This window comes from Oncorhynchus nerka, linkage group LG5 (assembly GCF_034236695.1).
Source record: "Oncorhynchus nerka isolate Pitt River linkage group LG5, Oner_Uvic_2.0, whole genome shotgun sequence".
NCBI classification, from domain to species: Eukaryota; Metazoa; Chordata; class Actinopteri; order Salmoniformes; family Salmonidae; genus Oncorhynchus; species Oncorhynchus nerka.
In genome coordinates, this window is record NC_088400.1 from 57,936,757 (window position 1) to 58,008,845 (window position 72,089).

At 42.1% G+C, this 72,089-nt stretch overlaps 3 protein-coding genes and 1 long non-coding RNA gene across 4 annotated transcripts; 3 read left to right on the top strand and 1 right to left on the bottom strand.

Annotated features, from left to right (window-relative positions):
* Nucleotides 1–5,097: 5,097 nt before the first annotated feature.
* LOC115129717 (uncharacterized) lies at nt 5,098–8,589 on the top strand. The gene is made up of 2 exons (XR_003863688.1): nt 5,098–5,336; nt 7,144–8,589. It is a non-coding gene; the product is annotated as an uncharacterized LOC115129717 (long non-coding RNA).
* An 11,429-nt stretch (nt 8,590–20,018) lies between these two features.
* Nucleotides 20,019–25,613, bottom strand: LOC115129718 (gastrula zinc finger protein XlCGF46.1-like). Its single transcript, XM_029660378.2, has 2 exons — nt 25,352–25,613; nt 20,019–21,803 (listed from the first exon to the last, which is right to left on the bottom strand). The coding sequence occupies exons 1-2, from the start codon at nt 25,488–25,490 to the stop codon at nt 20,557–20,559; spliced, it is 1,386 nt and encodes a 461-aa protein (XP_029516238.1). The 5' UTR covers nt 25,491–25,613; the 3' UTR covers nt 20,019–20,556.
* A 4,096-nt stretch (nt 25,614–29,709) lies between these two features.
* LOC115129721 (zinc finger protein 32-like) lies at nt 29,710–39,834 on the top strand. Its single transcript, XM_029660382.2, has 2 exons — nt 29,710–30,177; nt 38,590–39,834. The coding sequence occupies exons 1-2, from the start codon at nt 29,868–29,870 to the stop codon at nt 39,426–39,428; spliced, it is 1,149 nt and encodes a 382-aa protein (XP_029516242.1). The 5' UTR covers nt 29,710–29,867; the 3' UTR covers nt 39,429–39,834.
* Nucleotides 39,835–41,260: 1,426 nt separating this feature from the next.
* LOC115129720 (oocyte zinc finger protein XlCOF8.4-like) lies at nt 41,261–54,408 on the top strand. Its single transcript, XM_029660381.2, has 2 exons — nt 41,261–41,528; nt 52,290–54,408. The coding sequence occupies exons 1-2, from the start codon at nt 41,336–41,338 to the stop codon at nt 53,285–53,287; spliced, it is 1,191 nt and encodes a 396-aa protein (XP_029516241.1). The 5' UTR covers nt 41,261–41,335; the 3' UTR covers nt 53,288–54,408.
* The last annotated feature ends 17,681 nt before the right edge of the window (nt 54,409–72,089 follow it).

The following is a 72,089-nucleotide window of genomic DNA, read 5'->3' on the forward strand; positions in this document are numbered from 1 at the left end:
TATGTGAAGACATAACGGTAATTTCCAGAAGCCATTCAGAGATAGGTGTTTCATGCCTTATTAACTTCGAGCCAGGTGTGCCCTTGCCAGCCATATAGACTCTCTAGTTCTCCTTCCTGTCTTCCTACTTCTACATCAACAGCCCAGGGAGGGAGAGATGCTGCTACCATTACTCTAGTTTCCCAACCAGCAGCCTGCAGTCTGAGTGGCCCATCCCCATAATAGCCTATATGTAGCTTGGTCAACCCTGATGAAAAAAAAAATAGCATAAACCAGCCTTCATTTTTGTTTTCAATGGTGACCAGTCTTTGCTGTATTTTTGCTGGTGACCAACATAAATTGGTTACCCACAAAACCAGCATCAAGTCACCTTATACTGACTTCCAAAGTGATATCTAATTTCCATTGGAATCCAGCCTGAGTGGCAATGTCCAACAATTGGAATGTTATCTTCACCCACAATCTGCATTCAGAATGACTGCCAGTGTAAAATAGATGAATGAGACTAGCTAAGCCATCTAAACTGGAAGAACCAATAAGTGCAACTAAACGATTGGATTAGTTTAGTCAAATGTATTTCATCTTTGTGTAGCATAAGATAAATTAATTGATTCATGAATCAATCAATGTACACGCATTTACATTACATTTAAGTCATTTAGCAGACGCTCTTATCCAGAGCGACTTACAAATTGGTGCGTTCACCTTAAGACATCCAGTGGAACAGCCACTTTACAATAGTGCATCTAAATCTTTTAAGGGGGGGGGGGGGTGAGAAGGATTACTTTATCCTATCCTAGGTATTCCTTAAAGAGGTGGGGTTTCAGGTGTCTCCGGAAGGTGGTGATTGACTCCGCTGTCCTGGCGTCGTGAGGGAGTTTGTTCCACCATTCCACCATCCACAGATGTCGAAACAAACAATTCTAAATAATCAAACTGCGATAGACCATGCTGGGAAATATGATAATGATGGGTGTGGTTTTGCAGACCAGCTTGACCAGTCCTCAGGGGACCGGAGTGGTGTCACACCTTTTCCCCATCCCTAGCAAACACAGCTGATTAAACTCATTTCATTCTAAACTGAAGACCATGATTAGTTCATTATTGGAACAAGGTGAATTAGTTGTGGCAAAAGTGTGACACCAATCAGGCCCCTGAGGACTGGAGTTTCACGTCCCTGAGCTAGAGCATGCTGGACCAGCATACACAAAACAAACAAAAAAATTGGTTCTTTGTCAGGGAAAGTAAAGGAAACAACTACAAGTTACTGTTTTTTTTATAGCTTATTGCTGTAAAATGACAGTATGCTGCTGAATGCTGATTACTAGTCTATACCTCACTTGGGATTTGAACCCAAAACCGCTTGCGTACGAATGAATAGAATTTCCTGCTACACCATCAAATCTGTGGCATGACAGAGATTGATCACAGATTTAATGACAAAAATAAATGTCTGCTCTTTGCTAAAAGTTGGCCTGAATCAATTAAATCATTTTCTGATTATCTGACAACACCAACATAAAAAATAGCAGTGACATTTGATGCAAAGTGTGCATAGATGCTTTGGGGATTTGAACTTGCAAGCTTTTGGGTGGAAGGACATAAATGTGTTAGCAGTGTCACCAGGTACTTTCAAAATTAGGGTACAGTTAGGGTACAGTGTTTTTCCCTGTGGTTCAAAAAGGTCAAAGGTACACATACGGTAGGAACACATAGGAACTCATGGAACTGGTCAGTTCCTTTTAGGGTACATGTGTGGATAATCTAGTATAATGGTACATTTTTTTCTACCCAATACTTTTAATAAAAGGTACAATCATCTGCTTTGAAATTTAGGTGGGGGCAATGAACCTGTGGGGCTCATTATCATATTTGGGGGTGTAATCTAATATATGTGTATTTGTGCCAACTGTCAGTGGAAGTGTTGTACCAGTTTAAGTGGTTGATTGTTGTTGTCAGAAGTTAAGCACCTCTTTTAACACTGTCAGTTCTGCAATTGTTGTAAAAGCATATGATATTTAAGAGCGTCCTTTGCATTTCACCGTAACCTAATGGGAGTGTGTTGCCTGGAAATTGCTCTAATGTTGTATTACTACATGGCAACCAGCTGACAGTAAGTTATTGAAAATTAAACAGGAATTTCCCAGTGACCAACAACCATTAAGTTACTGGAAAATGCACAGTAGACGGTAACTTACCGTCAAATTACAGATCATTTTTAACAGGGTGTGCCTAAAGCATATCTGAAATATCCTAACCTAACCTGGTATTGGTTCTATCTGGAACCAGAGGGTTCTTCAAAAGGGTTCCATTACAGGGACAAATGACAGAATGCCTATTGGTTCTAAACTTAATTTTTCTTATCATACCCACAGATCCAGTGGCATAACATTCAGGTTGCTAGCAACCGAGAGGTTGTGAATTAAATTCCCAAGTGATGAGAATTTTTATGTGATTGTTCAAAAGACCAATTAGTTGAAAAAATATCAGAATTGGGCTGCCTGCATAATCAGTGGCTCCCTCTCTCTCCAGAAGAAACAGAGCTAGACCAGTGGCTCCAGCTCTCTCCAGAAGAAACAGAGCTAGACCAGTGGCATCCCTCTCTCTCCAGAAGAAACAGAGCTAGACCAGTGGCATCCCTCTCTCTCCAGAAGAAACAGAGCTAGACCAGTGGCATCCCTCTCTCTCCAGAAGAAACAGAGCTAGACCAGTGGCATCCCTCTCTCTCCAGAAGAAACAGAGCTAGACCAGTGGCATCCCAGGGGATGTACCCGCCATTCCACTCCACTCAAGAGAACCCTCCACCAACGGAGAGCTGTCAGACAGGAAGTAATATTTCACTTTGGTTGCGTACTAAAAGTCACCCTATTCCCTACACAGTGCACTACCTTTGATTAGGGGCTATAGGGCTCTGGTCAAAAGTAGTGCACTATGTAAGGAGTGGGTTTCCATTTGGAACTTACCTGTCTACCTCTGTCAATGGCAGCTCTTCAAAGGCAGTGTTAAAACACTTTTCCAAACCTCCTGCTTTCATTAATGCTGTCCTCTGTCTCCACTGACACAGTCCGACAGCTGGGTGAACAAAGTTAGTTTAATAGAGAAGTGCTTTGTGTCAGGACACACACTCTGGAATGGCTTGGGTGCTTTGGGAAAGACTTACTCCATTATAAGTACATTAGAAGAATCATGAAGTACGTTTTCCATACACAAAGGGATGTGTGTGTGACTGTTGTGTGAAGAAGTGTACTATTTTTGACTACTTTACTTCACTCCATCCCTAAAGACAATTATGCCGTTTTTACTCCATACATTTTCCCTTGACACCAAAAAATTATTGTTACATTTTGAAAGCTTAGCAGGACAGGAAATGGTCCAATTCACGCACTTATCAAGAAAAGAACATCACTTGTCATTCATACTGCCTCTGATCTGGCAGACTCACTAAACAACACATGTTCATTTGTAAATTATGTCTGAGTGTTGGTGTGCCTCTGGCTATCCGTAAATAAATAAAAAAAAATTAAAAAAAGTGCCATCTGGTTTTCTTAATATAAGGAATTTGAAATCATTTATACTTTTACTTTTGTACTTAATTATTTTTAAGCAATTACATTTACTTTTGATACTTAAGTATATTTAAAACCAAATACTTTTAGACTTTTACTCAAGTAGCATTTTACTAGGTGACTTTTACTTTTTTTTACTTGATTTTCTATGAAGGTATCTTTACTTTAACTCAAGTATGACAATGGGCAATTTCTTTACCACTGCTTTTGGCTTGTCACCAAAAACACTCAAACTTCTACAGATGCACAATCGAGAGCATCCTGTCAGGCTGTATCACCGCCTGGTACGGCAACTGCTCTGCCCACAACCGCAAGCCTCTCCAGAGGGTAGTGAGGTCCGCACAACGCATCACCGGGGGCAAACTACCTGCCCTCCAGGACACCTACACCACCCGATGTCACAGGAAGGCCATAAAGATCATCAAGGACGACAACAACCCGAGCCACTGCCTGTTCACCTCGATATCATCCAGAAGGCGAGGTCAGTACAGGTGCATCAAAGCTGGGACCGAGAGACTGAAAAACAGCTTCTATCTCAAGGCCATCAGACTGTTAAACAGCCGTCACTAACATTGAGTGGCTGCGGCCAACATACAGACTCAATCTCTAACCACTTTAATAATTCATAATTGGATGTAATAAATGTATCACTAGTCACTTAAACAATGCAACTTTATATAATGTACTCTATACCATCTACTACATCTTTCCAATGCAGTTCAGCCAGCGCTCATCCATATATTTATATGTACATATTCTTAATCATTCCTTTACACTTGTGTGTGTATAAGGTTGTTGTTGTGAAATTGTTAGATTACTTGTTAGATATTACTGCACGGTCGGAACTAGAAGCACAAGCATTTCGCAACACTTGCATTAACATCTGCTAACCATGTGTATGTGACCAATAAAATGTGATTTGTGTACTAGTTTCATATCCACATTGTATGTGCTGTCTTCTACCATTGCGGCTCCAAGTGGCAAGGAGAGGTAGTGCCACGAGTTACAGAGCGCAAGAGAGAGAGAGCGATAATAAACTTTTGTTTGTCTACTTCACTTGCTTTGGCAATGTTAACAGATGTTTCCCATGCCAATAAAGACATTGAATAGAGAGAGAGAGAAAGAGAGATTGAAGGTTGGGAAGGAATACGTTTTGAGAGGGATCATTATGGCACAGGGCAATTTAAAACTGGAATCAGTAATGGTAAAACTGTTACGTCAGTTCGCGATATTACAACATAAACATTACTTTAAACAGCGAACACCCCCCCCCCCCCCCTCGGGAATAATTGCACATAATTACATGCGCATTAGAACAGTACAGTAGCCTATGTATTGCGATTTTTTTGTATTACCATGATGCTATTCGGCTCCGTCTTATAAACGAAACAAAAACAATAATACATGTGCAGAGGCGAACAGTGTTTATATTCCCTTCACACCCTAGTTCAGCACTCCAGCCAATAGGACAGGCTTTGGATAGATGGGATGCGGCTAATGTCAGAAGTGACAAGTTAAAAGAACTTGCTGATCTAGTAAAAATGAGAAGAAAAAAAAATCTCCCTCACGAACTCAAACATGCAACTTTTGACATCTCTTTTCCATTTGCTGCATCATTTCTAGACATGACTCAGAGGACAGTCATTGAGGAGTGTTGCTAGTGTGGCATATTCCATTGAAGATATTGTATTTCTGTGTCTCTCCTGCACTGCCGCAATTATGCAATCTGGACATTACCCAGTCCTATGCTCTGAGTCCAGACACACTTTGGTGAGTCACTGGATTGCTTGTCCAACATGATTGTTTTCAGGTGATTTTGAAGTCGGTACAATTCTTCAACCAATGCGATTTTAGCTAGCTAGATAAACTAGCAAACGCTGCCAATAATAAAAGTTAGCTAGCTAGCTTGCTTAACATTGACAATATGGTCAAACTAGCTACATTAACCACATTGATAAATCATTTTGTGATTGTAAATAAATGAGTTGTTGTCATCTTTAGGTTGAAAAGATGAAAGGTACAGAGATTTTTTTGTCTTACATTTTGTGTTACATTTTGAGACCGGCTTGAATAAGCTAAATAGACAAGTAGCCAAAGGGCAGCATCATTTGTCTGACTCTCTGTAATAATGGTATGGGAATAATGATGCATTTTATTTGGAAAGTGGTTTCTTGCATCAAACAACACAACATTTTTAAGTCACCTTGTCTGAAGGACAAGTGGAGAAACAGGTTAATGTCAAGACCTGCATGTTTTTTTCAAGTCTAACGGAATATAGGCCTACATTGAACACCACACGTTGTCTGCTACTGTAGGCTGAATGATCGACCAGCTATTTCCGTGTTAAAATGTTATGGGATGTATTTTGTCTGTTATTTTTGATGGTAGACCACTCTGGTAGGCCTACATTACAATCAAATAGCCACAGTAGCCTACTTGACCGCTGTTAAAACTATAATTTAAAGTGGATACAGCCTCAGTGTTCACAGTAAACTCAGAATTTTCACAAAGTTCAAGTTTACACTAGGCAGACCGGAACCCCCCCCCCCCCCCAAAAAAATGGAGGGAACAATCGCTACACTTCATGTATGCAACTCAGAAATCAAGCGTCGCTTTTCAATTATCAATGGGACAAGACAAATATACTCTAAAATGGCAGCGTAGCCTATACATTGTTGAATTACTTAATGGAGCAAAAATATATTTTATTTAACAATGGAGCATTTTCTCAATTCAAACGTTTTACCTGCACTAGCGATGGGAGTTTAGAAGACACTGGTTGCTTCCAAGTCGAGAATGAAGAAAGTATCGCCATGTAAATGTTGGTCAAAAATCTGCTGCTTGTGGCTAAATAGCACCATGTTTTCAATGGCTAATGATGAGAGACGTTTTATTCCATCAGCTAATGCACTTTCCTAGTGCCGCCTCCGACATACAGTTGTCGGCCCGCAGCTGGCAGCAGTTTGTGGTCCGTCTGCGCCACAGCCCTTCAACTGCAGGCCACTGTTAATCAAGCTATCTTCCTCCTGATATTTGACTGGAATTGCCCTGGTCTGATCGGCGTTTGGGGTCTAACATTCTAACTCTACAATCCATACTGGTTTCATATAGCGAAATCAATGAACACGTCTCAAATGTAGTGAATATCAATCGTGATTATCATCACAAATCTAGTCAATATTAATCATTTTATTTGTAAATAGAATAAACCATTGAAATTATATACAATCTCTTTAGACAAAGTCGCTCGCTGTACTACCCTTGCATTTTTTAAATGGACCATTGGTGGTGTTTAGACCAGTATTGAGCTATACCGTTTCCATTATAATCAGTCAAGTCAGATTGCAACTGCTGGTAAAATGATTGCTCATTATATACACTTCAAAAACTGTTTGGGTCAATCGATAACAGCACAGGTAAGATGCCAATTCCTGAACATATCCTATCCTAGACCCTATGAGCTTAGGCATTGATGGACTATCTGACATATCTCATCAGCGTGTGTGTAAATATGGGCATTGCAAAAACCAGCTAATCAGCATTTCAGTTCTAATTTACTCTTTCTCCTTCCCTTCAGATTTCCAGCAGTTCATTGTCTCTGAAGAGGAGCTTTCCCCTGAGCAGCAGCATTATAAGCAGGAGTGGAGCCCCAGTCTGGGGAAAGATGACTGGAACCCCATACAGATTAAAGAGGAACAGGGGGAATTCAGTATCATCCAGGAGGAGGAAGACTTTGTATTCACTCCTGCCTGGGTGAAAAGTGACTGATCAGTACTCAACTCAGTCCTCACAAACCCAAAGTGAAGAATACAAAGACAGAATGGCCTCAACTGAACAGATCAAAACAGAACCTAAGGAAGAGGACTCCTCATAGCCAACCAATGACTCTCGGCCCCTGCGCAAATCAAAGAGGACGCTTTTGCAGACAGAAAAAGGACAAGGCTTCATTATCTGCTCTAACTGTAGAAAATCCATGGCTCTGAAATCACCAGTGCAAAGGAGTCACATATAAGAGAAACCATATCACTGTCAGTATTGTAGCAGGCGTTTTCCAAAGACAATAAATAATATTTTGCACATGAGGAGAAATAATTTAGCTGGAGTGATTGTGGCGAATGTTTCACTTAGATTGGAATACTGAATTCTCATAGGATCATGATACACTCATGAGAGAATCGACATCGCTGTGGTGAATGTGGCAAATGTTTTTTCTCTCCCCAAGCTGGATATCTTAACTATCACATGTTTCTTTCGAGTTTGTTATCTGAATAGTCATAGGAGGATTCACACAGGGGAGAAATCATATCGCTGACAGGTCTGTGGCAAATGTTTTGCTCAGGTTAGTTCTCTGAAGTATCACAATATGATTCACACAGGGGGGGGGGGGGTATCTTATGTAGCACTGGAGGTAATCACGTGATAAATAGAAATATAGTTTCTTTCACTCCTTCCAATCTGAATCGTCTGAGGAGACTGAAGGGAGGAACCACATTAAATACCATGACTGGCAAATCGTTCACAGCTGCCTTTTATTTGACACTGCGTATGAGACATTCACACATTACACGTTGTCTGTAGAAAATGCTTTAGTGCCAGAAGTGCATTGAATAGTCACCGGAGAACACACAGAGGAGGAATCGTACAAGTCAAATGAATGCTTCAAAACAAAGCCCGAAAGCCCAACGGCTCAACCGAGGAAACACTTGATTGACCTTTACCTTGGTAGCCCTGGGGCTCGCTCTCCATTAAAGGTCATAATCAGGGCATATTCTACATAACCTGTCATTTTCCATTCTGTGAAACAATTTTTCCACTGAGATCAGAACATTGTGTAGCCCAACCAGAAAGATGAAACTATGCCCTGTGTGGGAGAAAGGCATCAGACAGAAGATTAAGAGGCACATTTTGTAACTTCCACCTGTGAGTGGAGACCCGGATCTTGGGTGAATAATATGCTGTATGCCTTTGGCTATTTGTAATACTTCAAATACAGTTACTATTGTTCATAGTTTTTTAAACTTGATTATGTTGTATAGTCATCTTCTATAACTGCCAGTATCACTTCCAGATTGTGTTATTTTTCTGTTTGTATCAGTAGGTGGTAAGACCACAAACACACCACAGCGTCCCCATCAGAGGAGATTGGTTGGAGGAGCTATATAGGACTGTCTCATTGTAATGGCTGGAATGGAATTCATGGAACGGAGTCAGACATGTGGTTTCTATATGTTTGTGTTTGGTACCATTCCATCAGCTCCATTCCAGCCATTACAATGAGACAGTCTTCCTAGAGCTCCTCCCACCAGCCTCCTCTGGTCCCCATGCACTATAAACAGTACAGACCAGAGATAATGGGGATAACTACATGTGGGAAAGAGTTGTAATAAGGTGATCTAGAATGATCATTTCTTGCATGAACTTAATTGAAAGACAACACATTGGGCACGTTCGAGCGGGTCACCTTTTGTCAAACCTTTTAAAGTGTGTTGCACTACGGGGACAAAAAAGGATCCGACTTGTGCCGACATGAACTTTACAACAACCGTGTCATGAAGTTTCGACTGCAGTCGACTTCAATTTTCTGCAGGTGCTCCTCACCATCATCGCCTGCATTGTGGAAAGCATTATTTGTCAACCAATGATTAGAGTGTTTTTGTTTGACCCACACGAGTGGGATGAAAGACGTGACTGAAACGGAAGGCAGCTTTGCTGCGATTCATATGTATACAGTAGATGTGAACAAATTAATGTGTTATTTGAAGCCCCCTCTCCTCAATTGATGATAGTGTACACACGTTCAGTATATTTACAGTTTGAGTGTGTGACATGGGGGTTTGGAGACATGTTTATGGAAACACTGCCATGTTACACTGAGCCTTGCTGTTGGAAACCACATCAGTGTCCGACTTTCGGCTGCAGTCGGATGATTCGGCCTTTCCACACAAACAAGCCCATTGTAACACAGGTGACTCCTGAAAAACTGGTTTAGGACTGAAGTGACAGTGTGTGCTAAATCAGGGAATGCAGATATCAATAACGATGAATGTCATTGAATTGGAACTGGTAAAACGGTGTAATGCACTTGACACAGAGGGCTCTATTCAATCTGCATTGCTGAAGTCTTACAGATTAAGCGGTATACTTTTAAAAGGTCCTTTCTGACTGAGCTGAAATATACATCATTTACAGTGAACGCAGTCTCAGCTAACATTGCCTTTACATTTCAATCGCCCTGTTACGCTGAACTTCCACGATACGGACTGAATAGAGCCTCGAGTTTGCACTTATACAAAATGCCCTTACCAGGAGTCGACTGTAAATCATTACATAATAATCATTTGTATTTTAAGCACTTTTCAAGACACCCAAAGTCACTTTAAAATAGGGCTGTATTTGATCCTTATTGCGTAAGTTCAGCGTTACGGCGTGATTGAAATTTAAAGGTAATGTTCCCGCATTCGCGGCGACTGCATTCAGGGTAAACGCTGCAGATGTCGGCTCAAATCAGAAATTACCTTTAAATATCTATCATACAATCTGTAACGCTTCAGCGAGAGGGATTGAATAGAGCCCATAGCGAGAATCAGCACATTTTTAAAAAGGGATAAAAAAAAAAAAAAAATCACACATTAAAATAAGCAAGTGTATAAAAGTACACGAAACATAAGAAAATAACTAACCATTTAAACTAGACAGAAAATGCTAAGACAACAGTTAAGCCTGTGTGAAGATGTGTCTTTAGTGTGGACTTGAATGTGTGTATGGATTGTGAGGTTCTGAGATGGAGAGGAAGGGAGTTGCAGAATTGGTGGCTGCACTACTAAATGCACGGTCGGTCTTCCATGGAGCAAGGTCTGGTACGAGGGATGGTTGGGAGGCCAGTGTCAGAGGAGAGCAGTGAACGGGTGGGAGTGTATGGGTGCAGGAGGCCAGTGTCAGAGGAGCGCAGTGAACGGGTGGGAGTGTATGGGTGCAGGAGGCCAGTGTCAGAGGAGAGCAGTGAACGGGTGGGAGTGTATGGGTGCAGGAGGCCAGTGTCAGAGGAGAGCAGTGAACGGGTGGGAGTGTATGAGTGCAGGAGGCCAGTGTCAGAGGAGCGCAGTGAACGGGTGGGAGCGTATGGGTGCAGGAGGCCAGTGTCAGAGGAGCGCAGTAAACGGGTGGGAGTGTATGAGTGCAGGAGGCCAGTGTCAGAGGAGCACAGTGAACGGCTGGGAGTGTATGAGTGCAGGAGGCCAGTGTCAGAGGAGCACAGTGAACGGGTGGGAGTGTATGAGTGCAGGAGGCCAGTGTCAGAGGAGCACAGTGAACGGCTGGGAGTGTATGAGTGTACCTCTTAAGGGAAGTATTCATGAATCCTAGGCTACGTCAAGGAAAAATACAGTTGCAGAGCCTTTATGCACAAAAGAAAACAATGGGTCATTCTAAAGGTTACCACATTCAGTTCTTCAAATGGTAATGTTTGAAGCATTGTACCATGTAATTATAATAGGGAAAATAGTGTACATTAATAGTAGTCCTGTAAGTTATAAGAGCATACAATTACAATTCCTCATAATGGCACAGCATTCCATACATTGTGGGAAAGGGGCAGAAATACCATTCAAGTTGATTTGCTTTGAGTTTGCTTCACATTTGTCTTCAGCAATCATAAAACGCTCTGATCAATATCTCTTACCAGTTTATAAAATTAGAGTGCACGGAGAATGGTGCCATTTTTACTTAACCTTTATTTAACTAGGCAAGTCAGTTAAGAAACAGATTCTTATTTACAATGACGGCCTACCCCTAACGACACTGGGCCAATTGCGCGCCGCCCTATGGGACTCCCAATCATGGCAGGTTGTGATCCAGCATGGAATCGAACCAGGGTCTGTAGTGACGCCTCTAGCACCGAAATGCAGTGCCGTAGACCACTGCGCCACTCGGGATCACTAAATACATATGGAGAAAAAATTTGAAGCAGCAATATTTAACTTTTTGGGTGACCCGACCAAATTCGCATAGAAATTTGAGTTATAAAATGTGTCACTCATTGAAAGCAAGTCTAAAAAGCGGTAGATGTAAGCTATTTCTATGCTTCCGTTCTTAAGTTCAGTTTGTGTATTTTACTTTCGGTTTTGTTGAAAATACAATATTTTGGGATATTTCACAGCTGTTTAGATGGTACAATGATTCTCTACACTATACGTTGCTTGTTTTATCACATAGGGCTCTATATTGGGCTGGTGTTCTGGTGGAGCTAGTGTAAAATGCACTTTAGTTTGCAATTTCCTCATAAAAACAGGCCCAATGGCATTTTCCAGCCCTAACGCCAGGTAATCTACATGTCTAACATCAGCTCGCTTGGGCTCAGATGGGAGGGGTTTAAATATTTGAGACGTGTTCTTAAAAACATGATCCAAAGTGCTAATCTCAGTTAGCGCTGATAGGGATATTTAAGACCAACCAAAAGCTGTTTTTAGTGGTAATGCAATTGTTTATGGCAGGAATATTGACAGCGGAAACACAGCCTATCCAGCCGTGATGCACACTGCACATACAGTGCATTCGGAAAGTATTCAAACCCCTTGACTTTTTCCACATTGTTACGTTACAGCCTTATTCTAAAATGTATATATAAAAATAATAATTAAAACATATCTACACACAATACCCCATAATTACAAAGCAAACAGGTTTTTAGAAATGTTTGCAGATTTAAAATATTTAAACGATACTTTATGTACATAAGTATTTAGATCCTTTGCTATAGGTTCATCCTGTTTCCGTTGATCATCCTTGAGATGTTTCTACAACTTGATTGGACTCCACCTGTGGTAAATTCAATATATTGAACATGATTTGGAAATGAACAGACCTGTCTATATACGTTCCACAGTTGACAGTGCATGTCAGAGCAAAAACCAAGCCATGAGGTCGAAGGAATTGTCCGTAGAGCCCCGAGACAGGATTGTGTCGTGGCACAGATCTGGGGAAGGGTACCAAAACATGCAGCATTGAAAGTCCCCAAGAACACAGTGGCCTCCATCATTCTTAAATGGAAGAAGTTTGGAACTACCAAGACTCTTCCTAGAGCTGGCCGACCAGGCAAACTGAGCAATCGGGGGAGTTGGGCCTTGGTCAGGGAGGTGACCGAGAACCCAATGGTCACTCTGACATAGATCCTCTGTGGAGATGGGAGAACTTTCCAGAAGGACAACCATCTCTGCAGCACTCCAACAATCATGCCTTTATGGTACTGGCCAGACGGAAGCCACTCCTCAGTAAAAGCACATGACAGCCCGCTTGGAGTTTGCCAAAAAGGCACCTAAAGGACTCAGTCCATGAGAAACAAGATTCTCTGGTCAGATGAAACCAACATTGAACTCTTTGGCCTGAATGCCAAGCATCACGTCTGAAAGAAACCTGGCACCATCCTTACGGTGATGCATGGTAGTGGCAGCATCATGCAGTGGGGATGTTTTTCAGCGGCGGGGACTGGGAGACTAGTCAGGATCGAGGGAAAGATGAACGGTGCAAAGTACAGAGATCCTTGATGAAAACCTGCTCCAGAGCGCTCAGGACCTCAGACTGGGGCAAAGGTTCACCTTCCAACAGGACAATGACCATAAGCACATAGCCAAGACAATGCAGGAGTGGCTTCGGGACAAGTCTCTGAATGTCCTTGCGTGGCCCAGCCAGAGCCCGGACTTGAACCAGATCGAACAGCTCTGGAGAGACCTGAAAATAGCTGTGCAGTGACGCTCCCAATTCAAACTGACAGAGCTTGAGAGGATCTTCAAAGAATGGGGGGAAACTCCCCAAATACAGGTGTGCCAAGCTTGTAGTCTCATACCCAAGAATACTCTAGGCTGTAATCGCTGCCAAAGGTGCTTCAATAAAGTACTGAGTAAAGGGTCTGAATACTTCTGTAAATGTTATTTTTAATACATTTGACAAAAATTCTGAAATCTTGTTTTTGCTTTGTCATTATGGGATAGTGTGTAGATTGAGGAGAATGGAAAAAGAACGGTTTAATCCATTTTAGAATAAGGCTGAAACGTAACTAAATGTGAAAAAAGTACAAGGGGTGTGTATAGTTTCCAAATGCACATGGAACAATATGATATTTGGTGATTTGTGTATACTTCGTATTTAGAAACATAAATCATGTTTTTCCCCCATTTTGTTTTATTTGGTTAAAACCCAAGCATAGCCTCCCCTCCGCTGAGTGAAGTCCGTTTCTTTTTTGTCCTGCCCAATGTAATCACGTAGGCTAGTCAAGACCTCCGATAAAGTGTTTTGCTCACGTGTCCGCTGGGAAAATCAATCTTACGTCACCAAAGCTTAAAATATCTAATTTCAGAGGAGCAAAACAGTGAGCTGGCATTCCCGTTTTAGCTATGTATTGTAGGCAGGCCTACGTTATTTTAGCCATGCTTTGGACTTGCATGAAAACGCCTATATGATCTATTCCATGCCCATCGTGAAACTAGAGATGTGAACCTCGTTTAGAAGGTATTTTCCTGCAACAATAGTTTATTTTCCGTTTAACATTTTTAAAGCCCAAGCCCTCCGTAGGCTACCCTTACCATAGGCCTACTATAACGAAGGCTGGTTCAACAGCAACATGCGTCACGTCTTTTTTTAATGCTGCCGATTTTATGATATCATTACATTTGACATGTATTTACTGTTGTAAAAACAAAAAAAAAGATTTATTAAAACCAAAGTAAACAAAATACAAGCAAACTTATTAGAATGATTAAACTTCTGGAGAAGTGTGAATGCGATCTGTAAGATGTTTCCAATTTGTACAGTGCCAGTCAAAAGTTTGGACACCTACTTGTTAGCAGTTGATGTTACTCTTCAGTAACACAGACCCCAAAGCAAATCAGGGGGAGGGAGGAAAAAAATAGGTTTATTCAAAGAGAACAGATCATGGTTGTTATGCTGAGAAGTAGATTATCATTCTTCCCTGTCCTCAGTGACTCTCCACAGAACAAAAGGGACAAGATGTCATTTATAACCCCCAACCCTAGTCTGTGGTTAACCAATTAGAATTCCTTGCAGTAAAATTGGGCCAATGGCCAAATAACAAGTATCCTGTTTCAGGCTCAATGTATAGTCAATTCAGCCCAATGAGATCTTGCCAGATTCTAACCAGATGTTGAACTGAAAAACAACTATTTCCATTGATCGTTAATTCCCTATTGACCTCTAGTCCTCTGCATTGTGTATCATCTTAAAATAGTCTTACATACTCATTCAAGGGTTTTTCTTTATTTGTACTATTTTCTACATTGTAGAATAATAGTGAAGACAAACTATGAAACAACACATATGGAATCATGTAGTAACCAAAATAGTGTTAAACAAATCAAATTAGGCACACTTTGCTTTGATGACTACTTTGCACACTCTTGGCATTCTCTCAACCAGGAATTATTTTCCAACAGTCTTAGAGTTCCCACATAACCCCAAACCAGATGGGATGGCGTATTGCTGCAGAATGCTGTGGTAGCCATGCAGGGAAAGCGCGCCTTGAACTCTAAATAAATCACAGACAGTGTCACCAGAAAAGCACCCCCACACCATCACACCTCCTCCATGCTTTTCGGTGGGAACCACACGTCGAGATCATCCGTTCACCTACTCTGCATCTCACAAAGACACAGCAGTTGGAACCAAAAATCTCAAATTTGGTTTCATCAGACCAAAGGACAGATTTCCACCGATCTAATGTCCATTGCTCATGTTTCAGGCAAGTCTCTTCTTATTGGTGTCTATTAGTAGTGGTTTCTTTGCAGCAATTCAACCATGAAAGCCTGATTTAGGCAGTCTCCTCTCAACAGTTGATGTTGAGATGTGTTTGTTACTTGAACTCTGTGAAGCATTTATTTGGGCTGCAATTTCAGAGGCTGGTTACTCATGAACTTATCACCTGCAGCAGAGGTAACTCTGGATCTTCCTTTCCTGTGGCGGTCCTCATGAGAGACGGTTTCATAATAGCGTTTGATGGTTTTTGCGACTGCACTTGAAGAAACTTTCAAAGTTCTTGACATTTTCTGCATTGACTTACCTTCATGCCTTTAAGTAATGATGGACTGTCATTTCTCTTTGGTTATTTGAGCTGTTCTTGCCATAATATGGACTTGTCACGGACCAGGATGTCTTGCTCCCAGGCAGACTAAATAACTTTTTTGCCCCCTTTGAGGACAATAGTGCCACTGACACGGCCTGCAACGAAAACATGCGGTCTCTCCTTCACTGCAGCCGAGGTGAGTAAGACATTTAAACGTGTTAACCCTCGCAAGGCTGCAGGCCCAGACGGCATCCCCAGCCGCGCCCTCAGAGCATGCGCAGACCAGCTGGCCGGTGTGTTTACGGACATATTCAATCAATCCCTATACCAGTCTGCTGTTCCCACATGCTTCAAGAGGGCCACCATTGTTCCTGTTCCCAAGAAAGATAAGGTAACTGAGCTAAACGACTACCGCCCCGTAGCACTCACTTCCGTCATCATGAAGTGCTTTGAGAGACTAGTCAAGGACCATATCACCTCCACCCTACCTGACACCCTAGACCCACTCCAATTTGCTTACCGCCCAAATAGGTCCACAGACGATGCAATCTCAACCACACTGCCCTAACCCATCTGGACAAGAGGAATACCTATGTGAGAATGCTGTTCATCGACTACAGCTCGGCATTCAACACCATAGTACCCTCCAAGCTCGTCATCAAGCTCGAGACCCTGGGTCTCGACCCCGCCCTGTGCAACTGGGTACTGGACTTCCTGACGGGCCGTCCCCAGGTGGTGAGGGTAGGCAACAACATCTCCTCCCCGCTGATCCTCAACACGGGGGCCCCACAAGGGTGCGTTCTGAGCCCTCTCCTGTACTCCCTGTTCACCCACGACTGCGTGGCCACGCACGCCTCCAACTCAATCATCAAGTTTGCGGACAACACAACAGTGGTAGGCTTGATTACCAACAACGACGAGACGGCCTACAGGGAGGAGGTGAGGGCCCTCGGAGTGTGGTGTCAGGAAAATAACCTCACACTCAACGTCAACAAAACTAAGGAGATGATTGTGGACTTCAGGAAACAGCAGAGGGAACACCCCCCTATCCACATCGATGGAACAGTAGTGGAGAGGGTAGCAAGTTTTAAGTTCCTCGGCATACACATCACAGACAAACTGAATTGGTCCACTCACACAGACAGCGTCGTGAAGAAGGCGCAGCAGCGCCTCTTCAACCTCAGGAGGCTGAAGAAATTCGGCTTGTCACCAAAAGCACTCACAAACTTCTACAGATGCACAATCGAGAGCATCCTGGCGGGCTGTATCACCGCCTGGTACGGCAACTGCTCCGCCCTCAACCGTAAGGCTCTCCAGAGGGTAGTGAGGTCTGCACAACGCATCACCGGGGGTAAACTACCTGCCCTCCAGGACACCTACACCACCCGATGTTACAGGAAGGCCATAAAGATCATCAAGGACATCAACCACCCGAGCCACTGCCTGTTCACCCCGCTATCATCCAGAAGGCGAGGTCAGTACAGGTGCATCAAAGCTGGGACCGAGAGACTGAAAAACAGCTTCTATCTCAAGGCCATCAGACTGTTAAACAGCCACCACTAACATTGAGTGGCTGCTGCCAACACACTGACATTGACCCAACTCCAGCCACTTTAATAATGGGAATTGATGGGAAATGATGTAAATATATCACTAGCCACTTTAAACAATGCTACCTTATATAATGTTACTTACCCTACATTATTGATCTCATATGCATACGTATATACTGTACTCTATATCATCGACTGCATCCTTATGTAATACATGTATCACTAGCCACTTTAACTATGCCACTTTGTTTACTTTGTCTACATACTCATCTCATATGTATATACTGTACTCGATACCATCTACTGTATGCTGCCCTGTACCATCACTCATTCATATATCCTTATGTACATATTCTTTATCCCCTTACACTGTGTATAAGACAGTAGTTTTGGAATTGTTAGTTAGATTACTTGTTGGTTATTACTGCATTGTCGGAACTAGAAGCACAAGCATTTCGCTACACTCGCATTAACATCTGCTAACCATGTGTATGTGACAAATAAAATTTGATTTGATTTGATCTTTTACCAAATAGGGCTATCTTCTGTATTCCACCCCTACCTTGTCACAACACAACTGATTGGCTCAAACGCATTAAGGAAAGAAATTCCACAAATTCACTTTTAACAAGGCACACCTGTTAATTGAAATGCATTCCAGGAGACTACCTCATGAAGCTGGTTGAGAGAATGCCAAGATTGTGCAAAGCTGTCATCAAGGCAAAGGGTGGGTACTTTGAAGAAACTCAAATATATTTTGATCTGTTTATCACTTTTTTGGTTACTACATGATTCCATGTGTTATTTCATAGTTTTGATGTCTTCACTAATTATTCTACAATGTAGAAAATAGTAAAAAATAAAGCAAAACCCTGGAATGAGTAGGTGTGTCCAAACTTTTGACTGGTACTGTGTATAAAACGTTATATTTGGAAGCAGTAAAATGGTGAATGGACAAGCTCCCTTTATATTAGATCTTTGTCCAGCTACTGTGAAAAGTGTGTATGTATGTAAAACTCTCCATAGTCAGCTTTGTTTTAATATTATATGCCCACAGGAAGCAATTATGGTGCCTGTAAAGTGTATTTACACAGCCTATTTAAAACAATTTGTTATGTTTCGAATTATTCGCTCTCATTAGCCCCATAGTACGTTTTACAAAAGTACATCTAGAGCATGTATTATGCAGAGTTTACTTTCCTTTCTGTGACCAAACCCTGACTTTTAAATTTCCATCTTCTGATGCAGATTAGTGTTTTTTCCATCATGTATCTTATTCTGGAGGCAGCTCTGCAGAGTGGTCACTAGCTGGCACAGCCACAAAGTCATACAATCTGATTTTAAAGCTAACCTTACATTTTTGTTTTCATACATTTTTACAATATAGCCAATTCTGACTTTGCAGCTGGCCCATCTAGAGGAAATTGCTCAGTTCTGCCTCAAGGACAATTGTAATCCAAATAAATGTCAACAGAAGAGCTCTCCCAATTGTATTTCTGTTTTAGTCCTGTTCTCTTTCCTTGTGGACTTTATTCATATGTTTCAGCAGCTGAACCTTGCGACTAGAGGTCGACCGATTAATCGGAATGGCCGATTAATTAGGGCCGATTTCAAGTTTTCATAACAATCGGAAATCGGTGCTTTTGGAAGCCGATTTGGCTGATTATTATTTTTATAATTTTTTTTTACACCTTTATTTAATCTTTATTTGACTAGGCAAGTCAGTTAAGAACACATTCTTATTTTCAATGACTGCCTAGGAACGGTGGGTTAACTGCCTCGTTCAGGGGCAGAACGACAGATTTTTACCTTGTCAGCTCAGGGGATTCAATCTTGCAACCTTAGTCCAACGCTCTAACCACCTGATTACATTGCACTCCACGAGGAAACTGCCTGTTACGCGAATGCAGTAAGCCAAAGTAAGTTGCTAGCTAGCATTAAACTTATCGTATAAAAAACCAAATCAATCAATTAATCATAATAACTAGTTAACTACACATGGTTGATGATATTACTAGTTAATCTAGCGTGTCCTGCATTGCATATAATCGATGCGGTGCGTATTTGTGAAAAAGGACTGTCGTTGGTCCAATGTGTACCTAACCATAAACATCAATGAGGTTAGCAGGCAATATTAACCAGGTGAAATTGTGTCACTTCTCTTGCGTTCAATGCACGCAGAGTCAGGGTATATGCAACAGTTTGGGCATTGCGAACTAATTTGCCAGAATTTTACGTAATTATGACATAACATTGAAGGTTGTGCAAAGTAACAGGAATATTTACACTTATGGATGCCACTCGTTAGATAAAATACGGAATATTTTACTGAAAGAATAAACGTCTTGTTTTCGAGATGATAGTTTCCAGATTCGGCCATATTAATGACCTAAGGCTCGTATTTCTGTGTGTTATTATGTTATAACTAAGTCTATGATTTGATAGAGCAGTCTGACTGAGCGATGGTAGGCAGCAGCAGGCTCGTAAGCATTCATTCAAACAGCACTTTCGTGCGTTTTACCAGCAGCTGTTTATGACTTCAAGCCTATCAACTCCCGAGATTAGGCTGCTGTAACCAATGTGAAATGGCTAGCTAGTTAGCGGGGTGCTCGCTAATAGCGTTTCAAACGTCACTCGCTCTGAGACTTGGAGTAGTTATTCCCCTTGCTCTGCATGGGTAACGCTGCTTCGAGGATGGCTGTTGTCGTTGTGTTCCTGGTTCGAGCCCAGGTAGGGGCGAGGAGAGGGACGGAAGCTATACTGTTACACTGGCAATACTAAAGTGCCTATAAGAACATCCAATAGTCAAAGGTTAATGAAATACAAATGGTATAGAGAGAAATAGTCCTATAATAACTACAACCTAAAACGTCTTACCTGGGAATATTGAAGACTCATGTTAAAAGGAAGCACCAGCTTTCATATGTTCTCATGTTCTGAGCAAGGAACTTAAACGTTAGCTTTCTTACATGGCACATATTGCATTACATGGCACATTATTTTACTTTCTTCTCCAACACTTTGTTTTTACATCATTTAAACCAAATTGAACATGCTTCCTTATTTATTTGAGGCTAAATTGATTTTATTGATCTATTATATTAAGTGAAAATAAGTGTTCATTCAGTATTGTTGTAATTGTCATTATTACAAATAAATGTAAAAAAAAAAATTTTTTAAAAGCTTTCAAAAATTGTTATTTTAAATCGGCAACAGCTTTTTTTGGTCCTCCAATTATCGGTATCGGCGTTGAAAAATCATAATCGGCCGACCTCTACTTACGACGGAATCCTAGCCTGAGCAGCAGTCAGTTTGTGCATGGTTAGGTTTCCCTTGACACTAAAGCTTTTCCCACAGCTAAATGGTTTCTCTAAATGGTTTCTCTCTTGTGTGAATCAGTATGAGTCCGTTTGTGCACGTTCAGGTGCCCCTTCTGATAGAAGCTTTTCCCACAGTCACCACAACTAAAGGGTTTCTCTCCTGTGTGAGTAAATTTGTGTTTCTTTAGGGAGTCCTTCAAATTAAAACTTTTCCCACAGTCATCACAGCTAAATGGTTTCTCTCCTGTGTGAGTCAGTTTATGCATGTTTAGGGGCTGCTTGCGATTGAAACTCTTCCCACAGTCACCACAGCTAAATGGTTTCTCTCCTGTGTGAGTCAGTTTATGCATGGTTAGGTGTCCCTTCTGTTTGAAGCTCTTCCCACAGTCACTACAGCTAAATGGTTTCTCTCCTGTGTGAGTCCGAACATGTTCGGTTAGGTTCCTCTTCAGACTGAAGCTTTTCCCACAGTCACCACAACTAAATGATTTCTCCCCTGTGTGAGTCAGTATATGTTGGGTTAGATTCCCCTTGCGATTAAAGATCTTCCCACAGTCACCACAGCTAAATCGTTTCTCTCCTGTGTGAATCATGTGCTTGGACAGATCTCCTTCTAGTTTGAAGGTCTTTCCAAAATAGGGGCAGGTGCTGGTTTTCCCATCGTGACACAGTCTGACATGGGCCTTCAGTTTACAGGTAGATCTGTAGACATTTTTGCAGAATTGGCATTCACGGGGTTGCTCCTTGGCGAGAGTCACATGCATCTGCAGGTCAGCTTTTAGAGCAAATGTTTCACCACAGTCACAGCAGCGGAGAGTTTTTATAGCTGTGTTGCTGGGTTTGGATCTGTGTTTCTTAAATGGTGGGTTGTGAGTCAATGGTAGGCTGGGATCTAATGTTGGGCTGCTTTCAGCTGTGCTGTGGCTGGATGCATTGTTGTGATTATTTGGAGGGTCACATGGAATGTTGAGAGCCTTTAGCTGAGTCACAGTACCAAAAGGTGTGAGATTCACTTGTTTCGTGTCACACTCTCGGTTCTCCAAAGCCTGGATTTGAGGAGTCAAGGGGTCCACCTGATCACATTTACTTGTCACACAGGCAGGAGTGAAAGTGGCATTTTTGGTATCACAGAGGTCTTGAAGCCGTTCTTCCTCCTGACTGATTTGCTCCTCTTCCTCTTTAATCTGTGTGGCATCAGTGTTCTCCTGTCCCAGACTGAAGCTCCACTCCTGCTCACAATGCTGATGCTCAGGGAGAACCTCCTCTTCAGAGACAGCGAGAGAGAGCTGCAAGGAATCTGGAGGGAATGAGAGGGGGCAAAGGTTATCCAGTCTTTAGACATCAGGGTTACAGTGAATTTGAATTGAAAGGAGCAATCTGCAGTTCCAACAATAACAAAGCAGGTACCCCGCCACTGTTTTGGTAAAGGGATGAGGCTTGCTAAATGGAACCACTCTCAAATTCAAAGACAGAGCAGAGCTATGGGTGTAAGGACTGACCAGTTATAATATCAAAATGACAGTTTTAAACATGTTAAGGCTATAAAGTGTTTGTTTATAATTACATTGTTTAGAAACACTGTAATAAAACAAGCTTATATATTTGGGGTTCTGTTGGGATACAAGACATCCATAAATTATATTCAAGAATCCATAGGTATATTATTCATTTTAAAAGGTTAAAGAAAATGTATGTACCAATTGCAGATTGACCCTTTAAGTCAATACATTCAAGAAGTAAATTGAAATTCCAATTCAAATGACCGAAAATCTAGAATCTATTTCCAATTACTTCTCGATAAACCAAAGAGAAAGCGATTTATTTAAAAAGTTTGTCCATTTATATTTATTTATTTATTATAAATTCAAATCACTTCCAGGTTTTTGTGACAGTCAGTTTTTCTCCATGCTAGTAAACCACCACTTCTAGAAGTAAACATGTTAAATTATTAAATAGTTACTCTTATGCCTGTGTTTTATAGACTGCTGTGTTTAACACTATTTTTATATATCTATAGCACCAGTTTCCACCTCCTTCAAAAACCCCTGCAGCTTCCTCTAGAGGTATTGATGTAAAAAAAAGTTCAATGCTTTTCATGAAACATGCTCTGCCTAATAGGGCTGTTTTCTCCATGGCAAAAAAACAAAAACACGAAGCAGACAAAATACTTTGGTCCTTTAACAACCTGTTGTATGTAAAATAGTGTGTGCTATAGCTTGGAAAATACAGAAATGTGAATCTGGATGAAAATATAATGATGCGTTTGTTTCTAACATGTTGTTACATTAGGTCGGTTTCCCTGAAGAAGTTTTAAAGCCGATCCGTGTTTTAGTTCTTTGCCACGACACTAACGAGAAAAGAAAATTGTCACGCCACCTATAGCACCACCCTCAGGTACTTCATAATCTTCTCTCGGGTTGTATCATATACTATTGTTGTTGTAATACCTCTACGTTCATCAATTTGACTTTGTTTTTCAAATACAAGTAGCTGAAAACACTAATTGCTGTGCCCGCTGCGGGAGCGTGATCCACCTGCAAGCTCCCCTCAGGAGCGTGTGTCGGAGGTGCCATGTGTGTGCTGTGACTTCTGCCAGCACTGCACCCACTGCTGTTGTGTGCTGTGGGACCCAGAGGGGGTGGTGGAGCTGGACTTTTAATGCCATATGTGTGAGACAATATAGGGATGGAGGTCGAGATTTAGTTGTTTTGTTTGCTTTTATGTATATATTTATGAATCTAATATCTATCTATCTATTTATTCATCCCATGTCGTGTTTTTCCTTCACTGAGATTACAAGTGTATCACTGCAACACCAACACAGTGTTTTACTGTTCATGTCAGTGCACATCACTGAAATTAATGTTTAATTTAATGTCTGTCATTCATATTCCTATATATTTTAGCATTAAACTAGTATCAACTTTGTCAAAACATAAGATACATCGGTAAATAAGTCAAATAAGCCATTATTTGATTTCCAACACTGAAAAAGCTGTTGGTGAGGTCAGTCAGTCAACACGAGAGCGCAGCAGGGTGGACAGGTCAGTAAATGTTTTTAAACCAACTAGCCAGTTTTCTATTAAACGCTTAGGAGAAGAGAGCTAAACTCAGCAACAAAAAAAAGAAATGTCCCTTTTTCAGGACCCGTCTTTCAAAGATAATTCTAAAAATCCAAATAACTTCACAGATCTTCATTGTAAAAGGTTTAAACACTGTTTCCCATGCTTGTCAATGAACCATAAACAATTAATGAACATGCACCTGTGGAACGGTTGTTAAGACATTAACAGCTTACAGACGGTAGGCAATTAAGGTCACAGTTATGAAAACTTAGGACACTAAGAGAGGCCTTTCTATTGACTCTGAAAAACACCAAAAGAAAGATGCCCAGGCTCCCTGTGTGAACGTGCCTTAGGCATGCTGCAAGGAGACATGAGGACTGCAGATGTGGCCAGTGGAATAAATTGCAATGTCCGTACTGTGAGACGCCTAAGACAGCACTACAGGGAGACAGGACGGACAGGTGATCATCCTCGCAGTGGCAGACCATGTGTAACAACACCTGCCCAGGATCGGTACATCCGAACATCACACCTGCTGGACAGGTACAGGATGGCAACAACTGCCCGAGTTACACCAAGGACACACAATCCTTCCATCAGTGCTCAGACTGTTCCCAATAGGCTGAGAGAGGCTGGACTGAGGGCTTGTAGGCCAGTTGTAAGGCAGGTCCTCACCAGACATCACCGGCAACAACGTTGCCTATGGGCACAAACCCACCGTCGCTGGACCAGACAGGACTGGCAAAAAGTGCTCTACACTGACGAGTCACGGTTTTGTCTCACCATGGGTGATGGTCAGATTTGCGTTTATCGTCGAAGGAATGAGCGTTACACCGAGGCCTGTACTCTGGAGCGGAATCGTTTTGGAGGTGGAGGGTCCGTCATGGTCTGGGGCGGTGTGTCACAGCATCATCTGACTGAGCTTGTTGTCATTGCAGGCAATCTCAACGCTGTGCGTTACAGGGAAGACATCCTCCTCCCTCAAGTGGTGCTCTTCCTGCAGACTCGTACTGACATGACCCTCCAGCATGACAATGCCACCAGCCATACTGCTCGTTCTGTGAGTGATTTCCTGCAAGACAGGAATGTTTGTGTTCTGCCATGGCCAGCGAAGAGCCCAGATCTCAATCCCATTGAGCACGTCTGGGCCTGTTGGATCGGGGAGTGGGGCTAGGGCCATTCCCCTCATAAATGTCCGGGAACTTGCAGGTGCCTTGGTCGAAAAGTGGGGTAACATCTCACAGCATAAACTGGCAAATCTGGTGCAGTCCATGAGGAGGAGATGCACTGCAGTACTTAATGCAGCTGGTGGCCACACCAGATACTGACTGTTACTTTTGACCCCCCCCCCTTTGTTCAGGGACACATTATTCCATTTCTGTTAGTCACATGTCTGTGGAACTTGTTCAGTTTGTCTCAGTTGTTCAATCTTATGTTCATACTAAAATTTACACGTTAAGTTTGCTGAAAATAAACGCAGTTGGCAGTGGGAGGATGTTTCTTTTTTTTGCTGAGTTTAAGTCTATTTTTTAACACAATTAAATAGATATAATAAGGTGGCCACTAACTGGGGACCAAATGCCGATTACATTTTAATTTTGCTAAACCACATCAAAATACCCGATAATAGTAACTAGTATTTCCAAAGAAATGTCAAACATGCTAACGTTAACTAGTTAGCTAACATGTTTACGACACCAATAATCACAAAACATTGGCGGCGTAATAACACTGTTGAAAAGAATACATGTCTAAACACGGTCGTGTTGTACATACGAACCTATCCGCAGCAGTCTCCGTAGACGATCATTTTCCTCTTGGTACTCAGCTACCGTTTTCTCAACTGCCCCAAAAATGTCGACAGCAGCAGCCATTACGCGCTCATTTAAAAACTCACGCAGCAACTGTAGTTGAGACATTTTCAATCGATTGAGAGTTGAAGATTCAACGAATATGGCTTTGTCCACGTAAAAATGATGTTGATCACAAACAAAACAAAATCCGCTCCAAAGATGATATACTGAATCAACGCTACAAGCGACTCGCCAGCAACAATAAAACAAGTATTTCCGGGTCACGGAAGTTCGGAAATGTCCATTTGCATTACATTTGGATTTTTAAACTATTATTCCAAGGTCAAATAAATGTTCCCAATGCAATACACTGTGTACATGAAATACATATTGGCTTATAGAGAAAAAAATATTCTAGGTGCCAAAGTAGAAGTGGGGTTGGGATCACCCACTAGGGTCTGTAAAATCTAAAGTACCAGTACTGTATATATGGTGTTATTTCATGAGGGACTGAGGTCTATGTGCCCAGCAACACTTTCTATTCCACCCTCTCCATTGGTCCAAATGCAATACACAACACACCTATAAATCACATATTGGTTTATAGAGAAAAAAACATTCTAGGTGCCAAAATAAAAGTGTGGTTGGGATTACTCACTAGGGACTGTAGAATCTATATATGGTGTTATTTCATGGGGGACTGAAGTCTATCTTACTTGATTTATTCTTGTTTGGGCCAGAACACTGCATCTCCAACATGTATTTATTTATTTATTTGGGGTAACAGACATATACAACTAAATGTACAATGTGGACCCAGAGGATGTCACTCAATAGTATTAATTAAAATACTTGTTTCCAAAGTGGTCCTCATTTGAACACGATATTGATATTTATTATATTCACCATGAGGAACATGATCATGTTTCATGGAAGTAATAAAATATACTGCTTATAATGTATCTAGCTACATACATAAAAATAATACATTTATTTTTCTTCCTTTAGGAACCTAAATGTCACTTTTGCTTCATTGCCATCAATACTAAATATATCACATCATTACTTAATGAGATCCATGTGTTAGTAAAGCTATGAAGCTTGTATACTTTATTGTGCATATGTTCCATAATTTCTTGCCTGTATTATTCATTTTACACAGTTTACAGGACATCTTATTTAGAAGGATTAAAGAAATGTGACCTGTAAGTGCCTTGTAACTCTTGTTGCATTCAAATGAATGTCAAACAACCATAGAGATAGATGGAGGACTCATCTTTATCTGTGCCATTATGGCATCTGTGACAGCATGGGCAGTGCCATTGAGGCTACTACCCATAGGAATACCCACTCAGTTGAGTACTTTGACTACTTTAAAATTAAGGAAGCATGGCGGAAGCCCTCAATGGCGCTGCCCATGCTTAAACGGCCTTCTGGCCGCCTCTGAGTATAGTATTGAAATATACACTGACTCTGTGACTAGGTTAATCAGCAAGTGCATAGAGGATGTTGTTCCCACTGTGACAATTAGAACTTATCCAAACCAAAAACTGTGGATAGGTGGTAGCATTCGAGCAAAACTGAAAGCAAGAACCACCGCATTTAACCATGGCAAGGTGACTGGGAACATGGACATATACTGTACAAACAGACTAGCTCTGACTTACGTAAGGCAATCAAAGAGGCAAAGCGACAGTAAAGGGACAAAGTGAAGTCGCAATTCAACTGCTCAAACATGAGATATACACTATATTTCCACAAAAGTATGTGGACACCCCTTCAAATGAGTGGATTCGGCTATTTCAGCAACATCTGTTGCTGACAGGTGTATAAAATCGAGCACACATCCATGCAATCTCCATCGACAAACATTGGCAATAGAATGGCCTTACTGAAGAGCTCAGTGACTTTCAACTTGGCACAATAATAGGATGCCACCTTTCCAACAAGTCCTTTCATCACATTTCTGCCCTGCAAGAGCTGCCTCAGTCAACAGTGTGACAATTCCCCCGTGCATAAAGCAAGGACCATACAGAAATGGTTTGTCAAGATCGGTGTGGAAGAACTTGAGTGGCCTGCACAGATCTCTGACCTCAAACCCATCAAACATCTTTGGGATGAATTGGAACGCCGACTGCGAGCCAAGCCTAACATCAGTGCCTGACCTCACTAATAATCTTGTGGCTGAATAGAAGCAAATCCAGGCTGCAATGTTCCAACATCTAGTAGAAAGCTTTCCCAGAATAAGGGGGACATAATCCATATTAATGCCCATAATTTTGGAATTAGATGTTTGATGAGCAGGTGTCCACATACTTTTGGTCAGGTAGTGTGTGTGGCAGGGACTCCAGACAAATATAGATCATAAACATAAAGCCAACCACGTCGCGGACAGACGCCTTGTTCCCAGATAAGCTAAACATCTTCTTTGTCCACTTCGAGGAAAACATTGAGCCTCCGAACGCCGGCCACCTCCGCTGCGTGCTCTTGTTCTCTGTAGCCGATGCGAGTAAGTTATTTAAGCGTGTTAACCCTTGCAAGGTTGCCGGCCCAGACGGCATCCCAAATCGCGTACTCAGAATATGTGCAGACCAGGTGGCTGGATGTTTACGGACATACAGTATTAAATCTCTAATATCCCAATCCGTTGTCCCCACTTGTGTCAAGGCATCCACCATTGTTCCTGTACCCAAGAGAGCGAAGGTAACTGACCTACATGACTATCACTCACTTAAGTGTTCATGAAGAGCTTTGAGAGGCTAGTTAAGGATCATATCATCACCACCTTACCCAACAACCTTGACCCACTACAAATCGCATACCGCCCCAACAGATCTACAGATGAGGTTATTGCACTGCACACTGCCCTATCCCACCTGGACAAGAGAAATACCTATGTAAGAATACTTACCAGTCAAAAGTTTGAACACACCTACTCATTCAAGGGTTTTTCTATATTTTTACTATTTTTCTACATTGTAGAATAACAGCAAAGACATCAAAAATATGAAATAACACATATGGAATAATGTGGTATCCAAAAAAGTGTTACATATTTTATTGCATTGATGACAGCTTTGCACACTCTTGGCATTCTCTCAACCAGCTTCACCTGGATTGCTTTTCCAACATTCTTGAAGGAGTTCCCACATATGCTGAGAACTTGTTTGCTGCTTTTCCTTCACTCTGCAATCCAACTCATCCCAAACCATCTCAATTGCGTTGAGGTTGGGTGATTGTGGAGGCCAGGTCATCTGGCCTCCACTATCTACAGATGCACCATTGAGAGTATCCTGTATCCTGTCGGCCTGTCTCACCACCTGGTACAGCAATTGCACCGTCTGCAACCGCATGGCTCTCCAGAGGGTGATGCTGTCGAAGGCACACTGCCTGCCTTCCAAGACATCGACATCACCCTGTGTCAGAGGAAGGCCAAGAAGATCATAAAGGACCTCAGCCACCTGTTCCTCCTGCTACCATCTGGAAGGAGGAGACAGTACAGCTTCAATCTCCAGACAGTCAGACTGTAAAAGTCAACACTAGCTGACCTCTGCCCCGTACCCTGTCCTGAACCTTAGTCACCGTTACTAGCCGGATACCACCCGGTTTTCTATCCTGCACCTTGGAGACTGCTTCACCCTATGTACACAGAGTCATTGAACAAGGGTCACTTTAATAGTGTTTACATACTATTTTACTGTATTCTAGTCATGGCTCATTGTAAAAAAAAAAGATCCGAGTTGTGGTGGTAAAGGACTGTATATCTTAATGTAACTGTTGCTGGTTTGAGTTGGGGCTATCGTGGTGGTTGCCATTAAAACAGTTTTATTATTGCAATTTGATACATGAAAGGATATTGTAGGATGAATGATGAATGGATATTAGGATGAATGATGAATGGATATTAGGATGAATGATGAATGGATATTAGGATGGTTAACTAGGAAAACAAGGAAAGACCCACAGGAATCCCACAGGAATTTGGGCTTCTGAAGGAATTGTGCAGGTTTTGCCTATGCTTCTCCAGGATTGCTGCATTTTGCTTTGCACATGATCTTGAGACTAATACAACCTCACATAGTTTGTCTGAGGTTAAGACTACTCCAGTGCTAGATGCTTTATTCAAGTTGATAGCATGATAAACACACAAAAAAACTATGGTTTTCTCAATACTAAACAATGATTCTACAAAGCATAGGAATAACTCCCACAGTAAGAGAATACCCCAAATACAACGTTAAGCGCTCAAGGAGTTCTCAGGGTAATGCGCATTCTAGTCTCCACGCGGTAGGTGGCGCTTTCTAGCTATCTTATCTCGACCCGGATGTGGTCGGAAGGAAGGAGACAGTTATCAATGATGGCGGAATATTGATGACATTAAACCAGATATTCTTACAAATATGACTATTTCTTGAACAAGCTGGCAAAATAATAACTTTGTTGGACGTTTTTAATCATCTTCATAGTAGTAGTTGTCGGTTTCACAAAAGCAAAGGGTTTAAAATGTCGGAAATGCGTGTTTTGCATCAACGGATAAACTCTGTCATTATGGACATACTAGCCTCCGCTGCGGTTACAGAGATTTGTAAGTTAGTAGAAGATTGTTGTGGAGCATTACGTGCAGAAGTCTCTCAGAGCAAAGAGCAAATCAAAATACTACAGAAGCAACTCAGCCTGGCTGAGTCGAGTTACGGGTCGGTGAGTTGCAAAGGTCAGACGCCTGTCAGCAGCGGCTCACCGATAAATAACAGTATTTCGGGCAATTCTCCCGCGGCCAATGAAGATGATGCGGACGACACTCACGATGACGAAGGTTGGCTACCAATTTGTAACGGGCTGTTGTCAGCCTTTGAGCTTACGTTAATTATTGTAAACCAAGTAATGGTCAACTTGTAGCGCTGTACTCGTACTCCTAATAGAGAACAATAGTAATGGTAGTGGTGTAAAGTACTTTAAGAGATTTTATACGTTTTGAGAATCTTCATCAGCTAATGTAACCTTTTGTGAATTTTGAAGCGTTCATTTAATAAAAACAAGCACAAAGAACTCAAAGGTAATGTTAACTGACGGATATGATCTCATAGATCAAAATGTACAAGATCTCCTAAAGACTAAATCCAACTCCACCCACACGCACGTAGATCAAGGTAGTTAATGCTATATTTTTGCGTAACTGTCATAACTATGGCCGTGTAGTTGTTTTTGAAGGTTGTTCCTGAAGTAACTTTTCACCCTGACAGCGAATGGCAGAAGCGAACGCTGATGTGGAGCGTGAATATAATGGCGGGGGACTCGAGGAGAATTGGAATATTGTCCAAAAGAATAGAAAACGGACCAAAGTTGCAAACAGGGATGAGGATGTCCTTTATCTTGTAGGAGTATGTTTTGTTAATGAGGAGCAGCTGATTTGGATTATCAATTATGAGGAATCCATTTGATATAACCAAACTGGTGGAGAGAGGGCTGTGGGTAAAGTGAAGGCTATGAGGATCACGAGAGGCAGGCTTGTTTAGATTCTTTTTTTGTTCTTCTGAGGATAAGAAGGAGAGTGGGTTGCATCTCACCCGATTTTTAGAAGTTTGATGTGTCCTGTTCCCGAAGAGACACCGAAGGGGGTAATATCTGGCGGTTCGTGGGGAGTCGATGTTGCACAGATTGAAAAATATTCCTAGAGTGATTGATGTTCGTCGGGTGAATCGTGTGGTGAATGAAGTAAGAGACGAGTATCCTCCATTCTTTTAAATATTTTTTTAATATGTGGAGTCTCTCCCTACTCAAGTGCAGTTGGGAAATATAAACCACAGTCAGAGTGTTTGTTCCAAGACCAATGCACTGTGATCATTGTAAAGCTTTTGGACATGTTTCAAGTGTCTGCTGAAGGGAAAAGCCGAGATGTTCAAGTTGTGAAAAAGTTTGTGTGATGTTTTTTTTTAAAGTGATGAAAATGGGACATGTTGCAATTTTATTTTTATTTATTTTACCTTTACCTTAACTTTATTTGGGGTGGGAACCATGAATGAAAGAGAATGCGGTGGCCACAGGGCTGTCCAGAGCATTTCATATGCAGCAACTGTTAAAAGGGTCGAGGGTTTCGATTGGCGCTCCTGAAGAGTCCATAGTGTTGGATAGGCCTTCACTGAAGGCTGCGGGGGGTTGCCGTTCAACGGCGATTAATGGCACTGCCAAGGTGGAGAGGAAGTCCAGGAAAATAGATATCATTGTGGATGCGGCGGAACGGTTCCTGGGACTGGTAGACTTCTCGGCGAAGGAGTTGCATGGAGTATTGTCACAAGCCATTACCACCCTCTCAGGTCATAGAGCCTGAGAAGGCAGATGTGGAGGTTTTGGTTTTGTCAATATGGTGTTTTTGTTTTATTGTGGGTGGATTAAGTTCGTTTTCTCTGTCACGTATGGGTTATATTTTGACCTTGGTTTTTTTCAACCCCGTCCAGTCGGTGGCGGTAATACTCCTTTTTGGGTTGTAGTCTGCCATAAAACCCACAGAAGAAAAAGATGATGATGATGATATCCTAAGGTTGTTAACCTCTTACCCCCTACTTTTTTCAATTTCCGCCTGAAGACATACCCAAATCTAACTGCCTGTAGCTCTGGCCCAGAAGCAAGGATATGCATATTCTTGGTACCATTTGAAAGAAAACACTCTGAAGTTTGTGTAAATGTGAATTTAATGTAGGAGAATATAACACAATAGATCTGGTTTAGATAATACAATGAAAAAAAACATACATTTTTTTTCTTTTTATTGTTGTATCATCGTCTTTAAAATGAACAAGATAAAACAAACATTCAGATAGGATGATGGGGACCATTTCAGTGAAAGATATGAGGGCAACAGTACTTGTGCAAAGTTTCAGAATGATAACTTCCAAAATGAGTGTGCTACATGACATTTATCATGAAGTCACGCAGGTGTCCCACACAAGTAGCCAAATTGGTGAATGTATACATTTTGAAACAAATAACTATATACAAAATGCCAAAATGGTATTCTAACACACCCCCAAAAAAAAATGGAGAAAAAAATATATACATTTACAAAATAATAAAATAACATGGTTAACTATTTACACACTTTCAATATTTGGAAGACCCTCAGTCCTCTATCAAATCAAATGTATTTATATAGCCCTTCGTACATCAGCTGATATCTCAAAGTGCTGTACAGAAACCCAGCCTAAAACCCCAAACAGCAAGCAATGCAGGTGTAGAAGCACAGTGGCTAGGAAAGACTCCCTAGAAAGGCCAAAACCTAGGAAGAAACCTAGAGAGGAACCAGGCTATGAGGGGTGGCCAGTCCTCTTCTGGCTGTGCCGGGTGGAGATTATAACAGAACATGGGCGAGATTTTCAAACGTTCATAGATGACGAGCAGGGTCAAATAATAATAATCACAGTAGTTGTAGAGGATGGAACAGGACAGCACCTCCAAGAGTAAATATGAAGAGTTTAGGGTTCCATGGCCGCACGCAGAACAGTTGAAACTGGAACAGCAGCAAGGCCAGGTGGACTGGGGACAGCAAGGAGTCATCATGCCAGGTAGTCCTGACGCATGGTCCTAGGGCTCAGGTCCTCCGAGAGAGAGAATTAGAGAGAGCATACTTAAATTCACACAGGACACCAGATAAGACAGAAGTACTCCAGATATAACAAACCGACCCTAGCCCCCGACACATAAACTACTGCAGCATAAATACTGGAGGCTGAGACAGGAGGGATCAGGAGACACTGTGGCCCCATCCGATGAGACCCCCGGACAGGGCCAAACAGGAAGGATATAACATCACCCACTTTGCCAAAGCTCTACACAATATTGTCCTGCTGAGGTATAATAAACAGATATATATGTATAGAGTACAGGGAACATAAGGTTGAATAGATTATTATAGACCTGCTACATCTACTGTCTCTTTTATATTATGACATTTCAGCTAGATCTACTGTCTCTATTATATTATGACAGACCAGCTAGATCTACTGTCTTTATTATATTACAACAGACCCGCTGTATCTACTGTCTCCATTTCACTTTGGCCATTGTTGTGGGCCTGCCCTCGCCTCAACAGCCTTAAATAGGCTATTTCATAAATAATATTTTATATTATTAATTTCAAATAACGGCATTAGCATGAGAAGAACTTACCAGTCCAAAACGGTGACATTGTTCCTCTTCTGCAGGCACATTACAGATTATACACAGTGGCTACAACGGTGTCCTCTCTGTTAAAAAAATATTCCTCCACTCGGGAATCGCTAAATGAATCGTCCTACAACAATCACTGTCTCACTTTTGCAATCAATTTCTTCTAAAATTGTGTGTACATCTGTATATCTAGACTTAGATTTAGCTTTCCCTGACTTAGTCGCCATACTGATTGATATATAAACAGCTGAATCTGCGTGTTTACCAAAACAACGCTGTGCGTAAAATGCGTAGCTCCTTCCGGAATAACTTCAATAGCGAATGCCTCTCTTTACGCTGGAGTTTACGACATGGGTTGGTCTTCCAACACACAACCATTGCATATTGCCGCTTACCTCAGCTCATTGGCTATCTACCCAGCTAGATTTCAAGATGATCAGTGGTCATTGGGTTAAAATACAGTCAATCCACGAAACAGTGGTCATATCATTGATGCACAGTGATGTCATTACTTGTCTTCAAATCGGTTTCTTTCAGTCAATATGTCCCGCAAAATGGCCCATCAGGTTTGGTTGTATTACAAACAAACCAGTTGATTGCAATGAAACCAAACATGACTGGAAAAGTCACGTTCTCTGTGGGTTATTTACCTGGAATGTGTCGTTGAAAATGGAATGAGACGGAATTCACGACACAAGCGGTTCACAAAATGTTTCGTGTTAGGCTATAAAAACTGATTTTATCAAACAAAAGATCATTCATTGTGTAACAATGAGCATTGGGATTGCAAACAGACGAAGATCGTCAAAGGTAAACTATTTATTTTAATGCCGTATGTGATTTTGTTAAGCCTGTGCTGGTTGAATTTTTTTTATTTTTATGGGGCTCTATCCTCAGATAATCGCATCGTATTCTTTCGCAGTAAATCCTTTTTTAAATCTGACAACGCAGTTGGATTAGCAAGATTCTAGGCTTGCGATACATGTGAGACACTTGTATTTTCATGAATGTTTAATATGACTATTTATGTAGCGATCACCGTATGTTGTGGAATTTCAGCCCGCTACCTACCGGGTTCCGTGCTCAGAGAGGTTAAGAACCTTATTTTTGGTATTTATCCCAAAACCCCTTTCTTTCCCTATTAATTTCCCCCTTAGGAATGGCTGAACGAACCAGATTTAAATCATTTCCGTCTTTAAGGGCTACAGGCTGGCGAGCTCTATCCCATTATCCCCACTGACAAATCAAGAAGTTTGAAATTGTATTTTTTGTCAGCTTGTTAGGCTAGCAGTATTTCAATCTTCTTGATTTGTCAGTGGGGATAATGGGATTGGGGTACGTTTTCCGAGCCATATCCCGCGCCGGCTCCACACTGTCCTGATCGTGGCATAGCACCATTCCGACGAGAAAGAGAAGTAGTATTGAACGTCTAGTCTAGTTAGATTTTTATGACTTGCAAGCTGCCACTGGGCCGCTAGCACTATGACCGAAGTGAGCAACATGAACAATGGGTAAAGATGGTGACATTGGATGTTCGCCTTCCAATGAAAAGTCCTGTCTTGAAACTGATGCATACAAATAATGGAATCATAATGCTAAACAATGTTTGAATGTCGTTACATAGTTTGAACTAAATACAATAATGAATTTATTTTGCTATAAACAGAAATCTGTTATTCTCACTCCGGATGTATTTCATTGAATAATGCTGCCTGCAGCATACAGTTGCAGACCCACTGTGGCAGCTGTTTGTGGGCCTTGTGCACTACAGCCCCTCAAGTGTAGACCACTGTTAATCAGCAGCATCCTACCTCCCGCTAGCCTGACTACTCATCCACATTGTTTTGGCCAAGCCCACTAACATTTCTCCTCCACGATGAGTCTGGATCATAAAGAATGATTGTGGCTGAAAGGCCCTATTAGCATGGGCAACACTTTTGAGGGCTTCCATCATTTTAATGGGATTTCCAACTTCGTGGGCTGATCGCTCCTGGTGACAGTTTGACTGAATGTATGGCGCTGTCGATAGAGCAGTGGATCTACATTCAGGATGAGTCGTCAGGCAAACCTCCTTCCTGATATTTGACTGGAAATGTCTGTGGTTTGATCGGCGGTTTGGGCTTTGTCCGCTCTATGATTCTAACTCTATGATCAGTACTGCAGGTTTCATATAGCGAGAGAAATTAAGAAAGAATTTGCGTCACAAATCCAGTCGATATCAATAATTTTACATCTGAATAGAATAAATGATCCGCTCCTCATTCTAGCATCTTCATCTTTTCTCTTAATTAACATGTATGGATCCAGAACTTAATCGAGCAGCTGATTTTTTTTTTAAATGGACCATTGGTTGTGTTTTATACAAGTATTGAGCTATACCGTTTCCATTATAATCAGTCAAGTCAGATTGCGACTGCTGGTAAAATGATTGCCCATTAATATACACTTCAACAACTGTTTTGATCAATCGACAACAGTACATATATAAGTGCAAAATCCTGAACTCCCTATGGGCTATCTTGAAAAGAAAATCATGGGCTATCCTATCCTAGACCCTGTTATGTCAGATGGTGCTTATGCGCTATCTAATCAGTGTGTAGCTGTGCTAGCAGCAGTATTTACACGTTGATGGGAATTAACTTGCTAAAAAACTGAGTAGTCCACCAGAAGCCATAAATGAAATAAAATTCAACTTCTACTTTTTCTGTCGCTTGTCTGTAGGCTTGGTCCTTATGCATGGAGGAATAAATAGATTTTTATGGAATGGACAGTACCAGTCTAAAGTTTGGACACACCTACTCATTCAAGGGTTTTTCTTTATTTTTCACTATTTTCTACATTGTAGAATAATAGTCAAGACATCCAAACTATGAAATAACACATGGAGTCATGTAGTAACCAAAAGAAAGTGTTAAACAAATCGAAATGTAGTTTTGAGATTCTTATTTTGAGATTCTTCAAAGTAGCTACCCTTTGCCTTGATGACAGCTTTGCACACCCTTGGCATGGCATTCAGGTCATCTGCTGCAGCACTCCATCACTCTTCTTCTTGGTCAAATAGCCCTTACACAGCCTGGGGGTGTGGGATGGCCTATTGCCGCTGAATGCTGTGGTAATCATGCTGGTTAAGTGTGTCTTGAATTGTAAATAAATCACTGACAGTGTGACCAGCAAAGTACCCCCACAACAGCACACCTCCTCCGTGCCCTCACGGTGGGAACCACACAGGCGGAGATCATCCGTTCAACTACTTTGCGTCTCACAAAGACACGGCGGTTGGAACCAAAAATATCAAATTTGGACTCATGAGACCAAAGGACAGATTTCCACCGGTTTAATGTCCATGGATTGTGTGTCTTGGCCCACGCTAGTCTCTTGTTCTTATTGGTGTCCTTTAGTAGTGGTTTCTTTGCAGCAATTTGACCATGAAGGTCTGATTCACGCAGTCTCCTCTAAACAGTTGATTTTGAGATGTGTCAGTTACTTGAACTCTGAAGCATGTATTTGGGCTGCAATTTCTGAGGCTGGTAACTGCAGCAGAGGTAACTCTGGATCTTCCTTTCATGTGGTGGTCCTCATGAGAGCCAGTTTCATCATAGCACTTGACGTTTTCTGAATCTGCACTTGAAGACACTTTTAAACTTCTTGAAATGTTCCGTATTGACTGGCCTGCATGTCTTAAAGTAATGATGGGCTGTCATTTCTCTTTGCTTATTTGAGTTGTTCTTCCCATATTATGGATTTGGTCTTTTACCAAATATGGCCATCTTCTGTATACCTGCTCTACCTTGTCACAACACAACTGATTGGCTCAAATGCATTAAGATGGAAAGAAATTCAACGAATTAACTTAACAAGGCACACCTGTTAACCTCTCTTGGGCAGGGGGCAGTATTTTGACGTCCGGATGAAAAGCGTGCCCAAAGTAAACTGCCTGTTACTCAGGCCCAGAAGCTAGGATATGCATGTAATTTGGATATAAAACAATCTAAAGTTTCTAAAACTGTTAAAATTATGTCTGTGAGTATAACAGAACTGATATGGCAGGCAACCCCCCCCCCTCCCCCCAAAAAACATCAGTCTACCCCTATTTTCAATGGCTATCAGAAGTCCTCCCAGATTGTTGACATCAGTGGAAGCCCTAGGAACTGCAGTTTTTGGAAAAATGAGCCGGAAATTGTAGTTTTCTAGGTGGCTCCCATTTCGGCTGTAGTGTTTCCACTCCATTGTCTTTGTATGCGGGGTGCTGTCCTCAGATAACCACATGGTTTGCTTTCGCCGTAAAGCCTTTTTGAAATCTGACACAGCGGCTGGATTAACAAGAAGTTAAGCTTTATTTTGATGTATTACACTTGTGATTTTATGAAAGTTAAATATTTATAATGCTGTCATTTGAATCTTGCGCTCTGCAATCTTGCACTCTACACTACCGTCCCACCTGCCCATAATAAGTTAATTTAAATGCATTCCAGGTGACTACCTCATGTTTAACACTGTTTTGGTTCCTACATGATTCCATATCTGTTATTTCATAGTTTTGATGTCTTCACAATTATTCTGCAATGTAGAAAATAGTAAACTATTAAGAAACTCTGGAATGAGTAGGTGTGTCCAAACTTTTGACTGGTACTGTATAATTAAACAGAATTTCCAAACATCGGTCTGTTGTAGACCGATGCAGTTCCTCAGCGAGGTCAGTTCCTCTCTGATTACCTCATGTCAAAAAAAAAGTTCCCCACAAGTTCTTGCTTTTTTTTGTGCAGGTATGGCACAGGTAAAGGACTTTTATTTTTACACGAGTTAAGTGAAGAGGAAGTGGGTCTACAACAGACTCATTCTTGGAAAGTCTGTTTAATTGATGTTTTATTAGATGCATAAGGGTCAAGCCTACAGACAATCGTCAGAGTACGTTTAAATTGAATTTTTTTAAACTTCTGTCCTCTGGCAGACTTCTATTTATTTATTTTCATCTAATTCCTAGACTTGCTGGTGTGTAAATACTAGCGTTGCTAAAACCAGATAATCAGCATTTCAGTTCTAACTTACTCTTTCTCCTTCCCTTCAGATTTCCAGCAGTTCATTGTCTATGAAGAGGAGCTTTCCCCTGAGCAGCAGCATTATAAGCAGGAGTGGAGCCCCAGTCTGGGGAAAGATGACTGGAACCCCATACAGATTAAAGAGGAACAGAAGGAATTCAGTATCATCCAGGAGGAGGAAGACTCTGTATTCACTCCTGCCTGGGTGAAAAGTGACTATGATCAGTACTCAACTCAGTCCTCACAAACCCAAAGTGAAAAAGACATAATGGACTCGACTGAACAGATCAAAAGAGAACCTAAGGAAGATGATTCATGGACAGAAAAAGGACAAAGCTCAAAGGGTAGAAAATCCATGGATCCGAAATCACCAGTGGAAAGGAGAGACACAGAAGTGCAACCATTTTGCTGTAGTGATTGTGGGGAACGTTTCACTCAGATGGGAGAACTGGATGCTCATAGGAAGGCTCACACAGCAGAGAAACAGCATCGCTGTGGTGAATGTGGCAAATGTTTTACTCAAGTTGGGTATCTGAACTATCACAGAAAGACGCACACAGGGGAGAAACCTCATCGCTGTCATGATTGTGGCAAATGTTTCTTTCGAGTTGGTGATCTGACACTTCATTTGAGGATTCACACAGGGGAAAAACCGCTTTGCTGCCAGGTCTGTGGCAAATGTTTTGCTCGTCCTAGTAATCTGAGGTCTCACATTAGAATTCACACAGAGAAATCTTACAGCTGTCATTATTGTGGCAAATATTTTCGTCATAAAGGTAATCTGACAGCGCATATGAGGATTCACACAAGGGGAAGTAATATTGTCGCTATAGTAGCAGATCTTTCACCACTGGCGATAATCACATGAGCGATTTTTAAAGTATATTGCTGTCAGGATTGTTGTAAATGTTTCACTAATTGTATGTAGGAGACCGAGGTGAGGAACCACATGCTACCATGACTTAATATTTCATAATCTTAGGTCTTCTGAGATCTCTTTTGTTCGAGGCATGGTTCACATCAGGCAATGCTTCATGTGAATAGCAAACTCGCATTTTGTGAGTTTTTAAAAATGTATTTCAGGGCAGCTCTAACCAACATCTCAAATCTCGTCTCATTGATTGGACGGCAGGTTAGTTGAGTCCTGACTCCAATTAGATTTTGGAGAAGTCATTAGCCTAGTGGTTCACATACTTTCCCCAACCTATACCGTGAATGTTTAGAATAATATATTCAATATATAAATAAAAATACAATTTGTGTTATTAGTTTAAGCACATTGTGTTTGTCTACTGTTGTGACTTAGAGGAAGATCCAGGTAATTCCAAAGGGTTCACATACTTTTTCTTGTAACTGTACTCCTCTAGCAGATACACACGCCCCTTTTTAAACTATTCAAAGTCAAAGATAGATCCAACCCTTGGCTTTCATCTTAGCTCATTCAGATTAGAAGTCGGACCTGGGCCAATTCAAGGAAAACTGACTCTGTAGTGGACTGGCAATTTAGTCCACTACAGCCTCTAGCTGACACGATGGTTAACCTGTCAACTTCTAGTGAATCTTTTGTTTTCATTTCAACAATTTACTATCTGTGATGTGCTAGATGCCTTTTCTTAACATTGATGTTTCAAAAAAATCCCCTGTGACTGATATTCTTGATACATTTTTGCTGCAGCTCACTGCCCCCCTGATTGCTCTATTATTAACCCATATTTTTAACCTGACAATTATATATCTGGTACTACCCTTAAAGTTTGGAAGGCGGCCCATGTACTCCCCCTTCACTAAGATGGTGACCCTTGTGACCTAAATACTTATTGGCCTATTTCTAAACTTACTTGCCTTGCTAAAATATTAGAATACTTGATTAATTCTCAGCTAAGAACTTTATCTTTGAAATGTTTTCTAAATGTACATCAGTCGGGTTTTAGACCAGGTCATAGCCCTATCTCTGCTCCATCCCTAGTTATAAATTATGTGGTTAGCTGTATAGATGAAAGGCAACATTGTGCTGCCCTCCTCATTAACCTGTCAAAGGCTTTCAGTACTGGTAATCACTCACTGCTAATACAGAGGCTTTCAATTGACCTAGACCAGGCTGCATGTAACTGGTTTAAGAGTTACTTGACAGATATAACTCAATGTATATCTCCTGATGGTGTTAAATCAGGTTTTCTGGATATTAGGAAAAGGTGTCCTTCGGGTTGATTCTGGGTCCTGTACTTTTTATATTAACAATATCAAATTGTCTGTAAAAAATTGTAACCTGCACTTGTATGCCAATGATACTGTTGTGTATGCTATTGCCTCCACCCTGTTGACCAGGCTCTATCTGAACTTCAGTCTGCCTTCATTGTATTGCAGAAAAACTTTATTGACCTAAATTAGTACTGAAAACTAAGTAACATCTTGTTCTCTAGAGAGCATAAAAATAAGTTTGTACTTTGGATGGTCACTTTTTACCCACTATTGAGTACTTTCTTCCTTTTGAAGTTATGATAAAACATTTTATGGAAAAGTTATGGAATGATTTCTTAAAGTGGGAACCCTGTTTAAAAAAAATATATATATCACAATTACTTCAAGCGATCCATGTGTTTTATAACTAGTATAATATAATTTTTGCCTTGGTTATTCATTTTACAGTTTCATGTTACATTACTCTTACTTTGAAGGATTAAAAAAAACGTGCCCCGGAAGTTCTTCATTACTGTTGGCTTCACCGGTGACGGAACACACAACACACGCTAGCCAGCCATTGGCATTCTCTGAAAAATGTCTAAATTGGAGTTGTTGAGAGTGATTTTTAACCAACGATGTACAGGCGCTGCAGATGAGATATTCAGAGCCGTTGCGAAAACGATATCAGAGTACCAGGACAACGTTAATCTATCGAAAGAGGACAACTGCCGTCTACAGGGGCTGCTTGACGTCATCCTGAAACCTGAGATAAAGTTGTATAGAGCAGGTTTGTTACTTTCTCCGTATTCATTTTATAAACATTTGCAATGTTGGGAATTTTAATTCAATGCAGCAGGAAGCTAGCCTAGGTAACGTGGCTATAAAACCTTTGATGTGCCTACAGCTAGCAAACTCGGCAGCCATGTTGAGTTGCAGTTACACATGACCAGGGGTTGTCACTAGTTACCAAATCAAATTTTATTTGTCACATACACATGGTTAGCAGATGTTAATGCGAGTGTAGCGAAATGCTTGTGCTTCTAGTTCCGACAATGCAGTGATAACCAACAAGTAATCTAACTAACAATTCTAAAACTACTGTCTTATACACAGTGTAAGGGGATAAAGAATATGTACATAAGGATATATGAGTGAGTGATGGTACAGAGCAGCATACAGTAGATGGTATCGAGTACAGTATATACATATGAGATGAGTATGTAGACAAAGTAAACAAAGTGGCATAGTTAAAGTGGCTGGTGATACATGTATTACATAAGGATGCAGTCGATGATGTAGAGTATATACGTATGCATATTACATTTACATTACATTTAAGTCATTTAGCAGACGCTCTTATCCAGAGCGACTTACAAATTGGTGCGTTCACCTTAAGACATCCAGTGGGACAGCCACTTTACAATAGTGTATCTAAATCTTTTAAGGGGGTGAGAAGGATTACTTTATCCTATCCTAGGTATTCCTGAAAGAGGTGGGGTTTCAGGTGTCTCCGGAAGGTGGTGATTGACTCCGCTGTCCTGGCGTCGTGAGGGAGTTTGTTCCACCATTGGGGGCCAGAGCAGCGAACAGTTTTGACTGGGCTGCGCGGGAACTGTACTTCCTCAGTGGTAGGGAGGCGAGCAGGCCAGAGGTGGATGAACGCAATGCCCTTGTTTGGGTGTAGGGCCTGATCAGAGCCTGGAGGTACTGAGGTGCCGTTCCCCTCACAGCTCCGTAGGCAAGCACCATGGTCTTGTAGCGGATGCGAGCTTCAACTGGAAGCCAGTGGAGAGAGCGGAGGAGCGGGGTGACGTGAGAGAACTTGGGAAGGTTGAACACCAGATGGGCTGCGGCGTTCTGGATGAGTTGTAGGGGTTTAATGGCACAGGCAGGGAGCCCAGCCAACAGCGAGTTGCAGTAATCCAGACGGGAGATGACAAGTGCCTGGATTAGGACCTGCGCGCTTCCTGTGTGAGGCAGGGTCGTACTCTGCGGATGTTGTAGAGCATGAACCTACAAGAACGGGCCACCGCCTTGATGTTAGTTGAGAACGACAGGGTGTTGTCCAGGATCACGCCAAGGTTCTTAGCGCTCTGGGAGGAGGACACAATGGAGTTGTCAACCGTGATGGCGAGATCATGGAACGGGCAGTCCTTCCCCGGGAGGAAGAGCAGCTCCGTCTTGCCGAGGTTCAGCTTGAGGTGGTGATCCGTCATCCACACTGATATGTCTGCCAGACATGCAGAGATGCGATTCGCCACCTGGTCATCAGAAGGGGGAAAGGAGAAGATTAATTGTGTGTCGTCTGCATAGGAATGATAGGAGAGACCATGTGAGGTTATGACAGAGCCAAGTGACTTGGTGTATAGCGAGAATAGGAGAGTGCCTAGAACAGAGCCCTGGGGGACGCCTGTGGTGAGAGCGCGTGGTGAGGAGACAGATTCTCGCCACGCCACCTGGTACGAGCGACCTGTCAGGTAGGACACAATCCAAGCGTGGGCCGCGCCGGAGATGCCCAACTCGGAGAGGGTGGAGAGGAGGATCTGATGGTTCACAGTATCGAAGGCAGCCGATAGGTCTAGAAGGATGAGAGCAGAGGAGAGAGAGTTAGCTTTAGCAGTGCGGAGCGCCTCCGTGATACAGAGAAGAGCAGTCTCAGTTGAATGACTAGTCTTGAAACCTGACTGATTTGGATCAAGAAGGTCATTCTGAGAGAGATAGCGGGAGAGCTGGCCAAGGACGGCACGTTCGAGAGTTTTGGAGAGAAAAGAAAGAAGGGATACTGGTCTGTAGTTGTTGACATCGGAGGGATCGAGTGTAGGTTTTTTCAGAAGGGGGTGCAACTCTCGCTCTCTTGAAGACAGAAGGGACGTAGCCAGCGGTCAGGGATGAGTTGATGAGCGAGGTGAGGTAAGGCAGAAGGTCTCCGGAAATGGTCTGGAGAAGAGAGGAGGAATAGGGTCAAGCGGGCAGGTTGTTGGGCGGCCGGTCGTCACAAGACGCGAGATTTCATCTGGAGAGAGAGGGAGAAAGAGGTCAGAGCACAGGGTAGGGCAGTGTGAGCAGAACCAGCGGTGTCGTTTGACTTAGCAAACGAGGATCGGATGTCGTCGACCTTCTTTTCAAAATGGTTGACGAAGTCATCTGCAGAGAGGGAGGAGGGGGGGGAGGAGGATTCAGGAGGGAGGAGAAGGTGGCAAAGAGCTTCCTAGGGTTAGAGGCAGATGCTTGGAATTTAGAGTGGTAGAAAGTGGCTTTAGCAGCAGAGACAGAAGAGGAAAATGTAGAGAGGAGGGAGTGAAAGGATGCCAGGTCCGCAGGGAGGCGAGTTTTCCTCCATTTCCGCTCGGCTGCCCGGAGCCCTGTTCATATGAGATGAATAATGTAGGGTAAGTAACATTATATAAGGTAGCATTGTTTAAAGTGGCTAGTGATATATTTACATCATTTCCCATCAATTCCCATTATTAAAGTGGCTGGAGTTGGGTCAGTGTCAATGACAGTGTGTTGGCAGCAGCCACTCAATGGTGGCTGTTTAACAGTCTGATAGCCTTGAGATAGAAGCTGTTTTTCAGTCTCTCAGTCCCAGCTTTGATGCACCTGTACTGACCTCGCCTTCTGGATGATAGCGGGGTGAACAGGCAGTGGTTCGGGTGGTTGATGTCCTTGATGATCTTTATGGCCTTCCTGTAACATCGGGTGGTGTAGGTGTCCTGGAGGGCAGGTAGTTTGCCCCCGGTGATGCGTTGTGCAGACCTCACTACCCTCTGGAGAGCCTTACGGTTGAGGGCGGAGCAGTTGCCGTACCAGGCGGTGATACAGCCCGCCAGGATGCTCTCGATTGTGCATCTGTAGAAGTTTGTGAGTGCTTTTGGTGACAAGCCGAATTTCTTCAGCCTCCTGAGGTTGAAGAGGCGCTGCTGTACAGGAGAGGGCTCAGAACGCACCCTTGTGGGGCCCCCGTGTTGAGGATCAGCGGGGAGGAGATGTTGTTGCCTACCCTCACCACCTGGGGGCGGCCCGTCAGGAAGTCCAGTACCCAGTTGCACAGGGCGGGGTCGAGACCCAGGGTCTCGAGCTTGATGACGAGCTTGGAGGGTACTATGGTGTTGAATGCCGAGCTGTAGTCGATGAACAGCATTCTCACATAGGTATTCCTCTTGTCCAGGTGGGTTAGGGCAGTGTGCAGTGTGGTTGAGATTGCATCGTCTGTGGACCTATTTGGGCGGTAAGCAAATTGGAGTGGGTCTAGGGTGTCAGGTAGGGTGGAGGTGATATGGTCCTTGACTAGTCTCTCAAAGCACTTCATGATGACGGAAGTGAGTGCTACGGGGCGGTAGTCGTTTAGCTCAGTTACCTTAGCTTTCTTGGGAACAGGAACAATGGTGGCCCTCTTGAAGCATGTGGGAACAGCAGACTGGTATAGGGATTGATTGAATATGTCCGTAAACACACCGGCCAGCTGGTCTGCGCATGCTCTGAGGGCGCGGCTGGGGATGCCGTCTGGGCCTGCAGCCTTGCGAGGGTTAACACGTTTAAATGTCTTACTCACCTCGGCTGCAGTGAAGGAGAGACCGCATGTTTTCGTTGCAGGCCGTGTCAGTGGCACTGTATTGTCCTCAAAGCGGGCAAAAAGTTATTTAGTCTGCCTGGGAGCAAGACATCCTGGTCCGTGACTGGGCTGGGTTTCTTCTTGTAGTCCGTGATTGACTGTAGACCCTGCCACATGCCTCTTGTGTCTGAGCCATTGAATTGAGATTCCACTTTGTCTCTGTACTGACGCTTAGCTTGTTTAATAGCCTTGCGGAGGGAATAGCTGCATTGTTTATATTCGGACATGTTACCAGACACCTTGCCCTGATTAAAAGCAGTGGTTCGCGCTTTCAGTTTCACGCGAATGCTGCCATCAATCCACGGTTTCTGGTTTGGGAATGTTTTTATCGTTGCTATGGGAACGACATCTTCGACGCACGTTCTAATGAACTCGCACACCGAATCAGCGTATTCGTCAATATTTTCATCTGACGCAATACGAAACATGTCCCAGTCCACGTGATGGAAGCAGTCTTGGAGTGTGGAGTCAGCTTGGTCTGACCAGCGTTGGACAGACCTCAGCGTGGGAGCCTCTTGTTTAAGTTTCTGCCTGTAGGCAGGGATCAACAAAATGGAGTCGTGGTCAGCTTTTCCGAAAGGGGGCGGGGCAGGGCCTTATATGCGTCGCGGAAGTTAGAGTAACAATGATCCAAGGTTTTACCACCCCTGGTTGCGCAATCGATATGCTGATAAAATTTAGGGAGTCTTGTTTTCAGATTAGCTTTGTTAAAATCCCCAGCTACAATGAATGCAGGCTCCGGATAAATGGTTTCCAGTTTGCAAAGAGTTAAATAAAGTTCGTTCAGAGCCATCGATGTGTCTGCTTGGGGGGGTATATACGGCTGTGATTATAATCGAAGAGAATTCTCTTGGAAGATAATGCGGTCTACATTTGATTGTGAGGAATTCTAAATCAGGTGAACAGAAGGATTTGAGTTCCTGTATGTTTCCTTCATCACACCATGTCTCGTTAGTCATGAGGCATACGCCCCCGCCGCTCTTCTTACCAGAAAGATGTTTGTTTCTGTCGGCGCGATGCGTGGAGAAACCCGTTGGCTGCACCGCATCGGATAGCGTCTTCCCAGTAAGCAATGTTTCCGTGAAGCAGAGAACATTGCAGTCTCTGATGTCCCTCTGGAATGCTACCCTTGCTCGGATTTCATCAACCTTGTTGTCAAGAGACTGGACATTGGCAAGAAGAATGCTGGGGAGTGGTGCGCGATGTGCCCTTGTCCGGAGTCTGACCAGAAGACCGCTACGTTTCCCTCTTTTTCGGAGTCGTTTTCTTGGGTCGCTGCATGCGATCCATTCCGTTGTCCTGTTTGTAAGGCAGAACACAGGATCCGCGTCGCGGAAAACATATTCTTGGTCGTACTGATGGTGAGTTGACGCTGATCTTATATTCAGTAGTTCTTCTCGACTGTATGTAATGAAACCTAAGATGACCTGGGGTACTAATGTAAGAAATAACACGTAAAAAAAAAAAAAACTGCATAGTTTCCTAGGAACGCGAAGCGAGGCGGCCATCTCTGTCGGCGCCGGAAGTACCACAGCCACACTCGGCTCTATCGTAAAATGTAATGAAAACAAACATTTGTTTTTGGTATTAAAGGTTATGTATAAGGTTAGCATTGTGTTTAGGGTTAGGTTTAAAATCAGATTTTAAGAATACAAATTGTAGAAAAGGCGGGGTTTATGACTGACACAGACCGTGGAGCATGTATTGCAGAAAGAGCGGCAGAGATCTCGAATGAGGGAGGAGGGGAAAACAGGAAATTAGTTTAACGTGTATATTGAGTAGAACGTCATTAGATATAGTCTCAAATATTATTATTTTTAAGAGCAACGGAGCTGGCAGATAGGTTTTAGTTTCTCCAGTGCAGTAGATGGCGGTAATGCACCATGACGTTGGATGCCAACCGGCGATAAATCACACCAAATACGAAGTTTATTACTTTGGTTGTGGTAACTAACTAGTGACGCGACTATGGTTGGGGGCATCTTCATTACGCGCTATTCTGTTGAAAAACAGTTATTAAACAGAAGCGAATTAAATGGGGAGTGACCTACCAGAATTTTTCAATTAGAAACTCGCGTTTGTTCTGTTTGCTTCCGTTTGCTTCCATTTGGTTTTTAGAACGGTGAACGGTTTCCGTAATGAAAACGCCCCATATAAACTGTATGAGGAGATGCTTGTCTTCTCCCTAACATTTGGATTTGATGTCCACAGAGCAGAACGGCGGGCTGTCAAGCGCCTGGCTGTTCCTCTCTTTGGATTGGTAGATATATCTCGTTATTTTTAATACTTTTTGGAATATTTGACGAGGGGGTTTGAAGTCAACTGACTGCATTCAATGGAGAATGAGATGCTATGCTATCCTCATGAATATGCATTGAAGTCTCGAATTTCAACAGGGACAACTCCGATATAAAATGTTTTTTCCTCAAATTTACCAGGATGTCTGTGCATCATATTTATATCAGTAGCACCATAATTTGGGAGGACTGGCTCCTAGTAAGTAATCAATGGAAAATGATCGAGATATGTTTGGTATCATTCTATTTACTCCACTCCAGCCATTATTATTAGCCGTCCTCCCCTCACCAGCCTCCTGTGGTACACTTGTAATAACCTAAGTGTTACGAAAACTTCCATTTAGATCAAAAAAGCCTAATTTATCAAAATGGCAAAACATTTTTATATTGACTAAATTCAACACTCATTTCCCCCCATGCAACAACTCCTCACTTGCTTAATAATTAATGACCTGCTTAATTTGGACAGATTTGGGGTGGAGTAAAACCTCTCGCTTCACCTCTTCCCCCCTGCCATGACTCCACTAGCAGCCTGCCTCTGCATCATTTCTAGCCTGAACAGCCGTTAGTAATCGCTGTTTCTGTCTTTTGACGTTCCCGCTATCGTTTGAACATACATTGTACATTGGCTAACACACTAATTTCCCTGCGATCAGTGAGTACATTAAACATCCTCCATTCAGGCTGCAAAAGGTGCCAGTTTTCCTCCTTACTAACTTAAAGGGATAGAGGCAAATATCAGGCAGAATATGCCTGTCTTATTAAAGCACCATTCCAGTTAATAGCCAAATCAACTGAAATCAACACAATTATTTGATTTAGGGATGACCCTGACAAAAAAAATCTTGGTTGACCAAAAGTAATCTGTTTTTTGACAAATCATTGCTCAACATATAGTATATTGTTCTATATATAGACACACCCCATGTGTTTTAATAAAGTCAACTGTTGCTTTAGCTTACATTTGATGCCCCAAGAGGGTGTCAGAGATCTAGATAACCAGAAGAAAAAACTTTAACCTGACGCAACTATTTCCTGTCAGCTCCTGCTGGCTTTTGCAGATTTTGCCATAACTCTCTTGAAGTTGTCGGTAATAGGCTACACGAGGAGTCGGCAACCTTTCTCATGTGGACTGCCAATTTATCTTACCATTTCTGCGGATCTGCGTGCCAGTTATGGTTTTGATATGCACATTTTCATGAAACAGTTTAATTGAATTTATAATAACATCTTCATATCTTAATCATTAACTACATGACAACTAAATTCTATCTAAATGAAAATGATAAAACTAAAAAGTAACTTCCATTGCCACCTATGTAAAAATAGCCTACATAAAGCCAACAAATAAAACTATTGCAGCCTACAGGTTGAAAATACCCTGATTTTAAAAATAAATATTAAATTAATCACACTGGCTACGTTTTGCCTGTCTGCAATAAACTTGAACCATTATATTAACTTGGGTCCAGCTGGAGGCTTGTGCAAGCATACTTGTAACATTGTATAAAATATAGTGAGCTCGGGACAGACACAGCTATAGGCTATTTGCACAAGGGATAAGAAGCAGTGCTTGACTTTGGCAGGAGCTCACCAGAGCTGAGTACCAACACCTCAAATGTTCTACTGCTTGAGCTCCTGTTCCTCTTATAGAATATTAGCTCAAAAGTATTGTGGAGCTCCTGCACCTGAATATAAAGAGTACCACGACCCAAAATGAGTACCGGAACCTATTTCAGTCCAAGTCAAGCACTAATAAGAAGCCTATTTTTATGAGGTTTCCACAGGATCAGAGCATGACATTTTCCCTTTTCATGCCGAGTGGTTATCGAAAGAGAGCTGGAAAGATTTTGTAATTCTCAATGGATGTAAGAACAGACTTTGTTTGCTTGCTGTTTGAGGTGAAGAAAACATTACTTTTGAGAAGCTCCACAGGTCATTAGTGGTGGTGCATTAAGCCAATCAGAAATACTATCAGACCTCCAAATGGCCTACATTTGCTCGCAGGCCAGGTAGCCTACAGAACTACTTCTCTGCGTGCACATCCTTACTCAACATTGACAGCAGCACTCCAAACAAAACACAATGACTGACTAAATTGACAGAACTCAAATGGAATTAAACCAAAACTTGTTTCTCACAAGTGTAGTATAGGTTGCACACTGCAAACAATGTGTCCACTCTGATGATGAGAACAGGAAGACTGGATGAATAATATTACATGCATTAAAAGAAATGACCATAACCAAAGTAACAATAATTTGTAGATGAGTAATTATAAGAATTAATGGTAAATGTACTATTGGTGATTTATATACTACCGGTCAAATGTTTTAGAACACCTACTCATTCAAGGGCTTTTCTTAATGTTTTACTATTTTCTACATTGTGGGATAATAGTGAAGACATCAGAACAATGAAATAACACAAGGAATCACGTAGGAACCAAAAAAGTGTTAAATAAATCAAAAATATATTTTATATTTGAGACTCTTCAAAGTAGCCTCCCTTTGCCTTGATGGCAGCTTTGCACACTCTTGGCATTCTTTCAACCGGAATCATGAGGTTTGTCACCTGGAATGCATTTCAATTAACAGGTGAGCCTTCTTAAAAGTTAATTTGTGGAATTTCTTTCCTTAATACGTTTGAGCCAGTCAGTTGTGTTGTGACAAGGTAGGGGTGGTATATAGAAGATGGTCTTTTACCAAATAGGGCTACGGCCATATTATGGCAAGAACAACTCAAATAAGCAAAGAGAAACGACAGTTCAGCATTACTTTAAGACATGCAGGTCAGTCAATACGGAACATTTCAAGAACTTTGGAAAGTTTCTTCAAGTGCAGTCGCAAAAACCATCAAGTGCTATGATGAAACCGTCTCTCATGAGGACCGCCACAGGATTGGAAGACCCAGAGTTACCAGCCTCAGAAATTGCAGCCCCAATAAATGCTTCACAGAGTTCAAGTAACAGACACATCTCAACATCAATTGTTCAGAGGAGACTGTGTGAATCAGGCTTTCATGGTCGAATTGCTGCAAAGAAACCACTACTAAAAGACATCAATAAGAAGAGACTTGCTTGGGCCAAGAAACATGAGCAAGGGACATTAGACCGGTGGAAATTTGTCCTTTGGTCTGTAGTCCAAATTGGAGATTTCTGGTTTCAACCGTCGTGTCTTTGTGAGACGCAGAGTAGATGAACGGATGATCTCCGCATGTGTATTTCCCACCGTAAAGCATGGAGGAGGAGGTGTTATGGTGTGGGAGTGCTTTACTGGTGACACTGTCTGTGATTTATTTAGAATTCACACTTAACCAGCATGGCTACCACAGCATTCTGCAGCGATACACCATCCCATCTGGTTCGGGCTTAGTGGGACTATCATTTGTTTTTCAACAGGACAATGACCCAACACACCTCCAGGCTGTGTAAGAGCTATTTGACCAAGAAGGGGAGTGATGGAGTGCTGCATCAGATGACCTGGCCTCCACAATCCCCTGACCTCAACCAAATTGAGATGGTTTGGGATGAGTCAGACCGCAGAGTGAAGGAAAAGTGCTCAGCATATGTGGGAACTCCTTCAAGACGGTTGGAAAAGCGATTTTAAGTTGATTTAACACTTTGATTTGGTTACTATGTGATTCCATATATGTTATTTCATAGTTTTGATGTCTTCACTATTATTCTACAATGTAAAAAATAAAGAAAAACCCTTGAACGAGTAGGTGTTCTAAAACTTTTGACCGGTAGTGTATGTAATGGGGAATTGATATACACTAACAATCAAAAGCAAACTATTCACACTAAGCTATGAAACAATGACTGTGCCCAAATTGGCAGGAGAGGGCACATTCTGGTCTGGGCGCATGTTCAATCTGATGTATGCATTGGCCATGCATCAATTATGGTGATATGGCCTCAGCAGAAGTCAGGGCATTCATTCTTCTTGCGTTTCCCAGAGCAGTGCAGAGATAAAGGAAGTGAGTTTGTGTTTATACAGGATGTACCGCCCCCACCTACTGTCAACCAATCATGTCAATGTGGAGCTATACAGAGACCTCCGCATTGTTACAACACTTGAGAGGCGCATGGCGATGCGGTACAGAGATCAATTTGGCCTCTGCATGCCTCTGTCACACCCTCCATATGGAGCCTCCGACCACATTTTAGAATAAAGCTTAAATCGGCTTTTAGTCTAGGCCACCGCAATGGATTAGTTCACAGAGATTGGCGCAAATATATATTTGTTACTGCTCGACTAAAATAATCTCGGTCGACCAACAGCCTAGCGACCAAACAATCGACCAGTCCATTAATTGGGGTCAGCCCTAATTTGATTTGACATTGCACAGTTGCTTATCACTTCCATAGATGTTCATCTAGTTGTGGCTGAAGTTTGCCAACATTCGTAGTGGCTGTTTAAAGACTCCCCTGGCCCATAGACTACTTTCAAGGTGAAGAACCAACTAATATTACATTGTGAAAGGCTGAACTTGTACTTCAACAGGAACCCCATTGTTTTATGCCAGAATTGATCTACACTGTCAGTTGAGGATGAAGCGCTGCCTGACATAAGATGCAACGACCCCTTATCTCATCAGCTTATAATTCTAACTCATCTTTTGTCTTTCCCTTCAGATTTTGAGCAGTTCATTGTCTCTGAAGTGGAGTTTCCCCCTGAGCAGCAGCAATTTGAACAAGAGTGGAGCCCCGATCTGGGGCAAGATGACTGGAACCCCATACAGATTAAAGAGGAACAGGGGGAATTCAGTATCATCCAGGAGGAGGAAGACTCTGTATTCGCTCCTGCCTGGGTGAAAAGTGACTATGATCAGTACTCAACTCAGTCCTCACAAACCCAAAGTGAAGAGTACAAAGACAGAGCAAAACCTAAGGGAGTGGATTATTCAAAGCCAACCCGTGGCTCTTGGCCCCAGCCCAAATCGAGGAGGACACCGACAGAAAATAGAAAAGGCTTTATCAGCTCCAAAGGTAGAAAATCAATGGATCTGAAATCACCAGTGCAAAGGAGGCATCACACAGAAGAGAAATCATTTTGCTGTAGTGATTGTGGTGAATGTTTCACTCAGATGGGAAAACTGAATTCTCATAGGATCATGATACACTCCAGAGGTAATCAGTTTCGCTGTGATGAATGTGGCAAATGTTTTGCTCAGTGGGGATATCTGAATTCTCATATGAGGATTCACACAAGGGTGAATTGTGGCAAAATATTCACTCAGTCTGGCCGTTTCGAACCCTCCTTGACCACTTTGAAGGATCGCACAGGAGAGAAACCTTATTGCTGTGGTGAATGTGGCAAATATTTTTCTAACACTGGGTCCCTGAATTATCATAGGAGGTCGCACACAGAGAAGAAATCACATCGCTGCCATGATTGTGGCAAATGTTTTTATAAATGTATGGATCTGAATATTCACAGGAGGATTCACACAGGGGAGAAACCATATTGCTGCGGGTTCTGTGGAAAATGTTATAATCAGCAGACTTCTCTAAGTTATCACATGAGGAATCACACAGAGACATCTTGTAACTGTCATTATTGTGGCAGATATATTCGTCATAGAGGTAATCTGACAGCGCATATGAGGATTCACACGAGGAAAATCAGATAATTGTTGCTATAGTAGCAGATCTTTAAGCACTGGCAGTTCCATATGACAGTCACATACATGTGCACAATGTATATATGTATATGAGTGCATATGAAGATAATCAGATGAGCAATAAACTATTTTGCTGTCAGGATTGTTGTAAATGGTTCACTCATTCCAATCTGAATCGTCTGGGGAGACAGGGGAGGAACCACATTAATACCATAACTGGCAAATCTTTCACAACTGCCTTTTATTTGACACTGCGTATGAGACATTCACACATTACACGCTTTCTGTAGAAAATGCTTTATTGTCAGAAGTGCATTGAATAGTCATCGGAGAACACACAGCGAAGAACAACCTTCAAAGCCTGAAGGTTCACCCGAGGACACACTTGATTGACCTTTACTCTGGTAGCCCTGAAGCCTGATCTCTATTCAAATCAAATTGTACACATATTTAGCAGATGTTCTTGCGATTGTAGCAAAATGCTTTTGTTCCTAGCTCCAACCGTGCAGTAGTATATAACAATTCAAAAAATGCCTTGGAACAAAGGAATTGGATCCTTGAAACAAAAGATCCAATTCGGGAAAAGTTGTATTACTGTTCGTAATGCTGGTGAGTTACCGCCGCTCTGATATCTAAAAGTACTTTCAGGCTGTATGTAATAACACACACACAAATGCTGGGCTAATAATGTAAGAAGTAGCACACACAAAAACAATTCTGCAAAGTTGCTTAGCTAGAAGCAAAGCTGCCATGACTGTCGGCACAATCTATGCATAACTATTAAAGGCCATAATCAGGACATGTTCTGCTTAACCTGTCATTTTCCATTCTGTATTGGCAGTAACTTTCATGAAGTGTGAAACAATTTTTCCACTGAGATCAGAACTTGTGGTTAATTGTGTAATTGTGTCTCTTCCAGAAACCAATTTGTGTGCTTCATTGTTAAATATCACCCATCGTCTATAATGATGCATGTATGTCTCATTCAGAATTACTGTTCTTGTCACTCAGAAGAATAATTAGCCTTTTAGCCATTTTAGCAGTTGTATCTTGAAGAGGTTGCTGACTTTGCAGAGCAATCTCCCAGTAGGCCTACTGTTTGCGCCATTAAATACTTTTTCTGAACTTGATGACTGCCACCTGACTTGTCTCTTTTCACATTGACATCTTCATTGGAGCCTCCAAGGCCATGATACACTTGGAATTTGTTGAGGTAATGTTGCTACTGTATCATGGGCTTAAGAGTACACATGGAGAGAAACATGACTAGGCCTTTGCTATGCACTTCTCAGTAGTTGGTATTCAGACTAACCTTATGTAGGTGAGCAATGAGATTTGTGGGTGTGGCTCCCTTGCGTGCACTGAATACATTTTGTTCAACCCCAGAAAGCACACCCACTGAGTGGCAGACTGAATTGATCATGTAATGTGTTCGAAATAAAAATGTCTGTTCATGTATCTAAAGCGATCCCTTTAAATAACGTGTACCTTTTTAATTTTAATTTGATCAGCACAGGACTAATCTAGCCTACGGAGAATGCGTTCAGAATATGGAGATCAATGAAAGAGCCATAAAAACAAAGGAATATTTGTCTGTTTCAGATCCCATGGGTAGATTAAAACCCTCTGATATTACACATTTATGGTAAAGTAAGTATTCATGAATCCTAGGTTACTTCAAGGGGAAAAAATAGGGTTGGAGAGCTTTTATGCATAAAATAAAACTATGGTGTGTACATTAGTAGGATATAAATTAACCCTGATTGCCCGCAGTGATCATGGAACTAAGTCATGTGCTGCATGTCAAGTTCAAACTATAATGATTAGGTCTGCACTCCATTATTGTTTTCCCGATTTATACGAAGCCTTCATTAAATAATATCCACTATTACTAGCAACCCCCAGTAAAAACCACAAGAACGTGACAGCGTTTACAGAGGAAACATATTAAGGTAGGCTAAACTAAAACAATAAAAGGAATTATACGAAATGTAGTGTACCAACTAAAGGGAACTAACACTAAAAGGGTTAAATAAGTGTGGTTAATACTGACGGTCACTTCCTATATAGCGGCGAATAACATTTGACAGAAAACAAATAGTAGGAAACAGGAAATGTCGTAGCATATAATTAAAGCGTTCAGAATACCCACAGAGAGCAATGCAAAAAAAGGGAATTATGCGTAACGTAAAAAAAGAGTTACATGCGTAACTCAGGTCTGAATTACCCCAATATAATGTTTACAAAAGTAAATCTTTCACACTTCTAGAGCATGTATTATCCAGAGTTTAATTAACTTTTTTTTCAGTTGTCCAAACCCTGCCTTTTAATTTCCATCTTCTAATGCAGGTCAGCGTTTTTCGTTCCGAATCTTGTTCTGGAGGCAGCTCTGCAGAGTGGTCACTAGCTCGCACAGCCACAAAGTCATAAAATCTGATTTGACCCTAACCTTAACTTAAGACCAAAAAGCAAAAACTTTTTTAAATTCATTTTTTTCAATATAGCCAATTCTGACTTCGCAGCTGTCCCATCTAGCGGAAATTGCTCAATTCTTCCTCAAGGACCATACTCAACCCAATAAACGTCAACCGGCTCTTCTGACAGATCTTTGTCTAAATATTTTTTATTCTGTTTTAGTCCTGTTCTCTTTCTTTGTGGACATTATTCATATGTTATAACAGCTGAGCCTTATAACTGAATCTTTTCCCACAGACAGAGCGGCCATATTCCTCTCCTGTGTGAGTCAGTTTATGTATGGTTAGGTTCCCCTTGACCCTGAAGCTTTTCCAATAGTCACCACAGCTAAATGATTTCTCTCCTGTGTGAGTCAGTTTGTGCACGTTCAGGTGCCGCTTCTGATAGAAGCTTTTCCCACAGACACTACAGCTAAATGGCTTCTCTCCTGTGTGAGTTCCAACATGTTAGGTTAGGTTCCCTTTGCGATTAAAGCTCTTCCCACAGTCACCACAGCTAAATCGTTTCTCTCCTGTGTGAATCATCATGTGCTTGGAAAGATCTACTTTGAGTTTGAAGGTCTTGCCACAAAAGGGGCAGGTGCAGGTTCCCATTGAGACACAGTCTGACATGGGCCTTCAGTTTACAGGTAGAATTGGCATTCACTGGGTCTCTTCTTGGCGAGAGTCACAAGCATCTGCAGGTCAGATTTTAGAGCAAACGTTTCACCACAGTCACAGCACCGGAGAGTTTTTATAGCTGTGTTGCTGGGTTTGAAACAGTGTTTCTCCAATGTGAGTTGTGATCCAATGGTGGGCTGGGATCTAATGTTGGGCTGCTGTCGAGTCCTATTGAGTCGCTGCTTTCAGCTGTGCTGTGGCTGGATGCATTGTTGTGATTATTTGGAGGGTCACAGGGAATGTTGAGGGCCTTAAGCGGAGTCACAGTACCAAAAGGTGTGAGATTCACTTGTTTAGGGTCACACACTCTGTTCTCCACAGTCTGGATTTGAGGAGGAATCAAGGACTGAAGTGGGTCCTCCTGATCACATTCACTTGTCACACAGGGAGGAGCGAATATGGATTATTTGGTATCAAAGAGTTCTTGAAGCGGTTCTTCCTCCTGACTGGTCCCGACTTCCTCCTCTTTAATCTGTGTGGGCTCAGTGTTCTCCTGTCTTAGACGAAGGCTCCGCTCCTGCTCACAGTGCCCAGGGAGAACCTCCTCTTCAGAGACAGCAGGCGAGAGCTGCAGGAAGTCTGGAGGGAAGGAGATGAGGAGTAGAGGTTATACAGTCTTTACACATCAGGGTTGGGACGAATTCCAATTAAAAGGGGCAATCTACAGTTCAAACAATAACAATGCCGACACCCCGTCATTGTTTTGGTTTAGAGCTGAGGGATGGGGCTCATTAAAAATGATATTTTTAACCATGTTTTAAGGCTATACTGTGTTGATAACAATCACATTGTTTAGAAACTCTGTGGTAAAACAAGCTTATATTTGGGGGTCTGATGGGGTACGACAGTTGAAGTAAGCTTATGATGCATTATATTAGGGTTAGTTATATTCTTCAAGATTCAATGGTGTACAAAACATTAGGAATGCTTTTGTAACAGTATAACCTTAGACCGTCCCCTCGCCCATACCAGGGCGCGAACCAGGGACCCTCTGCACACATCAACAACAGTCACCCACGAAGCATCGTTACCCATCGCTCCACAAAAGCCACGGGGAACCACTACTTCAAGGTCTCAGAGCAAGTGACGTCACCGATTGAAACGCTATTTAGCGCGCACCACCGCTAACTAGCTAGCAGTTTCACATCCGTTACACTTTCATAATATTGAGTTGCACCCCCTTTGCCCTCAGAACAGCCTCAATTCGTAAGGGCATTAACTCTGCAAGGTGTTGAAAGCATTCCACCGGAATGCTGGCCCATGTTGACTCCAATGCTTCCCACAGTTGTGTCAAGTTGGCTGGATGTCCACACAGGAAACTGTTGAGCGTGAAAAGCCCAGCAGTGTTGTAGTTTTTGACACAAACCGGTGCACCTGGCACCTACTACCCAGTTCAAAGGCACTTAAAACTTTTGTCTTGCCTCGTCACCCTCAATGGCACACATACACAATCCATGTCTCAAATGTCTCAAGGATTAAAAATCCTTTATCCTGTCTCCTCCCCTTCATCTACACTGAATAAAGTGGATTTAACAAGTCAAATCAATAAGGGATCATAACTTTCACCTGGATTTGTCTGGTCAATCTATGTCATGAAAATGTGTATAATTTAGGTGTTCCTAATGTTTTGTACAGTCAGTGTATAATTAATGTACAAATTGCAGATTGCCCCTTTAAGACAGTAAATTCTAGAAGTCAACTGAAATTCCAATTCAATCATTTAAAAACTATCGTCTATTTTTGATATCAAAAATCTATTTCAAAACATATGATTCATCTGTAAAACTGAGACATTTGGTTGCAGCAAAACAAAAAAAGTGGGCGAGGAAGTATGTTTTAATTAAGCAATAAGGCATAGGCGGCAGTGCTATAAAATGAATACAGTCATAGGTACATGGCGTTGTTCTGCCCCACGCCGAAGCAGTCATTATATAGAACAATATATATTATGTAGTCATTAAATAGCACTGACTCGCATGCCTTAATTGCTTTATAAAACAATTACCATCATATTGGTCAGGTTGTCAATGCTACATACGTGTGCGTGTCAGTCGCATTTTAGTTTGTTTTAGCTTTTTTTCTATTGGCATTTACTTGGATATATCCATAATAATGTTGATGCGTGATTTCGCTGGCTCAGAAAAAATGTATGTCTTGTCTGGACACATCACTTTTTTTGGCACAGGGGAAATCACAATTCAAGAGTGAAACATCCTTTCCGAGGTCAGACAGCAAGGCAAATGCCGCATTCACGTGCTATCAGAAACCTGGAACCTCAGAGTTAAAACTGACACTTTTTTTTGCGTAGAGCTTCCTATTGGTTGAATCTGTTACTTCCCAATTGGGAAACTCATCTTTCTACAATGAGTTAGTAAGTCAGACATTTCTGAGTTTCCTAGTTCCGACTAGCACGTGAACGCAACATTATAGTAACCCCCGCTGTTACAAACCAAATGGTAGCTTAGAAGCAAGGAGAAATAACGTGCGAGTTGAGATACATTCAAGAGATGATTCAGACAGCAGCATGATCTCATGAAGAGCAGGGATTCAGATGGAACTTTTAGCAGGCAAAGGTGTGCCTGTGTCTGCGAATATAGCACGGCTTGGAACGCTGCTCGTCCAATCAGCATTCAGGATCCATACAACCCATTTTACAAGTCCACGGGAAGCAGCAGGGTATGCAATGAAAAGTTAACGGGTCAGTAATTGTTTTTTTACCGGAAAGCTAACCAACTAGTCAGCGATCTAGGAAACACTTTAGAGAAGAGGTTCATGTCTCTTTTTTAACTAAATTAAAACGGATATATCTCGTTATTTAAGAAAATAATAAGGTGGCCACTAACTTGGGACCATATGCCAATGAAATAGGCTAGCCGACCGCTCTTCCGGGTTGGAGCGAGCGGTCGCATCCGCGCTTCGGTCTGCTTCGGTCTGCAGGTTGTATAACTTTTCATTACATTTCATTACATTTCATTATAGTACAACGGTTTGATTTGTCTAATCTTAGCAATTTCTTCTTAGCTAGCTACATAGCCGTCTTTGTATCAAAGATAATTGCGTAATTATCGTATTTCGTCGTCCTCCTATCTGCCCAGCAGCTAGCCAGCTAGCTAACGTTCACCGTCTACCGTAGCACTGTAGTAACTATCACACTCAACTGAACGACTTGATTAGTGTAGTGTTAGCTAGCTACATAGTTGTCTTTGCTGTCTTCGTATCCAAGATAATTGTGTAGTTTAGAGTGTGTAGTCTTAGAGCGATTATCTTAATTTACCGAGGTTAGCTAGCCAGCTATTTGTCGTCCTTAACGTAGGAGTCACTCCTAGCTAGCCAACAGCTAGCCAACGTCTACTGAATAGAACTTTCGCATTCCGGTCGCATTCCGCTTCGCTCCACAAGTAGTATCACATTTTCATTTCATTTCATTACAGTCCCAACAGTGTGATTTGTTTGATCGTAGCTAGCTACATAGCTAGCTACATAGCCGTCTTTGTTTCAAAGATAATTGTGTAGTCTAGAGCGATTTTCTAGGTTAGCTAGCCAGCTATTGTCGTTCTTTTAACGCAACGTAACGTAATCAACACTGCTAGCTAGCCAGCTAGCCCCCGAATAGCAGCATTGTAGAAACTTTACACTCAACGGAACGACTTGATTAGTGTAGTGTCAACAACGCAGCCACTGCCAGCTAGCCTACAAAGTCAACAATGCAGCCACTGCCAGCTAGCCTACCTCAGCAGTACTGTATCATTTTAATCATTTTAGTCAATTAGATTCTTGCTACGTAAGCTTAACTTTCTGAACATTCGAGACGTGTAGTCCACTTGTCATTCCAATCTCCTTTGCATTAGCGTAGCCTCTTCTCTAGCCTGTCAACTATGTGTCTGTCTATCCCTGTTCTCTCCTCTCTGCACAGACCATACATACGCTCCACACCGCGTGGCCGCGGCCACCCTAATCTGGTGGTCCCAGCGCGCACGACCCACGTGGAGTTCCAGGTCTCCGGTAGCCTCTGGAACTGCCGATCTGCGGCCAACAAGGCAGAGTTCATCTCAGCCTATGCCTCCCTCCAGTCCCTCGACTTCTTGGCACTGACGGAAACATGGATCACCACAGACAACACCGCTACTCCTACTGCTCTCTCTTCGTCCGCCCACGTGTTCTCGCACACCCCGAGAGCTTCTGGTCAGCGGGGTGGTGGCACCGGAATCCTCATCTCTCCCAAGTGGTCATTCTCTTTCTCCCCTTACCCATCTGTCTATCGCCTCCTTTGAATTCCATGCTGTCACAGTTACCAGCCCTTTCAAGCTTAACATCCTTATCATTTATCGCCCTCCAGGTTCCTCGGAGAGTTCATCAATGAGCTTGATGCCTTGATAAGCTCCTTTCCTGAGGACGGCTCACCTCTCACAGTTCTGGGCGACTTTAACCTCCCCACGTCTACCTTTGACTCATTCCTCTCTGCCTCCTTCTTTCCACTCCTCTCCTCTTTGACCTCACCCTCTCACCTTCCCCCTACTCACAAGGCAGGCAATACGCTCGACCTCATCTTTACTAGATGCTGTTCTTCCACTAACCTCATTGCAACTCCCCTCCAAGTCTCCGACCACTACCTTGTATCCTTTTCCCTCTCGCTCTCATCCAACACTTCCCACACTGCCCCTACTCGGATGGTATCGCGCCGTCCCAACCTTCGCTCTCTCTCCCCCGCTACTCTCTCCTCTTCCATCCTATCATCTCTTCCCTCTGCTCAAACCTTCTCCAACCTATCTCCTGATTCTGCCTCCTCAACCCTCCTCTCCTCCCTTTCTGCATCCTTTGACTCTCTATGTCCCCTATCCTCCAGGCCGGCTCGGTCCTCCCCTCCCGCTCCGTGGCTCGACGACTCATTGCGAGCTCACAGAACAGGGCTCCGGGCAGCCGAGCGGAAATGGAGGAAAACTCGCCTCCCTGCGGACCTGGCATCCTTTCACTTCCTCCTCTCTACATTTTCCTCCTCTGTCTCTGCTGCTAAAGCCACTTTCTACCACTCTAAATTCCAAGCATCTGCCTCTAACCCTAGGAAGCTCTTTGCCACCTTCTCCTCCCTCCTGAATCCTCCTCCCCCCTCTGCAGATGACTTCGTCAACCATTTTGAAAAGAAGGTCGACGACATCCGATCCTCGTTTGCTAAGTCAAACGACACCGCTGGTTCTGCTCACACTGCCCTACCCTGTGCTCTGACCTCTTTCTCCCCTCTCTCTCCAGATGACATCTCGCGTCTTGTGACGGCCGGCCGCCCAACAACCTGCCCGCTTGACCCTATCCCCTCCTCTCTTCTCCAGACCATTTCCGGTGACCTTCTCCCTTACCTCACCTCGCTCATCAACTCATCCCTGACCGCTGGCTACGTCCCTCCCGTCTTCAAGAGAGCGAGAGTTGCACCCCTTCTGAAAAAACCTACACTCGATCCCTCCGATGTCAACAACTACAGACCAGTATCCCTTCTTTCTTTTCTCTCCAAAACTCTTGAACGTGCCGTCCTTGGCCAGCTCTCCCGCTATCTCTCTCAGAATGACCTTCTTGATCCAAATCAGTCAGGTTTCAAGACTAGTCATTCAACTGAGACTGCTCTTCTCTGTATCACGGAGGCACTCCGCACTGCTAAAGCTAACTCTCTCTCCTCTGCTCTCATCCTTCTAGACCTATCGGCTGCCTTCGATACTGTGAACCATCAGATCCTCCTCTCCACCCTCTCCGAGTTGGGCATCTCCGGCGCGGCTCATGCTTGGATTGCGTCCTACCTGACAGGTCGCTCCTACCAGGTGGCGTGGCGAGAATCTGTCTCCCTCACCACGCGCTCTCACCACTGGTGTCCCCCAGGGCTCTGTTCTAGGCCCTCTCCTATTCTCGCTATACACCAAGTCACTTGGCTCTGTCATAACCTCACATGGTCTCTCCTATCATTGCTATGCAGACGACACACAATTAATCTTCTCCTTTCCCCCTCTGATGACCAGGTGGCGAATCGCATCTCTGCATGTCTGGCAGACATATCAGTGTGGATGACGGATCACCACCTCAAGCTGAACCTCGGCAAGACGGAGCTGCTCTTCCTCCCGGGAAGGACTGCCCGTTCCATGATCTCGCCATCACGGTTGACAACTCCATCGTGTCCTCCTCCCAGAGTGCTAAGAACCTTGGCGTGATCCTGGACAACACCCTGTCGTTCTCAACTAACATCAAGGCGGTGGCCCGTTCCTGTAGGTTCATGCTCTACAACATCCGCAGAGTACGACCCTGCCTCACACAGGAAGCGGCGCAGGTCCTAATCCAGGCACTTGTCATCTCCCGTCTGGATTACTGCAACTCGCTGTTGGCTGGGCTCCCTGCCTGTGCCATTAAACCCCTACAACTCATCCAGAACGCCGCAGCCCGTCTGGTGTTCAACCTTCCCAAGTTCTCTCACGTCACCCCGCTCCTCCGCTCTCTCCACTGGCTTCCAGTTGAAGCTCGCATCCGCTACAAGACCATGGTGCTTGCCTACGGAGCTGTGAGGGGAACGGCACCTCAGTACCTCCAAGCTCTGATCAGGCCCTACACCCAAACAAGGGCACTGCGTTCATCCACCTCTGGCCTGCTCGCCTCCCTACCACTGAGGAAGTACAGTTCCCGCTCAGCCCAGTCAAAACTGTTCGCTGCTCTGGCCCCCCAATGGTGGAACAAACTCCCTCACGACGCCAGGACAGCGGAGTCAATCACCACCTTCCGGAGACACATGAAACCCCACCTCTTTAAGGAATACCTAGGATAGGATAAAGTAATCCCTCTCACCCCCCTTAAAAGATTTAGATGCACTACTGATCCACTGGATGTCATAAGGTGAATGCACCAATTTGTAAGTCGCTCTGGATAAGAGCGTCTGCTAAATGACTTAAATGTAAATGTAAATTTTTACGACACCATAATCATAATCACCATAATCAAATGAGTTTTAGGAAAACTCAATGTCACAAAAAATACACAGCTATAGGAAAACATTTTTTAAAGATCAACAAAAATTGTATCTGTTCGACAGGGGTGGATATTTCTTTTGTCTAACTTTATTGCGAAAAATGATTATGGAAATGGCATTTTTCAAATAAATTATTGCCTAATAAGGTAATAAGGTCAAGTGATGTCATCACTTATCTAACTATAAATTAGTACATTCTTGCGTTCTATCCATGCTCCCTCTTGCGGCTACCTGAGACATGAAGCAGATACACTAAATGGCCACAAGTATTTGGACACATGCTCCTCGAACATCTTATTCTAAAATCATGGGCATTAAATGGAGTTGGTCCCCCTTGTTATGCTATAACAGCCCCCACTCCTCTGGGAAGGTTTTCCACTAGATGTTGGAACATTGCTGCGGGGACGTGCTTCCATTCAGCTACAAGAACATTAGTGAGGTTGGGCCTGGCTCGCAGTCGGCGTTCCACTTAATCCCAAAGGTGTTTGATGGGGTTGAAGTCAGGGCTCTGTGCAGGCCAGTCAAGTTATTCCACATCAATCTCGACAAACAATTTCTGTATGGACCTCGCTTTGTGCATGGAGGCATTGTCTTGCTGAAACAGGAAAGGGCCTTCCCCAAACTGTTTAAATAAAGTTGGATGCACAGAATCGTCTAGAATGTCATTGTATGCTGTACCGTTAAGATTTCATTTCATTAGAACTAGGGCCTAACTCAAACCATGAATAACAGCCCCAGACCATTATTCCTCCTCCACCAAACTTTACAGTTGACACTATGCATTGGTGCTGCTAGGGTTCTCCTGGCATCTGCCAAACCCAGATTTGTCTGTCGGACTGTCAGATGGTGAAGCGTGATTCATCACTACAGAGTACACGTTTCCACTGCTCCAGAGTCCAATGGCAGCGAGCTTTACACTACTCCAGCCGACGCTTGGCATTGCGCATGGTGATTTTAGGATTGAGTGCTCGGCCATGGAAATCTATTTCATGAAGCTTCAGATGAACAGTTCTTGTGCGGACGTTGCTTCCAGAGGCAGTTTGATACTTGGTAGTGAGTGTTGCACCCGAGGACATCATTTTTATGGGCTATGCGCTTCAGCACTCTGCAGTTCCATACTGTGAGCTTCTGTGGCCTACCACTTCGTGGCAGAACCGTTGTTTCTCCAGTAGGGCAGAAATTTGACAAACTGACTTGTTGGAAAGGTGGCATCCTATTAAGGTGCCACATTGAAAGTCGCTGAGCTCTCTATTGAGATTGTATGGCTGTGTGCTCGATTTTATACACCTGTCAGCAATAATTTGAAGGGGTGTCCACATACTTTTGTATATATAGTGTAAGCATACAGGCTGTTGCAAATGTTGGCTATTAGTGCACAATTTGCCTAAATGGATTATGGAAACACTAATCACATTTTCCTTTCGACATTCTAGCTTTCTGAGAACTTTTTTGTGTCACTTCATTACTCCAGCTGTTTGGAAACGCTCCTTAGAGGCAATTGTCGGGTGGATTTTTCTTTTGTCAAACATTCTTTATTGCGACAAATTATGATGGAAACTGAGTTTTTCAAAAATTATATTTGCAGAAGGTATGCAGGGCACGTGATGTCATCACGTAACTATAAAGCTCCAGTGCATATTTCATTCTAAATGTTTACTGCATGCTAAATATATATTCTTTCAACTATAAAAAAAAAATTCTTTGCAGAACCAGCCTTATCCTTTACTTTCAAGAATGCCTGAATTGTTCGGCCTTGCTTTTCGGGTTAGCTGGATGCACGTTTCACACAGCATGTATGTACCGTGGTGATACGTTGGAACATGACAATTATTTGGCAGATATTAGTTAATTATTGCATTTGATCCATGCTGGCTATTGCGGGAGACCGGAGACATTAACACAATAATGGACTAAAGGAGCCTATGAGCCAATGTATGCTTGATCTGAAAATGTGGTCGAAACAAACGCGGTGCCTACGAAGGCACGCAGAGGCCAAATTGAGCTCTGAACCACAACTCACTGGACCTCTCAAATGTTGTAACGATGTGGAGGGCTTCGTGTCGCTCCGCATTGCCATGATTAGATGGCGGGAGGTCCTGTATGAACACAAACTCACTTCCTTCACAATAGTTCTGCACTGTTCAACGAAGCGCGATAAGTATGAATGCCCTGACTTCTGCAGAGTCATTCAAGCACTTTTCCCTCTCCTCGACGCCTCTCCGATTACCTTTAACCTTTTTCTAAAGGGGTACGGAGGAGTTGATATAATCTAATTGAGAAAAGACCCAGGTTTTGCGAAAGTTGTTTGTGTGACGTCATTACGCACAGCCGTTTTTATCGACAAGACAGTTGAATGGAAACGCTGCTTCCGTCGGCTCACACTTGATACATGACCATAACTACATTAGGAAAACTGTTGTAATGAACACTTATGAGAATGGTGGACTGAATTTTCTGGATTTTACTACTTTAAATAATACTTTCAAGATCAATTGGATAAAACAATTCCTAAGAAGACCCACTTCTATCTGGAATTTTATTCCTCATCATGTCTTCTCTTCTTTTGGTGGCCTTAACTTCATGTTGTTTTGCAATTATAATATTGACAAAGTTCCAGTGAAACTTTCTGCTTTTCATCGGCAGGTTTTCTTGTCATGGTCCTTAATTTATAAACACAATTTTTCTCCACACAGATATTATATATGGAATAATCGGGATATATTGTATAAAAATACCTCTCTGTTTTTAGAATATTAGTTCAGAAATAATATCCTATTGGTGAGCCAACTGGTAAATGCAGAGTGTTTTTTACTCAGTTATAAAGAATTCTTATCACTTTACAAGGTCCCTGTAACACCTAAAGATTTTGCAATTGTTTTAGATGCCATTCCCTCAGGTGTTGCTATGTTATTCAGGAACATGTCAAGACCTGACCCTCAGAGCCTACCTTCTATTGACCCTGTTGACTCATCAGTAGGAAAGATTTGTTTCTCTTTTGGTCCATTCAACAACAGAGCGATACGATCCTTGTTTCAGCAGGATGTTGTATCTATACCTTATGTCATGCCTTATTGGAATGGACTTATTGATAATATCTGTTGGAAAAAAGTTTGGATGTTGCCACAAACATACCTACTTGTTAACAAAATTAAGGAAGTTTCCTTTAAAATTATTCATAAATATTATCCTGCCAACCACTATATGAAGAAGTTTAATTAAAACATCAACTCAAATTGCTCCTTTTGTAATGACCACCCAGAAACAGTTGTGCATCTTTTTTGGCATTGTATTCATGTAAGAAAATCAGTAGGTTTATAATTGAACACATTTATGAAGATTTTACACTATTTTGGAGAGATGTACTGTTTGGATTCTTTACATACAAAGATTCTTTACATCTTTACATTTATGTAATTAATTTCATTATTCTTTTGGCCAAATTTCATATACACAAATGTAAATTTGCAAACAGAAAACCACATTTTCGTACCCTACAAAAAGAAATTGAACTGTATTTTAAGACGGTTAAATGCTCTACTAACAAAAAAGCTGTTAGAATTGTAAGTATATGCATGTCCCTTAAGGTCCTTGTGTAATTGTAATGTGATATTGTACCCCCTAGCTCGATTGTCCATTGTTTGTAATCTATGTATGCTTGTGTTCCCTCATGTGCTTTATGTATGTATGAACTTGTTCTCAACTTGCTTACCTGGTTAAATAAAGGTGAAATAAAAAAAAATAAAAAAATAAATGTATTGATTTGTTGTTAATAAAAAATATATATATATATATAAAAAAAAACATTAAAAAAATAAAAAAACATGACCATAACTTTTTCAATTAAGACACTGCAAAGGTTTATTCACAAACGTTCTCACTGCATATCTTGAGTTGACTTTTGACTTTTATGAATTGACTTTCCTCCTTTCCATCTACTATCAGTGGTGGAAAAAGGTACCCAATCGTCATACTTCAGTAAAAGTAAATATACTATAATAGCAAATTACTTAAGTAAAAGTTTGTCTAAAAAGTATTTTTTTTAAATATACTTCAATATCAAAAGTAAATGTAATTGCTAAAATATACTTAAGTAGTAAAAGTATAAATAATTTCAAATGCATTATATTAAGCAATATTTTCTTGTTTTTGTAATTTATGGATAGCCAGGGGCACACTCCAAAACTCAGACATAATTTACAAATGAGACTTGTGTTTAGTGAGTCTGCCAGATCAGAGGCAGTAGAGATGACATGGGATGTTCTCTTAAGTGCATAAATGGAATATTTTCATCTCCTGCTAAGCATTCAAAATGTAATGAGTACTTTTGGTTGTCTGTGAAAATGTATGGAGTAGAAAGTACATCATTTTATTTAGGAATATAGTGAAGTAAATGTTGTCATAAATATAAATATTAAAGTACAAATACCCCCCCAAAACTACTTAACTAATACTTTAAAGTATGTTTACACTATTGCCTACTACATGGTTTAGACGATCTGCTCCAATCACTCCTGGAATCTGCTTCGTCAGATAACTAGTCACAATGTCCAATGAGACTCCAGAGCTTTTATCGGTGCTTTGCTCCGAAAATCCAAACTCTCCACTTCCTGATCATTTATACAGACAGCCACAATGCCTTCTCCTTATGCTCTTTCGATAAACTGAAAATTGAAACATAACCACTCCTGGACACTCTGACTAACTCTACCTTTCCTAATGCCTCCTTAACTTAAGGATTGGACCCTTTTTTTCAATTTTCGCCTAAAATGACATACCCAAATCTAACTGCCTGTAGCGCAGGCCCTGAAGCAAGGATATGCATATTCTTGATACCATTAGAAAGGAAACACTTTGAAGTTTGTGAAAATGTGAATGGCATGTAGGATAATATAACACATTAGATCTGGTAAAAGATCATGCAAAAAAAAAATATATATATATATTTTTTTTTTTACCATTTTTGAAATGCAAGAGAAAGGACATAATTATTCTTGCCCAGGTGCAATTTAGACTTTGGCCAATAGATGGTAGCACCGTATGTGCAAAGTTTCAGAGTTCCAGTGAAGTATTGCATATATATTCAAAATGTTGTATCAAGACTGCCCAAATGTGCCTAATTGGTTTAATCATACATTTTCAAGTTCATAATTGTGCACTCTCCTCAAACAATAGCATGGTATTCTTTCACTCTAAAAGCTACTGTAAATTGTACAGTGCAGTTAGATTAACAAGAATTTAAGCTTTCTGCCCATATCAGAAATGTCTATGTCCTGGAATCTTTTTTTTGTTTCTTACAACCTCATGCTAATCACATTAGCCTATGTTTGCTCAACTGTCCCACAGACGGGACACCGATCCTAAAGAAGTTTTAATTAACCATCCTCATGACCTTAAATGGATCTCCCAGAAATAGATCATTGTCGATACAAGACAAAAAACGGATGTAGAAGCCTACACGAGAAATAACTTGTAATATTGGTAATACACTGGGGCACCCAGGGGCGGACTTAGTGATTTGGAGGCCCCAGGCAGTGTCCAGTTTAAGCCCCCTGTCATGACGTGGCCCTCTTAGGGTATAGTGAGTGCCTTCCCCCGCTCTCCCTCTTACACCTAGCTTCTGTTATCTCAGGTCATAAATTCCTGGAGGAGACTCTCTCATGCAATATAGAGAGAGGGTTCACAGTAGAACAAAGGAACTTATTCTACCTCACAGAACTTGAGAACTGAACAATGTCCATGTTTTGGAGAATGTGTAAACGTCGGTGGAGAATCCAGCTATGACCGATCCATTTTGTGTAATGTTTGTGACCTCATGAGACAATACAGCCACATTACCATAACTCTGTTTATACAAGAGTCTCCGTTATGAGTTTTGCATCTAATTATTGTATAAAATGAATGAGTAAAGATTAAACTATTTGTGAAATTATGTAATGTGATTTTAAACTGTTTAATGAAAGAGAATCCAATTCCCTTTAAAGTTTAACTGAGTCATTGGCCCGCCCCATGAGCACAGACATTGATCTGGCATCATGGGACAGCCCTTTACTGCTGTTCCGAATATAAACCCCATCTGGAGAAGCCCACTTCAGACCATGCGTACGTCGATTACCGAGAGGGCTAAGGTCTGAGTAGAGACCAAGCGTACCTCGATTACCAAGAGGGCTAAGGTTTGAGTAGAGACCATGCATTCCTCGGTTGTTAAATTCCTGACCAAACCACGGAGCATTGGCTACACTGGTGGAAATGGTTCAACTCAGACTGTCGATACAGACAGAATAAGAGCAAATCTTCGATACTAATTACTAGTCTGCAGCTAGAATTTATGTCGACTGAATGCGAAGACCGACAACCACCAAAACATATATTCTATAAGAACATTTCTGAATGGCACTCTGAAGTATCCATTCTAACCACAAAAGACTCCAGGGAGGCAAAGAGAAGTTCAGATGAACTTTCCAACAGAATGACGGACGATTCCAACAGAGATCATGACGACACACTGAGCGTAAATATATATATTGATTGCAATTATTCCTGAATGAGTGAGTGTTCATGTGCAAAGGATTAGCATTTCAATTATTATAATTATCAACTGTGTAGTGACTTTTGTCTTTCACGCCTGTTCTCAGTCCCTTTGTCTACCAAGCGTCATATCGGTTTAGCCCACTAGGGCACATCCCCTATCATTTCCTTGTCACCATATCTACTTTGTTAGTTTATGCATGCATTTCTGTGATTATTTAGTTAATTAGTAAATAAATGATTAAGACAATTGATGTATGGATAATTCATAGTGAAGGCTGGGTTTGTGCAGATAACCAACAATTTACAACATTTGGAATGAGACTAACGTGAGGTAAAGAATAATTCATTAATTAGAAGACTAATTGATCAGATATTAAAATATTACATTTACATGATTTGTTTAATCACGTAATAATAATTACAGAGAATTGATTTGATAAAATAACAGTCTTCACTTTAATGATGCCAAGATCCGACACCCCGCCCCTCCAATATACCACAATGGGTTTTATAGTAAACATAACTTATCTATAAAAATGTATTACCTTTTAATGTGCCATGACCACAACCTGTCATGATGTTTTCATCTGATTGTCAAGCAAATCACTTCAAAAAGTAGGTTACCTTCGCATGTTCATGTAAAATAATTCCAGCGTCCGCCAACTTTCCTTCAATTCGCATGTTGCTGAAACTATATCACCGGAGAAAGCATCCGAGCGAGCAAAACAGCGGCCCTCTATCTTACTATGTGTAACCCACGTATCTGGGTTACACACAGATCAAAAATCAACCCCCCAAAAATCAATTCAACTTAAGTTAATCGAATCAAAAGAACAAACAATTACCAAAAACAAATGCATTCGTTCAAATAACATGTAACAATCATGACGAAGGACAACTTGAGGAGCCTGCTTGATTGTGCCGGCGATCCTCCACTGCTGGCGGAGATAGGTGTTGCTAGATCCACCGGGAGGACCGTTCAGGATGTTCTCCGCCGTCAAGCGAGGTAGGGTTAGCAAACTGTTGGGGGAGACAGAGGGAACAAACCGGGCCCATAGCCGCCTGGCCACGGTGCACTCAACAAACAGGTGGTAGATGTTTTCAGTGTCAGTGCATCAGTGGGGGCAGTTCTCTGTACATGGTATGTACCGACTATACATTAATACCCTAATGGGTAGGCAACCATGAACTGCCATCCATGAGATATCTTTCTGTTTGTTTGTGATGCCGTGGGGATTGACGTTGAACCATACCTGTTGCGGATCTACGGCTGAGCTGGCTCAGGTGGGCGATGGTGTTCTTAGAGCGGCTGTGGGCCATGATGTCCTTCTACTTCCAGGATGCCAGCCCAGTTGTGGGCATACCTGTCCTAAAAGCGAAATCTCTCCATGTCTTGTACAATGACTTCGGAAATGTTTCAGACCCCTTGACTTTTTCCACATTTTGTTACGTTACAGCCTTATTCTAAAATTCATTAAATAGTTTTATTTCCCTCATCAATCTACACACAATACCCCATAATGACAAAGCAAAAACAGGTTTTAGACATTTCTGCTAATTTATTAAAAATAAAAAACTGAAATATCACGTTTACATAAGTATTCAGACACTACTTTTGGCAGCGAATACAGCATCAAGTCTTCTTGGGTATGACACTACAAGCTTGGCACACCTGTATTTGGGGAGTTTCTCCCATTCTTTTCTGCAGATCCTCTCAAGCTTTGTCAGGTTGGATGGGGAATGTTGCTGCACAGCTATTTTCAGGTCTCTCCAGAGATGTTAGATCACGTTCAAATCTGGGCTCTTGCTGGGCCACTCAAGGACATTCAGAGACTTGTCCCGAAGCCACTCCTTGCCTGTGTGCTTAGGGTTGTTGTCCTGTTGGAAGGTGAACCTTCATCTGATGTCCTGAGTGCTCTGGAGCAGGTTTTCATCAAGGATCTCTCTGTACTTTGCTCTGTTCATCTTTGTCTCGATCCTGACTAGTCTCCCTGCCACTGAAAAACATCCCCACAGCATGATGCTGCCACCACCATGCACCACCATGCTTCACTATGGTGCCAGGTTTCCTAGAGATGTGACTCTTGGCATTCAGGCCAAAGAGTTCAATATTGGTTTCATCAGACCAGAGAATCTTGTTTCTCATGGTCTGAGAGTC

Excerpts from the sequence above, each read along its gene's own strand:
- LOC115129720 (XM_029660381.2), top strand. The coding sequence starts at position 41,336 with ATGTCTAAATTGGAGTTGTTGAGAGTGATTTTTAACCAACGATGTACA. Across the intron at positions 41,529-52,289 it reads GATAAAGTTGTATAGAGCAG|ATTTTGAGCAGTTCATTGTC; the intron begins GTTTGTTACTTT and ends CTTTCCCTTCAG.
- LOC115129718 (XM_029660378.2), bottom strand. The coding sequence starts at position 25,490 with ATGTCTCAACTACAGTTGCTGCGTGAGTTTTTAAATGAGCGCGTAATG. Across the intron at positions 21,804-25,351 it reads ACGGAGACTGCTGCGGATAG|ATTCCTTGCAGCTCTCTCTC; the intron begins GTTCGTATGTAC and ends CATTCCCTCCAG.
- LOC115129721 (XM_029660382.2), top strand. The coding sequence starts at position 29,868 with ATGTCGGAAATGCGTGTTTTGCATCAACGGATAAACTCTGTCATTATG. Across the intron at positions 30,178-38,589 it reads CGACACTCACGATGACGAAG|ATTTCCAGCAGTTCATTGTC; the intron begins GTTGGCTACCAA and ends CCTTCCCTTCAG.